The sequence below is a fragment of the Schistocerca cancellata genome, chromosome 6, assembly GCF_023864275.1.
Source record: "Schistocerca cancellata isolate TAMUIC-IGC-003103 chromosome 6, iqSchCanc2.1, whole genome shotgun sequence".
In the NCBI taxonomy this organism is placed as follows: Eukaryota; Metazoa; Arthropoda; class Insecta; order Orthoptera; family Acrididae; genus Schistocerca; species Schistocerca cancellata.
The window spans coordinates 298,174,911-298,246,999 of record NC_064631.1 but is presented as its reverse complement, the minus strand read 5'-3'; positions in this window follow the sequence as shown (position 1 = coordinate 298,246,999).

Here is a 72,089-nt window from a genome sequence, read left to right as displayed (position 1 = left end):
AATTATTGCCTCATCTACTGTATGTATTGATTTCCTCACGAAGAAGTCCTGGTGCTTTAAACGACATTTCGTGAGTGATGAAGCGCAGATTTTCAAATCTGAAACGAAACGCGTCCCTGTGGTACTTTATTTCACGCATGAGTGGCTGAGAGTAGTTATGAGTTTTCGCTTTAAGGCAGTACTCTAGAAGCTACTCTCTCGCTAAAACAGTAAATGTATTCGCAGTTGCGAATATGGAAAACCACCAGCTGTAGAATGGAATGACGACAGTGAAAATCTGTGGCAGACCGGGGCTCGAACTCGGATTTTCGGATTATCGCGAGCGGTCGGCTTACCACCTGGCTATCCCTGTTCGATTCCCGGTCAGACCCAAACTTCCATATGTCGACAACGATGCGTCTACAACCTGTTTTCGTGCATTCATTATGTCTATTCCCGTACAGGCGAGACAGTTTACACGAAAGTCGCTTGCCCGGTGTCGGCGGATAAATACGATACTGTAGTGCCTGTGTTATTCTCTGCATTGTAATTCAGAATGACACAGGCACTGCAATATAGTATCTATCGCTAATGTCTTGTTTTAGGGTGTCCTTCATTAAAATGATTTAAACGATACAGTTAATCGTATAAAATGAGAAAATAAATAAATAAATAGAAATCATCCTTACCATCCTCACATAGTACACCTTAACCCATTCAGTACCAAGAATGTGCCGATTGGGACTACTTTTGATACTAATTAACACATGAATCGCCTGTTATTTGTACAATAACGATAAAGAGATCTTACAGTTTGTTGAATTTCGATATGCATCCTTAAGAGAAACTTTTCGGAAACACTACTACGCCGGCCGCGGTGGTCTAGCGGTTCTGGCGCGGCAGTCCGGAACCGCGGGACTGCTACGGTCGCAGGTTCGAATCCTGCCTCGGGCATGGGTGTGTGTGCTGTCCTTAGGTTAGTTAGGTTTAAGTAGTTCTAAGTTCTAGGGGACTTATGACCTAAGATGTTGAGTCCCATAGTGCTCAGAGCCATTTGAACCATTTGAAACACTGCTACTACTGATAAACAAATAATGATTGCGGAAATGCAAGTAATATTAAAGTTTGAGTCTTAGCGCAAAATGTAAACAGCTTAATATCATCGTCACATCACTGTCTCGGCTTATTCCTGGTAGTAATCTGTGCTCAGTCCATAGGCTAGGCTATTTACATTTGATCCTTCAAATGGCCACACTTAGTTGCTCTGATCTATGATCTCTTGAGGTGCGTTTACACGGACCAATTTGTCTTCAATATGTAGTCGCAGTAGCGTTGCCGTTAACACTGCTGCAATGTTGTGGCAATACAAGACAATATTGCGGTTAGGCCGGGTAGTATTGCTGATGGAGCAGGCTGTTGGAAAAAATGGCTCTGAGAACTTAGAACTACTTACACCTAACTAACCTAAGGACATCACACACATCTATGCCCAAGGCAGGATTCGAACCTGCGGCCGTAGCGGTCGCCCGGTTCCAGACTGTAGCGCCTAGAACCGCTCGGCCAGACTGTTGCATCGTGTTGCGGTATTTTCTACCCAAGGTGGAGGATATTTCATATGTCCGGGCCATATCCACATCTGTCTGTGCCTGTAAATCTTAGACCGGGGATTATCTGTAAACGCTACCGTCACGCTCAGTCTTGCTTCCTTAGTGTTGCAATAATCTTATTCACGTAATCTGAGCAGTGAGACAATATAATTTCATTTCAGTTCGAAAGATGTTGCGCACTCCTGTTGGTTTTTGTTTTCAGTATGTGGAATCGGGTGAACGAAACAACCATAAAATCTACAAATATGATACATCCCTCTACGACCAGAGCTGTGGAACACAGAAGGTAATATACAAGGCGATTCAGCTGCCCCTATGGGTAGTGTTCTATACGACCAGCACTACGTCTCTATCAGAAACGAATCGTGCAGGCGACAGCTATGTAATCGACGAAGTTCCCTCTCAGAGCTATGGACGACTGTCAGCAAAAGGAATCATACTGTAAAAAACACAGGTGAGGATTGTCCATAAGTTACGCTGTATTTTTGGAACGTTGTATACTCATCGAAGTGTCTCCAACCTTCTTTGTACAATTGGCGGCGAGTTATATAGATTTTGGATGTCTGTATATGTATTCCGATTATAGTACTTAAACTTTCGTAAATGGTTCAGAAACGTTATAAAGTGTGTTTCGCCACTGGAAACAACGAAATTAACATGAGATATTAAAATGTGAAACCGTATATAACCTTACTGAAAAGAGTGACTTGTCACATCCATGCGCTAAAGTAGTTTCATAAGCAAAATTTGTACAATAGGTCAAAAATGTATTCACATACTTTACCAGTTATTCTGCAACATTTTGACAATGTGCTTCATATCTCCAAAGCGAAATGGCCAACAACATTGCTTTGTCATGTGGAGCTGCACAAAACGAAACAACAGGGTCAGCTGAATCACCCCAGTCAAAATGCGAACAATTATTTAAATTAAAACGTCTTTTTCAGTCGAACAGAAGGTATAAAATAATTTCTCCCAGCCCCACATAGATTCCTAACCTGATGCAGCTCTGAAGGTTTGTGGTTGTCACTTTTCAGTAGCTATGAAAATACTTTTAAGATTTATAGCCGAAAACGTGGTGCGCCTGTAATAGATAATAGTTAGGAAGTGAACTGATCACCAATCAATTCTGTATAGTCTGCGCCTCAGTTTTTCTCTATAAATCTTATAAGTACTTTCATAGCTATTAAAAAATCATTATCACGAATTTGTATGACTATCCTATGGCTTTAGAAATCTGTATGGGGCTAGGAGACATTATTTTATACTTTTTATTCAGACGCAAAAACAGGCTATATTAAAAATTTATTTTTGTTGAAATAATTATTTTCCGCTTTTTAGTCTTATTTTTGGCAGATTCACAGCGATTGTCACAAAATGTGTTTATTGTTGAGTGAAAATCTATCTTATCTGCAACTCGTCGAACATAGGCGGTTCGTTGATGTAGTCTTGCTTCACACTCCTGATTTGTCTCTCTAGCTCTTAATTCAGTGTGTCCAAATACATCTGATTGCAGTCAAGATATATGATCTTCAATAGTCTCAATCGCTCCTGTTTGAGCTTGATGGGTAGATCACTGGCAAAGCGAGAGATACGCCATTCAGCTGTTTAATTTGCTCTTGCTTGTGCATTTCGTTGCGCATCATTGGCAAGTAGAATGTGCGTCCACCGTCTCGATCGATCGCTCTTAACCCATTTGCTCCTTGTCACTTGCACGTTCAACAGAGCCTTGCTTTATGGAAACTTCTTTAGCTTACTTACGCCGTTTGACTAATCTTACAAACTTACTCGCTTCCGGTCCCAGTTGAAGCTTCTCTTGTCGCTTTTACTTCTCCTTCTATAGGCATTGGTTGCGTTGGGTAACTGTCTCCTTGGCTATCGAAAAAACCGTCACTAATTCACTAAACACTAAATATTAACAGTGTTTAGTGTTATTTTATTGTTGCAAACTATTGGTCGGTTGGTCGATGCGGAGGGAGGGACCAAACAGTGCGGTCATCGGTCCCTTCGGATTGGAAAGGACGGGGAAGGAAGTTGGCAGTGCTCTTTCAAAGGAACCATCCCAGTATTTTTCACAAGCTGCGAAATAGTCGCGAATACAAACTGTGATCCAGGTACTGTCACACGTTTCTTATTCCATACTTTGAACACAATATAAAGTCATTCGACGATGACCGGTTTCAGTCAGTAATGACCATCTTCAGATCTGTTCTGCACCATGTCCTAATGTGATAAAGCCGTAATGGCATCGTCAAAAGAAATGTATTTATATGTTTTGACGATGCCGTTACGGCTTTATCACATTAGGACATGGTGCAGAACAGATCTGAAGATGGTCATTATTGACTGAAACCGGTCATGGTCAGACTTTATATTGTGATCAAAGACTGTAATAAACAACATCCAAGCATTTGCCTGAAACGATTTAGGGAAGTCACGGAAAACCTAAATCAAGATGGCCGGATGTGGGTTTGAATCGTCGTCCTCCCGAATGCAAGTCCAATGTGCTAACCAATGCGTGGCCTCTTTCGGTGCAAACTATTGTCGATGGGATCTGTCAGGAATCGGGAAGGGCTCAAAGTAGAGACTGGCTGACCGTCCAAGAAGTGACAACAGCGGTTGTCCGAGTGTGAAGAGAAGGACAATAACAAGAGGAAAACGGACAACGAAGACAACACAGCATAACAGCAAAGTTCAAGAGCGAAAACCTAAGGCGTAGCGAAACCTGAGACCAAACCAGTGGTGCATAATGAGAAAGATATGAGAGCGCAACGAATACGCAACTAAAGGAACAGCGTTTTTCTTTCTTTATTGTTACTTCATCGTTACGTTGGTGGGAGGGGGGAGGGGAAAAAGATACAATTTGTCACTCTTTGGCCACATGTGATTAAAAATTTTAAATGATAGTGGAAAAACTGGACCTGGCGGTTGGCAAAAACGGATGTTTTACATAATAAAAAGACAGATTGTCAGTTGAGTAAGTGAAAATATGAAAAGCTGATATGTTGATTAATTAAAACACGGACACAGATGAATGGAAAATGAGTGCCGCACATGAATATATAAAACAGATTGACAATTGCACAAGCTCAGAGATGAAAGGCCGATGTGTTGACTGATTAAAACAGGTAAATAGATGAGTGAAGTGATGAGTGGATATAGACTGTCAGGGCTAAGGGTATGATGGGAACATAGTATTCAAGGTAGTGAGTTGGAGGGTGTGTGTGTGGGTGGTTGTTTGAAGGAGAGTTTTGGTGAGAGAGAAGAGGGATGTGGTTCCAAACCAAGCCTTAGGAAGTGGGTCGAGAGGAGTGGAGGAGAAGGGAGCTCTGATAAGAGAAGGGTGGTAGGGATCTCCTACATCTGGTAGGACGGGTATACAGGGTGTTACAAAAAGGTACGGCCAAACTTTCAGGAAACATTCCTCACACACAAATAAAGAAAAGATGTTATGTCGACATGTGTCCGGAAACGCTTAGTTTCCATGTTAGAGCTCATTTTAGTTTCGTCCACCTACGCTCAATGGAGCACGTTATAATGATTTCATACGAGATACTCTACCTGTGCTGCTAGAACATGTGCCTTTACAAGTACGACACAACATGTGGTTCATGCGCGATGGAGCTCCCGCACATTTCAGTCGAAGTGTTCGTACGCTTCTCAACAACAGATTCGGTGACCGATGGATTGGTAGAGGCCTGACCTCAATCCTCTTGACTTTCATTTATGGGGGCATTTGAAAGCTCTTGTCTACGCAACCCCGGTACCAAATGTGGAGACTCTTCGTCTCGTATTGTGGACAGCTGTGATACAATACGCCATTCTCCAGGGCTGCATCAGCGCATCAGGGATTCCATGCGACGGAGGGTGGATGCACGTATCCTCGCTAACGAAGGACATTTTGAACATTTCCTGTAACAAAGTGTTTGAAGTCACGCTGGTACGTTCTGTTGCTATGTGTTTCCATTCCATGATTAATGTGATTTGAAGAAAAGTAATAAAATGAGCTCTAACATGGAAAGTAAGCGTTTCCGGTCACATGTCCACATAACATGTTTTCTTTCTTTGTGTGTGAGGAATGTTTCCTGAAAGTTTGGCCGTAACTTTTTCTAACACCCTGTATATCAGGACGGATTTTATCGTTGGGTAAGCAAAGGCAATGAAAGTTTCGTTGAGAGAGGATGTGGAGGGTATGGAGGTGTAGTGTTTGGGGAATGCGGTGGTAGAGGCGCTGTAGAATACCAGGATTAATGAGCAGGGGGGGGGGGGGGACTAGTTGGTCGACAGTGTCGAGTTTATGGGTAATGTAGGATATTCGGACGTGTTAAAGATGGAAGAGAAGGATGGGAACTTTTGTAAGTTGGTAGAGGATGCTGGGTTGGGGTGGGGGGAGTGAAAGTAAGCAGATCTAAAACGCTAGGCGGAGTGCATGGATTTAGAGGATCTGTAGGGCGTGATAAAAGGAGGGAGAAAAGGAAGTCCAAGCGACACTTGCTTTCTAGAGGATGGGTCACATTAGGGATTTATAGGTGTAGAGTGTGGTGGAAGGATACAAACCTGGAGCGCATTACGATACTACCATCACACCACATCAGTTTTGTAGGGCAGTTGAGATCTCAAGAATTACCAACTCTCTTCTCCCCACACCCATCCCTATGGGAGCTGGGAGGACTAGACAAACAAGGAAGCGAATTAATGTTGCATTGTCGTTTAATTCTGAGGTATGTTTGAAATTTTAAAGTCTATAGGTCACTGCGAAGTTAGTTTAAAATCGACAGAAAAACTGGTACCGGAGAGACAGACAGACAGACAGACAGACAGACAAGAAAGCGTCCTTATAAAAACATGTCAAAAGGACGTTCTTTCTGCTACCGTCATAGCAGATGATTTGCAATAGTCAGCGATATTGTATTTTACGTAACTTTGTAAAGCTTCTAAAGTGTTTTGAAGCGTCCCTACGTGTGTTTTAGTATTCGTAGTCAGCAGCTTGCCAACTATTTCTTTATTATTCTGTTCATATACCGTCACATAACTATAGTAATAGATGTATGACAGCTATGAAATTCATGCTTCTGTTACTGCGCTGGTTAATGAGAATAAAATATTGACATAAGCTTTTGATACTATTTCACACTACAGGGTGTTTCAAAATGAATATACGTGTTTTAAAGCTCTGTAGAATTTATTACATTCAATTAAAATTATAATCAATACATCAAATGAAATAACTACCCAAATAGTTTTGTTTGTTTACCTGTGGGCAAAGGGAAGACTATGGGACGACCAAGAGTGACCGAGGAATATATTGAACGAGTGGGTCTTTCACGCGTGGCCCCAAGAAATAAGATCGGAAAGCTAGTCGTGAATTAGTAGTTCCAGTGACTTCTATGTGAAGACTTTTAAGGAGACGCTTACAGCTACATCCTTATTGTTTACAGCTGTTACAATTTATAAGACCTATAGACTCCGGTTTACACACCAATTCTGCAAACGAAATGTTGCTCTATGACGACGAAGATTTTCTGGGTAGCGTCTTCCTTAGTGATGAATCGACATTTCACCTAAGAGGAAATGTGAACACACATAATGTTCGCATCTCGGGGTCAGCAAAACCCAACTAGATGATACATTCGCAAGAAAGACCCCTATACTGAATGTTTTTTGTGCCGTATCCCGGCGGAAAGTTTACCGGCTTTTTTTTTTCGATGAATCAATTGTAAGTGGTGTTTCTTACCTTGATTCGCTAGAACTATGTGCCTTTCTCAGCTGGAAGAAGCTGAACCACAGCACTTCGTTTGTCAGCAAGATGGTGCCCCATCTCACTGACCTAACTCAATAAGCGATTCGTTAAATGACGTCGTACCCGACCGCTGGAGTGGCGCAGGGGACCGGGTGTCAAGAGCTTGTTTTCCATGTCCTCCACGTTCACACATTCTCTGACGCAATGCGACTTTTACTTTTGGGTGTTTATAAAGAATCACGTATATGTGCCTCCACTACCAACTGAACTACCCGACTTGGGAAACAGCGTTGTCACAACAGTTACTCCAGACACACTGATCAAAGTTGGGGAAGAACTCGCCTATCCCTTCGATGTGTGACGAATGGTGCTCACATTGAACACTCATAGGAAAAACTGTCTGAGTTGCTCTCTAACGCCGGCCGGAGTGGCCGAGCGGTTCTGGGCGCTTCAGTCTGGAGCCGCACGACCGCTACGGTCGCGGGTTCGAGTCCTGCTTCGGGCATGGATGTGTGTGATGTCCTTGGGTTGGTTGAGTTTGAGTAGTTCTAAGTTCTAGGGGACTGATGACCTAAGATGTTAAGTCCCATAGTTCTCAGAGCCATTTTGCTCTCTAACTTGATGTATTATTTGTAAGTTGAATGTAACAAATGCAACAAAGTCTTAAAACTCGTATATTCATTTTGAAACACCCTGTACTTTAACTATAACCATTACTCTTTCCACCAAACAGTTGCAAACGCCTGGTAAAGGAATCTCAGTTATAAGTGCACATTAAATAGGTAGATTAAACTTCTTGTTAAATCTCTAGTAGGCAAAAGCTAAAGGATGATAGCCAATTTTGCAGCTGGTATACAGTCTTTCATAGATCTTACCAGATATAAGATGAATTGCTTTTGAACGATATACGCGTTTCAGAATTATGGTAAAGGTGTGTATCCATCATCAGTTCACGAGTTAAAGTTGTGAAAGCAATTCGCTTATTTAAAAAAAAGAATTGATCTGTAAAGCTCCTTTTGGAGTATGCTGATGGATTAGCTCCATACTTAACAATCACATACAACCGTTCGCTCGACGAAAGATCCGTACCCAAAGACTGGAAAGTTGCACAGGTCGCACCAATATTCAAGAAAGGTAGTAGGAGTAATCCACTAAATTACAGGCCCATGTCGTTAACGTCGATATGCAACAGGATTTTAGAACACATATTGTGTTCGAACATTATGAATTACCTCGAGCCGGCCGGAGTGGCCGAGCGGTTAAAGGCGCTACAGTCTGGAACCGCACGACCGCTACGGTCGCAGGTTCGAACCCTGCCTCGGGCGTGGATGTGTGTGATGTCCTTAGGTTAGTTAGGTTTAAGTAGTTCTAAGTTCTACGGGACTTATGACCACAGCAGTTGAGTCCCATAGTGCTCAGAGCCATTTGAATTACCTCGAAGGAAACGGTCTATTGACATACAGTCAACATGGGTTTAGAAAGCATCGGTCTTGTGAAACACAACTGGCTGTTTATTCACATAAAGTGCTGAGTGCTATTGACAAGGGATATCAGATGGATTCGTATTCCTGGATTTGCGGAAGGCTTTTGACACTGTACCACACACAAGCGGCTCGTAGTGAAATTGCGTCCTTATGAAGTATCGTCTCCGTTATGTTACTGGATTTGTGATTTCCTGTCAGAAAGGTCACAGTTCGTAGTAATTGACGGGAAGTCATCGACTAAAACGGAAGTCATTTCTGGCGTTCCCCAAGGTAGTGTTATAGGCCCTTTGCTGTTCCTTATCTAAATAAACGATTTTGGAGATAATCTGAGCAACCGTCTTCGGTTGTTTGCAGATGACGCTGTCGTTTATCGGCTAATAAAGTCATCAGAAGATCATAAGAAACTACAAAACGATTTAGAAAAGATATCTGAATGGTGCGAAAAGTGGCATTTGACCCTAAGTAACGGAAAGTGTGAGGTCATCCAAATGAGTGCTAAAAGGAACGCAAACTTCGATTACACGATAAATCAGTCCAATCTAAAAGCCGTAAATTCAACTAAATACCTAGGTATTACAATTACCAACAATTTAAATTGGAAGGAACACATAGAAAATGTTGTAGGGAAGGCTAACGAAAGGCTGCGTTTTATTGGCAGGACACTTAGAAAATGTAGCAGAACTACTAAGGAGACTGCCTACACTACGCTTGTCCGTCCGTCCTTTGCTGCGCGGTGTGGGATCCTTACCAGATACGACTGACGGAATACATCGAAAAAGTTCAAAGAAAGGCAGCACGTTTTGTATTGATTGGCGACTCCATGTTGTCTTGTGCACTACGACCAGGTAACAGGTATACTTGAAAAAAGAGACAGCATTGGTCGTATATTTTTCTATTGCAAAATCGATTTTCTGTCACTGAGTGACCATCTTCAGTGCTATATTGTATAACAAATTGGGATGCACTGTTGTTACTAAGCTTACGGCAATCACATAGACTGAGGTCGCTGTTGTATTATCGCGAAATATAGGAGAGAGTGTCACAGAAATGATACAGGACTTGGGCTGGAAATCATTAAATCCCAATCACCAACTTTCTCCTCCGAATGGAAAAATATTTTGTTGGCGTCGACCTAGGGAGGAGCGATCACCACGATAAAATAAATCAGAGCTCTTACGGAAAGATATAGGTGTTCATTCTTTCCGCGCGCTATACGAGATTGGAATAATTGATAATTGTGAAGGTGGGTCCATGAACACTCTGCCAGGCACTTGAATGTGATTTGCAGAGTATCCATGTAGATGTAGGAGCTCGATTTATCTTTTCCTTGCAAACTTTTTTCTTTGTGGAAGGCATAGGCAAAGAGAGCTGCATCCACTTCCGGTAGCTAACTTTCGCCCATTTCGCGGCCATAGTGTGGGCCGTGTGAACACTTCATAGTGAGAAATGTATTACAGCAAAACATTGTAGGACAATGACAGGCAATGTTATCGCACATGTGGTTGACATTATCTTGGTCGGCAATGTTACCGGGAAACATTGCCGGGGTATAGTATAGATACAGGGTGTTTCAAAAATGACCGGTATATTTGAAACGGCAATAAAAACTAAACGAGCAGCGATAGAAATACACCGTTTCTTGCAATATGCTTGGGACAACAGTACATTTTCAGGCGGACAAACTTTCGAAATTACAGTAGTTACAATTTTCAACAACAGATGGCGCTGCAAGTGATGTGAAAGATATAGAAGACGACACAGTCTGTGGGTGCGCCATTCTGTACGTCGTCTTTCTGCTGTAACCGTGTGCTGTTCACAACGTGCAAGTGTGCTGTAGACAACATGGTTTATTCCTTAGAACAGAGGATTTTTCTGGTGTTGGAATTCCACCGCCTAGAACACAGTGTTGTTGCAACAAGACGAAGTTTTCAACGGAGGTTTAATGTAACCAAAGGACCGAAAAGCGATACAATAAAGGATCTGTTTGAAAAATTTCAACGGACTGGGAACGTGACGGATGAACGTGCTAGAAAGGTAGGGCGACCGCGTACGGCAACCACAGAGGGCAACGCGCAGCTAGTGCAGCAGGTGATCCGACAGCGGCCTCGGGTTTCCGTTCGCCGTGTTGCAGCTGCGGTCCAAATGACGCCAACGTCCACGTATCGTCTCATGCGCCAGAGTTTACACCTCTATCCATACAAAATTCAAATGCGGCAACCCCTCAGCGCCGCTACCATTGCTGCACGAGAGACATTCGCTAACCACATAGTGCACAGGACTGATGACGGCGATATGCATGTGGGCAGCATTTGGTTTACTGACGAAGCTTATTTTTACCTGGAGGGCTTCGTCAATAAACAGAACTGGCGCATATGGGGAACCGAAAAGCCCCATGTTGCAGTCCCACCGTCCCTGCATCCTCAAAAAGTACTGGTCTGGGCCGCCATTTCGTCCAAAGGAATCATTGGCCCATTTTTCAGATCCGAAACGATTACTGCATCACGCTATCTGGACATTCTTCGTGAATTTGTGGCGGTACAAACTGCCTTAGACGACACTGCGAACACCTCGTGGTTTATGCAAGATGGTGCCCGGCCACATCGCACGGCCGACGTCTTTAATTTCCTGAATGAATATTTCGATGATCGTGTGATTGCTTTGGGCTATCCGAAACATACAGGAGGCGGCGTGGATTGGCCTCCCTATTCGCCAGACATGAACCCCTGTGACTTCTTTCTGTGGGGACACTTGAAAGACCAGGTGTACCGCCAGAATCCAGAAACAATTGAACAGCTGAAGCAGTACATCTCATGTGCATGTGAAGCCATTCCGCCAGACACGTTGTCAAAGGTTTCGGGTAATTTCATTCAGAGACTACACCATATTATTGCTACGCATGGTGGATATGTGGAAAATATCGTACTATAGAGTTTCCCAGACCGCAGCGCCATCTGTTGTTGAAAATTGTAACTACTGTAATTTCGAAAGTTTGTCTGCCTGAAAATGTACTGTTGTCCCAAGGATATTGCAACAAACGGTGTATTTCTATCGCTGCTGGTTTAGTTTTTATTGCCGTTTCAAATATACCGGTCATTTTTGAAACACCCTGTATTATACTGTTTTCGTTAACCGTGTAAACGTACGTATGCAAGAATACGTTGTCAGAAAACGTGAAAACACTTTGTATGGCATATTTTATTGTGACCACCCCTTAAGAATGGTATCAGAGAGAAAGACTTATCATGGTATAACGAGCGATGCCTCGTCAGGCTGCCTGAATGTTCCGGCCAGCGTGATAAGCACTAACGTAATGGGAGCAGGAGCGCCTGCCGCCCGTCTGATGTCCCGGAGCGCCGAGGCGCCGCTCACGCTACACACACACACACAGAGACGCGCGCCTCGGCCCGTGTTTGTGTTTGCCCTGTCCGCCCGGAATGCGGGCACCCGCCGTTACCGGGCAACGCCCAACGATTAATGGAGCAGCAGCAGCCAGGAGCAGCCCGCCGCATATCCGGATCATCCGGAGGTAAACGTCGGTGCTCTGTACTCCCGTGACGCAGCAAGCACTGCGATGCACTGCGCGCTGAGCACTTAGATCTCTACTGCCGTCCCGTCACCGCTCCAAACACTGGCTGTGGTTGCAGTCTATAGTGGGATGCAGCTCTTCTCGCTAACTGTTCTGTGCAGGCGTCTTCATCTCGGGAATATCGAAGAATGAGATACAACTCGTCGGATTTGAAAAATGACGTCACAAGATACCAAAGACGATGCATTGCAAAAACATAGACGAATGATGTATGAATGCAGAGTCTCGCGGCGATAACATTGAATAAAATGTTCTCGCGTTTCCAACCGCGTCCATTGCTTAAAACCACACGAGCTTTCGGCCAAGCACTCCTTGGCCATTGTCAAGTGTTATGACTGCCAGTGGTGCGCCCTTATATACCCTACCTGCCGGCTGTGACGTCACTGGCGCCCGTGACATTGCCATATATGGGCATGTTTTGAGTCGGCTTTCGATGTGCCCTCTGCAACCGCGCGATCGCTGGATCCCACGCAGCGCTGAGCTGCAAGACACCGTCTCTATTCAGGGTGTTTGCGGTAATTTTTATTTCAACAGCTTCCTTTATTAAACTGTCCCAGAAGCCGTTAGTGCGAGCCACGACAGAGGTATCGTCAAATTTTATGTTGTGATCGTTTTCTAACGCATGCTCAGCTAACGCAGATTTCTCTGGATAGCGCAGGCGATAATACCTCTCATGTTCTTTCCTGCGTTGTTCCACAGTGCGCACTGTTTGTCCGATGTACTTCTGGCCACACTCACAAGGTATTTCGTAGACTCCAGGTGTTCTGAGACCTACTGCGTCTTTAACTGGTATCAGTAACTGACGGATTTTCGTCGGAGGCCTGAAGATTGATTTCATCTTGTGTCTTTTCAACAGGCGGCTTATCTTGCCCGACACAGAGCCACAGAATGGCAGCAAAGCAAGTTTCTTTTCCTGCTCTTCGTCGGTGGTCTTATTCTGATATTTCCCAGAAATCACTTCTTCCATTTGATGGGCGCTGTAGCCGTTATTCCTGAAAACCTTGCGTGGGTGGCTCAGTTCGTGGGGCAGGTTGTCGTCGTCTGATATTACTCTTGCACGATGCACCAATGTTTGCAATACTGTGCGCTTCTGTGCTGGATGATGATGGCTGGTGGCGTGCAGGTACAGGTCTGTGTGGGTGGGTTTTCTGTAGACGCTGTGGCCAAGGTACCCATTTCGTTTACGGTGGGCAAGGACGTCGAGGAAGTGCAATGTATTATCTTTTTCCACCTCCATGATGAACTGGATATTACTGTTGATGCCATTGAGGTGTTCCAACAACTCGTCTAATTTCTCGCGTCCGTGTGGCCAAATGACGAACGTGTCGTCAACGTATCGAAAGAAACACTTCGGCTTCAATGGCGCAGTATCTATGGCAATATCCTCAAAATTTTCCATGAAGAAGTTTGCAACAGCTGGAGCCAACGGGCTACCCATTGCTACGCTGTCTGTCTGATCGTAATACCGGCCGTTGTACACGAAATAGGAGGACGTAAGAGTGTGCCTAAATAACTCGACCACGTCACTTACAAAGTACTAGGAAATTACTCAGAACATGCCCATATATGGCAATGTCATGGGCACCAGTGACGTCACAGCCGGCAGCTAGCGTATGTAAGGGCGCACCAACAGCCCACCGGCAGTCGTAACACTCGTCATTGGCCAAGGATTACTTGGCCGAAAGCTCGTGTGGTTTTAAGCAATTGACGCGGTTGGAAACCCGAGAACATTTTATTCATAGAGGAATGATGACGAACAAAGGAATGTAGTACAGAGAAAACAGGGGTCAATTCTAGTGTGCGATTCCACAAGTCGGCTTTCAGCAATGACGTCATACCTAAGGCAGAGAAGCTACATAGAGACAATCTCTGAAAGCGACTAATCATATTCATGAACAAAGGAATGTAGCGTACGATAAAATTACACAGTTCACGCGTTTAATACTTAGCCACAAATTGTACCTACAAGAATTATAGGTAATGAAAATAAATAATAGCAAAACAGGAGTATAAATGTCTGAAAAAAGTAATTATCGTAATTTATGCGAGTAAGAAAAGCACAGAGAACCTGTAAATCCAATACAGTATAGCGCATGGTCAAGTCATAATATTAAGAATCACCGTTAACTTTTAATAGTAATTGTTAAGTCTACACAGGTAATGAAATTTGAGAAGAAGTAGGGTCTAACAAATACTGAAATCGGTAATTGAAACTGACCTATATAGGTTAATTCTAGTTACTGGTTTCAACCATTCCACAGTTCGTTACTTAGATCGTTTTAACAACAAGTGTGTACACTAAAGTGCTACAGGATTTCTGCATACGGTATTACTATCTTCAATACTATGAAAAAGAGAAAAATTTGGAAGCTGTACCTTCAATACTTATTAGTTTTCGTAGTAGTTCTGAGATCAATAAGAAATCCTACAAAAACGTAGTCCACAGATTTACTGCAAAAATGTCCAAAATTATGAACCACTGAAAAGCTGTAATCGGTAGCGAGAACTGACCTCTTGTATTGGCCAATTCTAATTATCAATTCCAGCCAGTCGATGATTCATTAATTAGATCGTTTTTTCAACACGTGTGTGTATTAAAATGTAGGCTAATATGATTTCTGCATTTGTAACTGCCCACTGAACTATCCCAAAAAAGTTACTAATATTGGAATCGGTAACTAGAATTAACCTATATAGAACGTCAATTCTAGTTACCTAGTGCAGTGTTTGTTATACGCCGCAGTAGTTTTAGAGAGGAATTACAAATGTGGAAATGGTATTACGTTTCAGTTCATATAACTGAAAAAATTATTTACATGTGAACCGTGGAGCGGCTGGAATCTGTAACTGGAATTTACCTACAGCGATTAATTCTAGTTATCGATTCCAATACTCTTTATTTTTTTGCAGATATTCGTTTGTCATGCACTGGCTTTTCTTTTAGAATTTAGTTTGTCGGTTTCTCAACATTTTATGCTACTCTTTCGTATTTGTTGTGATTCGTTTAATTTTTCAGTTTCTCTCATACACTCAACTTTCTCCCCCACTCAAAACCCCAACTTTCCTGCGCTTCACCTATTAGATTCAATAATTAATATAAAATTAACGCTATTTTATAACAGCATGACTTCACCATGTGCTTTACTGTAATGCAATTTAAAGGTTCTCTGTGCTTTTCTAGTCGATGAAAAACGAAAATACTTCTTACCAGCAATGAACATTTGTTTTTAATTCTTGTTCTTAATTGGTTTCGTTACCATCTTTGTTTCGATGTAATTCATGACTAAGTAAATAACTGCGTGAATGCCATTGTAATTTTATTGTATGCTATATTTGTTTGTTTACGAATATGACCCGTTGCTTTCATAGATTGATTATACGTAGCGTTCAAAAAATGGTTCAAATGGCTCTGAGCACAATGGGACTTAACTTCTGAGGTCATAAGTCTCCTAGAACGTAGAACTAATTAAACCTAACTAACCTAAGGACATCACACACATCCATGCCCGAGGCAGGATTCGAACCTGCGACTGTAGCGGTCGCGAGGTTCCGGACTGTAGCGCCTAGAACCGCTCGGCCACTACGGCCGGCTATACGTAACGTCTTTGCCTTAGGTATGACGACATTGCTCAAAGCAGATGAGTGGAATCGGACACTAGAATTTATCCGAAAACAGATCGTAGATGTGTACCACGTATATCCGTATTTCGAACGTAATGTTACACGTGTCGATATTTTCGCAGTAGAAAGCCCAATTATCCTATTTTATTCTGTTCATCTACACAGGTCAACTAAAGGATAGGACACGAGTGCTATGAAAAAAAAAAAGACTTACGTAACATTGGCTTGGAATACCCCAGTTGACATATACAGATTGTATCCTGTATTTCAGTTGACCTATATAGGTCAATGAAGTACAGGATACAAATTTTATTGTTTATTGACCTATACAGATCAACTGAAGAATATAAGGTATTAGTAGTAGCGAAGGCAAAAAAATCAGCTAACATAAAACTTGTATCCCGTACTTCAGCTGACTGATAGGTCTATAGGCAAAAATGTAACAAACGTAAAATTTGTAAGCTGTACTTCAGTTGACTTACATAGGTGAACTGAAGAATAGGATACTAGTGCTAGCAAAGGCGAAAAATACGGGAAATGTTAAGTTTGTATCCTGTGCTTCAGAATAGGATGCGAACACCAGCGAAGGCGAAAAAAGGCGACAAACATAAAATTACTGCACTTGATCTATATAGGTCAACTATAGAACAGGATATTGATACTAGCGAAGGTGAAAAAAGGGACAAACGTAAAATTTGCATCCTATACTTCAGCTGACCTACGTAGGTCAACCGAACAATAGGATACATTTTTCACAATTTTCGTAGTTCAGCTGAGATACAAGATGCCAGAGATACGTATGTCGCTTCTTTTATTTTCGCTAGTACTAGTGTCCTATTCTCCAGTTGAGCTACGTACTACAGAATACGGATCAGTTTCAGAGGAAACCCCTATTGGAACGACTCACTACCGGACAAAGGTATAATTCAAAACGTGTACACAAATGGTTTATCACCACAAGTTACAAAAAGCAGACGCAATATCTATCTCTTAATAACACATTCCTTTACTTTTATTTACGATTATGACGCTTTACCACAGAATATAACCGATTAATTATCTACGGCTCGAAATGAACAAACTAAAATCCATGACTAAGATATGACGTTATTGTCAAAGCCAAAGAGTTGTAGCCCATCTCTGAATAACTGCTGCAACCTTAGTTCAGTTCTTGATGTTGTTGTTGTCGCTACTGCTGTCGTCACTGTTGCTTATTCCGTGAAACACATTCGCGACAATTCAGCGGGATGTGAAATGTGTCTCTTGGTTTATAACTAGAGCTGTAATACTATCATAGGCTACGGTAGACTGTCCTAAGTAAGTGTAGAGTACGGTAGGTAGTTTTCCTAGTGAGTTACGGTCGCAACCGTGTTAGCTGTACGTTATGTGTGTTGCATATCTATCGGGTGTCACCTTATTTCGATCGTTTTGTTTGCATATCCGATGAGTGTCTTAATAGATTCGTCCAGGAACTTGAAGCGGTGAACCGTCTACAAACTGAGACAGGAATTTATAAGGAACTGCGTAACCCACGGGACATTTTTGTTCTACATAGCTGTTCTAAAGTCTGTTACTTGAAAATAAACAGTATTTACAGCAAAACTGAAACTGTCAATGTTTAATTCGAAAATTTTTGATTTGGAAAGTGAAACAGAGGGGTGTTTTAGTTAAAATTTGAAAACGATACAGATTTGTCATATAGTGCAGGAAAACGCAATGTTCTCATTAAAAAGGTAAAATTAAAATAAAAACGCAAACCTAAAACTTAACACTTCAATATTTCGTCGAGCTTATATAAAGCATGTTTCTGTTATTCATAAACAACTTTCGTACATATCACTAATAACTCTTGGCTTTGATCATGACGAAGAACGTTCTAATGAGATCAAAATAACAACGATAATTACAAAGAGTTTTTTATATATTTTAAAAATATTTTTGTACCTACATAAAAAGTAGTTGCCCCTATTTTGGCCGGAACCGAAGTTGGAATCTTTCTACACGTCGATCAGGGGGCCTGAAGATGGCGTAGTAAATCGCCGAAACTGGTAGGCAAATAAAATAACCGTTTGGAAATTAGACGACTGAAAGGCGTTTCTGAACCTACAAACGCTGTGAATGTCTATCTTTCTTTGGACTGTCTTCTAAAATAAGTCTTAGGGTGAGTATTTCTCATGAGATCCCACATTTCTCCGGAATCCTAACTGAACTTGAACATCGGAGTTCCTCCTTAGTTCAACTCTTTTGTGGATAATTCGTGTTAGTATTCTGAAATCATTACTTATTAAACGGATGGTCCTATACTGCGACCGTCAGCGCCTGTTTTCCTAGCTATTGGAATCAGTCCTTTTTTCTTGCATTCTTTGAATATTTCGCCTGTATCACAAAATCCTGGAATAATGTCTGAATAATGAGGCAATGTGACATATTTCGTGCGTAGTTAATATCTATAAATGAAAGTGGATACAAGTTCTATTAAAAAGATCAATATACACTACGTCTTTAAATGACTTACAGTGTAGTTCTTGCAGAAGATTCCTAAGTGTAGTTTCTGCGGCCCAGAGTTCACTGAAAGCTGCCGCACGTGGGTTTCAGTCATACGAGATGAATGACTACTAACAAGTCTAATGAACAACTAGAATCTTCGGCACTGTTGTAAGCAGACGATTGACACCTAACTTTCTGTCTCGTCAGATACGGGATACTTACATTCCGACATCTTATCGAAAACCAACGGAGACTTTGTGTTCTTTCTCAAGAAAATATCTGTTCACACGTTCGTGAGTCATGGGCGAGTAAACACATTAAGCTGCTCACACTTCTTCTAGATACTGTCGAGAACGATATAGAGCAAGTTGACGCCAGTCGTCACCTCCTGTAGTTTCTTATTTTCCTTTCTTTCTCGTTGCCAAGAGACGGAGTACAGAGGGAAAACTACTTCATTCATATTTAAAAGGAGTGGAGCTCGATTCTTCGACCGGCTATTGTCGTTTGCGTTTTCGTTATTGCGCAAAATCATTTCAACTGAATCCTAGGCTGTTTTCTTTAAAATGTCATGGAACGTGATTTGCCTGATGCAATTAAAACTGAAGTCATTCTCCGTTTCTCAAGAAACAGATAACACGTAACTAAGCGAACTGTTGATGATATCTTTCAGCATTGACTCCACAGAATTAACAAATAAACGAAGTCTTGCGTACATCGGAGGAGATCGGTAGTTGTACGATAGCCACAGAAATACTTCGTCAAGTATTCGGCATCGAATTCATTAGGTTACCCATGAACAGTTGCAGTACTGAAAGCGGACGCTGGGCGCTTCTGTTGCCAACATGTACGTTATACTTCAGTGTGTCAGATGACAAGTAGGCCGTCAGGCGTTCCTTTGTTTTCCTCTGAGATATCTGTAAGTAATGCAGGGTTGGTCACAAGTATCTCACGTATTTCAGAAGAATAGTGCGTAAAAACTGCAAGATATACAGAAAAGTGACACTGGTCTGTGGATAGAGTACCTCTCCAAGTTTAGATTCGTAATATGAGCCGTGACTACTTGTACTAGGGGACAGGGAAGACCATATGTGGAATGGTATCTGGAGTTAAACGCATGTGGCAGTCCGTTTCAGAAAACGTTCTGGAATTCAATACTCAGCGAACCACAGTATGAAGAGTGTCCTGAGAATACCGGATTTCAGACATTACCACTCACCACAGACAAAGCAGTGACCGACGGCCTTCACATAACGACCGAGAGCAGTTGGGTTCACGTAGAGTTGTCAATGCTAGCAGACAAGCAACACTGTGTGAAATAATTGCAGAAATAAATATGGTGTGTACGACAAATGTATCCGTTAGGACAGTGCGGCAAAATTTGTCGATAATGGGCTATGGCAGCAGACGAATGCCGGACCTTTGCCACGCTGGACATTTGCCACGCCGGACAGTTGCCACGCCGGTCATTTTCCACACTTGCCCCCTTCGCCAGGTAGCGATCCCTCAGGTAAGGGACGCCCTTCCTCGTACTTCTGTCCGCTTTCAAACCGCCGTCTCCACATCTTACTCGATACAACCAGCACGTAAGGGACCTTCTCCTTCGACATCTTGGCCAAATACAGAGCTTCTTTTCCGAAATCGAAATATTTATATATACTCCTGGAAATGGAAAAAAGAACACATTGACACCGGTGTGTCAGACCCACCATACTTGCTCCGGACACTGCGAGAGGGCTGTACAAGCAATGATCACACGCACGGCACAGCGGACACACCAGGAACCGCGGTGTTGGCCGTCGAATGGCGCTAGCTGCGCAGCATTTGTGCACCGCCGCCGTCAGTGTCAGCCAGTTTGCCGTGGCATACGGAGCTCCATCGCAGTCTTTAACACTGGTAGCATGCCGCGACAGCGTGGACGTGAACCGTATGTGCAGTTGACGGACTTTGAGCGAGGGCGTATAGTGGGCATGCGGGAGGCCGGGTGGACGTACCGCCGAATTGCTCAACACGTGGGGCGTGAGGTCTCCACAGTACATCGATGTTGTCGCCAGTGGTCGGTGGAAGGTGCACGTGCCCGTCGACAAGGGACCGGACCGCAGCGACGCACGGATGCACGCCAAGACCGTAGGATCCTACGCAGTGCCGTAGGGGACCGCACCGCCACTTCCCAGCAAATTAGGGACACTGTTGCTCCTGGGGTATCGGCGAGGACCATTCGCAACCGTCTCCATGAAGCTGGGCTACGGTCCCGCACACCGTTAGGCCGTCTTCCGCTCACGCCCCAACATCGTGCAGCCCGCCTCCAGTGGTGTCGCGACAGGCGTGAATGGAGGGACGAATGGAGACGTGTCGTCTTCAGCGATGAGAGTCGCTTCTGCCTTGGTGCCAATGATGGTCGTATGCGTGTTTGGCGCCGTGCAGGTGAGCGCCACAATCAGGACTGCATACGACCGAGGCACACAGGGCCAACACCCGGCATCATGGTGTGGGGAGCGATCTCCTACACTGGCCGTACACCACTGGTGATCGTCGAGGGGACACTGAATAGTGCACGGTACATCCAAACCGTCATCGAACCCATCGTTCTACCATTCCTAGACCGGCAAGGGAACTTGCTGTTCCAACAGGACAATGCACGTCCGCATGTATCCCGTGCCACCCAACGTGCTCTAGAAGGTGTAAGTCAACTACCCTGGCCAGCAAGATCTCCGGATCTGTCCCCCATTGAGCATGTTTGGGACTGGATGAAGCGTCGTCTCACGCGGTCTGCACGTCCAGCACGAACGCTGGTCCAACGGAGGCGCCAGGTGGAAATGGCATGGCAAGCCGTTCCACAGGACTACATCCAGCATCTCTACGATCGTCTCCATGGAAGAATAGCAGCCTGCATTGCTGCGAAAGGTGGATATACACTGTACTAGTGCCGACATTGTGCATGCTCTGTTGCCTGTGTCTATGTGCCTGTGGTTCTGTCAGTGTGATCATGTGATGTATCTGACCCCAGGAATGTGTCAATAAAGTTTCCCCTTCCTGGGACAATGAATTCATGGTGTTCTTATTTCAATTTCCAGGAGTGTATTTTGGGAAACGAAAGAAATTCCGCCGATTATGTCAGTATGTAATTAGTTCTGCCAAATATAAATATAGATTCTTCTGTCTGTACGGTAGCTTCCTTTCACGCTTACTGATTGCGATAGAAACAGTCCATCGCCATGGGAGCAACAAGAAAGGAACTATATAAAGAGAATGCGAATGTACGCTAATCATTTCTTTTTGATCGCTGCATTTGTGCCTACTTTAATTACTACAACTGCATGCCCAAATGACAATAAGAAAGAAGAAATGGGTATGTGAATGTTTGAAAAGAAGAACGACATACTCTACATTAATTTACTCTCTAGAATCCGATATCCCTTGCGGCGAAACATTAATTAATAAAGTGTAGCGGGACAACGTTCAAAACATGACTGAAAGTGCGTTCATAAACAAAGATAAGAACATCTATGATTGACTTGTCATCTAAAGCCGACGTACAATTTTAAAATGTTAGAAATAAGGAAATGTAGTAATAATGTACGTTGTTGTTCTACATTGTTTAGCTCTGGTATTTACATGGTCACAGAGAAAGTATCCTAGGTTTCGGAGGGAAAAGCCGTAATTGTAATGATCTCCACTACAACAGAAACAAGAAGCACAACTTAAGGAAAAATAATGCAATGTGTGTTCCAGCTCACACGCGACATTGAAGCAGGTAGTTCCTGTGGCTTAGCATGGACAGAGGTTATATTCGACAACCGGAATAAATTAATAACTGGCTCCTTTTACCGACCCCCGGTCTCAGATGAAACAGTTGCTGAACATTTCAAAGAAAACTCGAGTCTCATCGCAAATAGGTACCCTACTCATACAATTACAGTTGGCAGTGACTTCAATCTACCTTCCGTATGTTGACAAAAATATATTTTCAGACCCTACTGTAGATAGAAAACAACTTCCTTAATTGTTCTAAATGCTTTTTATAAAATTATTTTGAACAATTAGTTCAAGAGGCCATTCAAATTGTAAATGGTTACGAAACCACACTTGACCTCTTAGCCACAAATAATCCTGAGCATCACGACATACAGGAATTAGTGAACACACAGTCGTAGCGAAGCTCAATTCCGTAACAAAGAAATTCACCAAAACTAAACGCGAAATATATATATTTATAAAAGCAACTAAAAATTCAGTTGACGTCTTTCTAAGAGACAGTCTCCAACCCATCCAAACTGTGTAAGTGAAGACCATATGTGGCTTAAGTTCAAAGAAATAGTATCAACAGGACTCGAGAGATTCATACCAAATAAATTAATATCAGACGGAACTGATCCCTCATGGTACACAAAACACGACAGAAAGCTGCTGCAGGAGCACCGAAATAGGCAAGTATGATTAAGACGAGCGCAAAATCTCCAAGATTGGCGAAGATTTACTGTGGCTCGAAATTTGGTGCGGATTTCCATGCGAGATGCATTTAATACACTCCTGGAAATCGAAATAAGAACACCGTGAATTCATTGTCCCAGGAAGGGGAAACTTTATTGACACATACATCACATGATCACACTGACAGAACCACAGGCACATAGACACAGGCAACAGAGCATGCACAATGTCGGCACTAGTACAGTGTATATCCACCTTTCGCAGCAATGCAGGCTGCTATTCTCCCATGGAGACGATCGTAGAGATGCTGGATGTAGTCCTGTGGAACGGCTTGCCATGCCATTTCCACCTGGCGCCTCAGTTGGACCAGCGTTCGTGCTGGACGTGCAGACCGCGTGAGACGACGCTTCATCCAGTCCCAAACATGCTCAATGGGGAACAGATCCGGAGATCTTGCTGGCCAGGGTAGTTGACTTACACCTTCTAGAGCACGTTGGGTGGCACGGGATACATGCGGACGTGCATTATCCTGTTGGAACAGCAAGTTCCCTTGCCGGTCTAGGAATGGTAGAACGATGGGTTCGATGACGGTTTGGATGTACCGTGCACTATTCAGTGTCCCCTCGACGATCACCAGTGGTGTACGGCCAGTGTAGGAGATCGCTCCCCACACCATGATGCCGGGTGTTGGCCCTGTGTGCCTCGGTCGTATGCAGTCCTGATTGTGGCGCTCACCTGCACGGCGCCAAACACGCATACGACCATCATTGGCACCAAGGCAGAAGCGACTCTCATCGCTGAAGACGACACGTCTCCATTCGTCCCTCCATTCACGCCTGTCGCGACACCACTGGAGGCGGGCTGCACGATGTTGGGGCGTGAGCGGAAGACGGCCTAACGGTGTGCGGGACCGTAGCCCAGCTTCATGGAGACGGTTGCGAATGGTCCTCGCCGATACCCCAGGAGCAACAGTGTCCCTAATTTGCTGGGAAGTGGCGGTGCGGTCCCCTACGGCACTGTGTAGGATCCTACGGTCTTGGCGTGCATCCGTGCGTCGCTGCGGTCCGGTCCCAGGTCGACGGGCACGTGCACCTTCCACCGACCACTGGCGACAACATCGATGTACTGTGGAGACCTCACGCCCCACGTGTTGAGCAATTCGGCGGTACGTCCACCCGGCCTCCCGCATGCCCACTATACGCCCTCGCTCAAAGTCCGTCAACTGCACATACGTTTCACGTCCACGCTGTCGCGGCATGCTACCAGTGTTAAAGACTGCGATGGAGCTCCGTATGCCATGGCAAACTGGCCGACACTGACGGCGGCGGTGCACAAATGCTGCGCAGCTAGCGCCATTCGACGGCCAACACCGCGGTTCCTGGTGTGTCCGCTGTGCCGTGCGTGTGATCATTGCTTGTACAGCCCTCTCGCAGTGTCCGGAGCAAGTATGGTGGGTCTGACACACCGGTGTCAATGCGTTCTTTTTTCCATTTCCAGGAGTGTAGTTTCCACAACGAAACTTTCTCTAGAGATGTGGCGAAAAATCCATAGAGATTCTGGTCCTATGTTAAGAAAACCAGCGGAAAGTCTCAGGAAGTACCTCTACTGCGGGTCAGGTGGCGAGTGAGGAGGAGGCGGAGGAGGAGGAGGAGCAGGAGGAGGGGGAGACAAGGGACCCAACCCTTCGGAGCAGGTCAAATCGTGGCAAATGTCCGCACACTCAGCAGACGACCGACGCGAGTACATCTGCTAACAGCATGACATCACCTGCAGCCCCTCACCTGGGGTCGTGACAACATCGGTTAGACCCTAGACGACTGGAAAACAGTGGCCTGATCACATGAGACCTGACTTCAGTTGGTAAGAGGTGATAAAAGGACTCGAGTGTGGCTTAGACTACACAAAGCCATGGACCCAGGTTGTTAACAAGGCATTGTGTAAGCTGGTGATGGCTCCACAATGGTGTGGGCTGTGATTGCGTGGAATGGAACGGGTCCTCTGATATGACTAAACAGATAATTGACTGGAAATGGTTATATTCGGCTACTTGGAGACCATTTCCAATCATTCATGGACGGCATGTTCCCAAACAACGATGAACTGTTTGTGGCTGATTATGCGCCGTGTTGACGGATCACAGTTGTTCGCGATTGGTTTGAAGAACATTCTGGACGCTTCGAGCGAATGGTTTATCCACTCATCGCCCGACATGAATCCCATACAACATTCATGAGACATAATCGAGAAGCCACCAGTTCGTGCACAACATCTGCACCGGCAACACTTTCGCAGTTATGGACGGCTTTTGAGGCACAATGGCTCAATATTTCTGCAGTGGTCTTCCAGCGACTTGTTCAGTCCATGCCACGTCGAATTGCTGCACAACACCGTGCAAATAGAGACCGACACGATATTAGAATGCATCCAGTGACTCTAGCCACCTCAGTGAATGAAGACAAATCATGCGCTTCGTACTGTATAGACGAGCTCGAGCCTGCAGATAGGCAACTTAGTGCACCGATTTGCAAAATGGACTGCTGCCGGGCTTTCCCGGCCAATTCGTGTCGGTGACTTCACGAATGGACGCACATACTGACATTTTCCACATCACAAACGGTGCCTGCTCTGAGCATCTCTAATGTGAATTATAAACTTGCAGAGACGCTCTATCCACTGATGTGTGTCTGTTTTCTGTATGTCTTGTAGTTTTGGCGCAGTCGTCCTCTGACGTCCCAGAGGTATATATAGAAAACCTTGTACTGAACACAGATACTTTGTGACTAATATGCTTCTTTCTGCAGATCACGTTCTGACATAAAAATCTAGAAATGTACGCCGGCCATTAAAAATGCAACGAAGAAAAGGATTAATTAATGTTTTGTGACTAGGGCCCCCCATCGGATAGACCGTTCGCCGGGTGCAAGTCTCTCGATTTGACGCCATTTCAGCGACTTGCGCGTCGATGGGGATGAAATGATGATGATTAGGATGACACAACACCCAGTCCCTGAGCGCAGAAAATCTCCGTCCCAGCCGGGAATCGAACCAGGGCCCTTAGGACTGACATTCTGTCGCGCTGACCACTCTTTTTTGTTGTTGTTGATCTCATTTTGTTCTATATTTTTCGTTGAATTTGTTCGTGGTCCGATGACACCCTTTCGGGTTGTTCGTTCATCCGTTCACTCTGTTTTTTTATTCCAAAGAGTAGCTAAACCCTATGACCGAACACGCTGAGCTACCTTGCCAGCTATCCACTCAGCTACCAGGGGGCGGACAAGATACGGATAATAAAAAGTTAATTTTTGTTTACTGTTCATCTCAAGTACAGCCGAGCGGTTCTAGGTGCTTCAGTCTGGAACCGAGCTACCGCTACGGTCGCAGGTTCGAATCCTGCCTCGGGCATGGATGTGTGTGATGTCCTTAGGTTAGTTAGGTTTAAGTAGTTCTAAGTTCTAGGGGACTGATGAACTCAGATGTTGAGTCCCATAGTGCTCAGAGCCATTTGAACCATTTGAAACAAGTTAACTAAACCCAAACTGTCGTTAACGTCCTGAACTTGCCACTGAAGCCAAAAGGAGAAAAAACATGACGTAGGGAAATTGTGCCAGAATGTGACAACCCTTTTATGGTTTGTCTAGGAGGCTTACCGTTGATGACCTAACAGCTGCCTATGTCACTGTATGGAAGGAAGAACCTCTACACGAACTGATAAAAGTAATCCCCTGCCGTATGACACTGAGACTTATCAACAACATGTTTTTCGGATAGATACTTCCAGGTGATACAGAGTAATGACATAAGCAAACAGAGGAAACTGAACAATGGACTGCCTCAAGGATCAGTTTTAGCACCAATGCTCTTTAATCTTTACATCTCTGACCTGCCTGAAACCATCTCAAGGAAGTTCAGCTATGCTGATGATATGGCCCTAACTATCCAAAGCAAGCAGTTTGAAGACACTGAAAACATCCTCAGAACTGACCTAAACAAAATGCATGAGTATTTCACCAAATGGAGGCAAATATCAAATCCCGTCAAGACTGGAGTCAGCTGTTTTCATTTGAACAAGAGAATGGCGGGACATGAGCTGAAGGTTCATATGAATAACAGTCAACTGCGATATCAGCCACATTCAAAGTACCCGGGGGTCCTCTAGATAGGACATTATCCTTCAAAAGACACCTGGAAAATGTATCCAATAAAATAAGCTCACGGAACAACCTCATTCAGAGGCTCTGCAGCACTAACTGGGGAGCAGCAGCAGACACACTACGAACCTCTGCACTCGCCTTAGTGTACTCTGCAGCCGAGTACTGTGCACCAGCGTGGCTAACCAGCAAGCATGTAAAAAAGGTGGACACCCAGCTCAACGCTGCTATGAGAACCATAACTGGATGCATAAAGACTACCCAACTATATTGGCTTCCAACACTTAGTCATATAGCTCCACACTCCCTATGAAGACAGGAAGCTCTGATGAAGGAATACACAAAAATAATGAGTAACCCCCTACTTCCTATCCATGAAGATGTCCCAACTTTGGAAAGAATACGACTCATCTCCAGAAATTCCCCTTTAAGACAGGCCTAACAACTGTCAGCTGCCAACTTCAGCATGGGTACTAAATGGCACGAGAGCTGGAGTGATAGTGCCTCCCCTGACAACCGTGAACTTATCTACATCTAAATCTACATTTATACTCCGCAAGCCACCCAACGGTATGTGGCGGAGGGCTCTTTACGTGCCACTGTCATTACCTCCCTTTCCTGTTCCAGTCGCGTATGGTTCGCTGGAAGAACGACTGTCTGAAAGCCTCCGTGCGCGCTCTAATCTCTATAATTTTTCATTCGTGATTTCCTCGGGAAGTATAAGTAGGGGGAAGCAATATATTCGATACCTCATCCAGAAACGCACCCTCTCGAAACCTGACGAGCAAACTACACCGCGATGCAGAGCGCCTCCCTTGCAGAGTCTGCCACTTGAGTTTGTTAAACATCTCCATAACGCTATCACGGTTACCCAATAACCCTGTGACGAAACGCGCCGCTCTTCTTTGGATCTTCTCTATCTCCTCCGTCAACCCGATCTGGTACGGATCCCACACTGATGAGCAATACTCAAGTATAGGTCGAACGAGTGTTTTGTAAGACACCTCCTTTGTTGATGGACTACATTTTCTAAGGACTCTCCCAATGAATCTCAACCTGGTACCCGCCTTACCAACAATTAGTTTTATATGATCATTCCACTTCAAATCGTTCCGCACGCATACTCCCAGATATTTTACAGAAGTAACTGCTACCAGTGTTTGTTCCGCTATCATATAATCGTACAATAAAGGATCCTTCTTTCTATGTATTCGCAATACATTACATTTGTCTATGTTAAGGGTCAGTTGCCACTCCCTGCGCCAAGTGCCTATCCGCTGCAGATCTTCCTGCATTTCGCTACAATTTTCTATTGTTGCAACTTCTCTGTATACTACAGCATCATCCGCAAAAAGCCGCATGGAACTTCCGACACTATCTACTAGGTCATTTATATATATTGTGAAAAGCAATGGTCCCATAACACTCCCCTGTGGCACGCCAGAGGTTACTTTAACGTCTGTAGACGTCTCTCCACTGATAACAACATGCTTGATAACGACATGCTTATCTGTCCATCAGAGAAACCTAAGGGCTTTGCACTTCCACGACAGCTATGGAAAAGCCTAAACAGAATCCGAACAGGAGATGGACTATGTGCACACAATCTACACAAGTGGAGAAAGCTTCCCAGCCCTAGCTGTGGCTGTGGGGCACCTAATCAAACAATACAGCACGTCGCCCAGGACTGTGAATTAAGAGCCTACCCGGGTAGTCGGGCTGACTTCTTCAACGCCACACAGCCCTGCCTCGAATGGATCGCCAATTTGGACGTCAGAATTTGAAGACTTGTGTAACGCAAAACATCTGCTGTGATGTTACTTTTTATTGTGTTTATGTATTATATTTTATCTGAATATGTATCCTTCACTTATGTATTTTATAGTGTATTTCATCTTATAATTTCATAATGTAATAAGTGTAAACCATGTGTGTAGCGCCATACGCTAAGTAAATAATAATAATACCGTTGATAAAAGAAAATAATTTCATATATTACATCATAGCAATAAACAATCCTAGTTTTATAATAATCGGCCATTAAACCTACAATTTGAAAAATATTTAGAGAGGGAGAACAGCAAAAAAACACTGTGGACATCAAAAGAAGATCGCTGCACGGTGTCGAAAAGTTTTGGAGAAGATATTTGAGGAACAGTATGATGCACCCTAACCACCTAGGAGATTTCACGTTTGAGAAGCGTCTGAGCTGCCCAGATTCATAGCACACACCAGGCTGATGAAAATCAGCCCTTTAGCGATGAGAGTAGTAAATTCCCGAATGTTTTCGGGCACGTCTCGGAGACTGACCCGTTTGCCACCCAGGCGGAGGGTCGCGTAAGCGAGGTGTGAACCAGATGGTTATCTGGGGAGGTGGCGTTTCATTATCCGGCAGGTGGCTGGACGCAGGGCGGGGCCCGGGCGACCTGCTGCTTGCCGGTGCGCCTCATTTACATAGGCCGGCTCGCTGGCTGGCGGGAGAGCACCGGCCACCACCGACTGACGGACGGACGACCCTGTCCGATCAGAGGCCCAATAAATCACTGCCCCGCCTGGACAGCGGCGCCGTCCCAGGGGAAAGCGGCCCTCCCTATCACGCCGTCCTGCCCACCAAAAATAAAGACGTGTACACGCAGTCACCGGCGAAAGATGTCATCCGAACGACTGGAAGCGTGTGTGGCCCGCGTGTAATACTCTCCAGTCCTCCGCGGTGGCACACATGAATAATCTCCCTCCGACTCCACGCTTACATTCTGGAGCGCTCGACTGCTGTCAGCACCGCCGCAGCCGCCAGGAACTCATGCTTCCTTTGAGAAAACACGCCAACGAACAAGTCTTTCCACTGGTTTAATCTTCCTCTAAGTTTCTGAAGTTTAGTTTGACAAAGCTCTCCGTGCTAGGCTATCCTGTACAAGCTTCTTCATCTCTGCGCGCCTACTGCCACCTACATTCATTTGAACGTGCTTACTTTATTCAGACCTCTGTCTCGCTCTGCAGTTTTTACCTTCACACATTTAGCTCCATTAGCCAACTGATGATTACTAGATACCTCAAAATGTGTCCTTCAACAGATACTTTTTGGTTTAGTAATTTCCTGTTATACTACGTGGTTATAATTACACAACTGGACATTAAAATTGCTACACCAAGAACTGCAGATGATAAACGGGTATTCATTGGACAAGTATATTATACTAGAACTGACATGTGATTACATTTTCACGCAATTTGAGTGCATGGATCCTGAGAAATCAGTACCCAGAACAACCACCTCTGGCCGTAATAACGGCCTTGATACGCCTGGGCATTGAGTCAAACAGAGCTTGGATGGCCACCTCTGACCAGACTTTTTCAATTGGTAAGAGATCTGGAGAATATCCTGGCCAGGGCAGCAGTCGAACATTTTCTGTATCCAGAAAGGCCCGTACAGGACCTGCAACATGCGGTCGTCCATTATCCTGCTGAAATGCAGGGTTTCGCAGGGATCAAATGCAGGGTAGGGCGACAGGTCTTAACACATCTGAAATGTAACGTCCAGTGTTCAAAGTGCCGTCAATGCGAACAAGAGGTGACCGAGACGTGTAACCAATGGCACCCCATACCATCACGCCGGGTGATATGCCAGTACGGCGATGACGAATACACGCTTCCAATGTGCGTTCACCGCAATGTCGCCAAACACGGACGCGACCATCATGATGCTGTAAACAGAACCTGGATTCATCCGAAAAAATTACGTTATGCCATTCGTGCACCCAGGTTCGTCGTTTAGTACACCATCGCAGACGCTCCTGTCTGTGGTGCAGCGTCAAGGGAAACCGCAGCCATGGTCACCGAGCTGATAGTCCATGCTGCTGCAAACGACGTCGAACTGTTCGTGCAGATGGTTGTTGTCTTGCAAACGTCCCCATCTGTTGACTCAGGGATCGAGATGTGGCTGCACGATCCGTTACAGCCAAGTGGAAAAGATACCTGTCATCTAGACTGCTAGTAATACGAGGCCGTTGGGATCCAGCACGGCGTTCCGTATTACCCTCCTGAACCCACCGATTCCATATTCTGCTATCAGTTATTGGATCTCGACCAACGCGAGCACCAATGTCCCGATACGATAAACCGCAATCGCGATAGGTTACAATTCGACCTTTATCAAAGTCGGAAACTTCATGGTACGCATTTCTCCTCCTTATACGAGGAATCACAACAACGTTTCACCAGGCAACGTGTATGAGAAATCGGTTGGAAACTTACCTCATGTCAGCACGTTGTAGGTGTCGCCACCGGCGCCAACCTTGTGTGAATATTCTGAAAAGCTAATCATTTGCATATCACAGCATCTTCTTCCTGTCGGTTAAATGTCGCGTCTGTAGAACGTCATCTTCGTGGTGTAGCAGTTTTAATGGCCAGTAGTGTATGTTGCAGCTACTCACGGAACTAAAGAGTGAACTGTAATTATCGTATGACATTGAAACTAGATAGATAAGCTAAAGCATTATTACGGAAACGATTTAAGCTGGAAAAAAATTAGTTCCAATTTCGATCGCCAGGTGCAAATATGGCGCTGTGCAGCATCTCGTAGACGTCTCCGGTGCTCTTATTGAACAAATCATGTAAGCGGTACTTAATGATAAGATAAACATTGTGCCTTTCTCACTTGCTTGACCTTTGCTACCCACATCCCGTACTTAATCCAACAGACACGACAGCATTTCTATACGTTTTTCATGCATTCAAAGCATCAGATTTGCTCTTGGTGGCCATAATTGGAAGTAAGTTTTTTCCAAGCGTAAGTTGGTTCCTCATTACCACATTAGAATGTCTACCAACTTTCGCCGCCGTACGGTTATGACAGCCTCTGTAAGTAGCTGCACTTTCATTACAGCCATCCGGTCAATATAATTATAGAACATTAACGGAAAGCAATATCGAAAAAAAAATCTGTTCTTCAATCTTGCAGGACGATTGACAGTCAGAACCATTATTGTAACTTCAGCTTCAAGTATGATTCGTCAGTTCCATTTGATTTAGTTCTGCTGGCATGCCAGGATTACATCACAACACCTTTCTCACAGCAGCAGTGGTTGTCCTTGGATGATGATTTCGACACCACAACATAAATTTCCATAAATGTAGATTAATGTGATAATGGATCACTGTAGTATACCATAAATAATAGCAGACTCCTTGTTTACCTTCTTACTATTTATATTGTCTTGGTGTTTTGTTTCCGAAGCTCAACTCCTGAGATGACAATCCAGTCGTTCCTTCGTATAATAACGGTAGCTATAATTCATATCACTAGCTCAACTCAACCAAGAAGAGAGTTAGCAAAAGATAACTCTTCAAACAAGCGCTGGAGCATGGACCCTCAACAGCGATATAATGTCTTGAGCCGACGTGCCCAGGAATCATATACAATGATATTTGGAAAAAAAATAGTCAATAAGAAAAAAAAATTATGAATAAAAATTGCACACACTTAAGCAAAATTATCGAAATTCTTGTAGTTAGGTTATGTCATAAATTTCTTTCCTCCCCAATCAGACTTCCTTAGTTATTTGATTTACCCATTTGATCTTCAGCACTAAATTTCAAAATCTTTTTTACTCATCTAATGTGAATTGTTAACCGTTTACGTTTCACTTCCGTTGAAGGATACGCTCCAAGTAAATAAGATAAATACCTTCAGAAAAGATTTCCAAAGATTTGAATTTATATTCGATGTTAGACAAGTTCTCTTTCTCAGAAGTCCTTTTTTTTCCTATTGTCAGTCTGCATGACGTATCCTTTCAACTTCGAACGTCATGTTAATTTGTTGCCCAAATAGAAAAACTCATTTAGCTTCCTTTCGCTGTTTTTTCAGCTCTGCTACACTCAACACTGTCTACAATCTGATTTGCTTTTACCAGTCTTTATTCTCCAAAAGACGAGGGCTAGTAGAAAGATCTAAGCTGAAATATCCTCAGACTTCAAGGAGAATATAATAATTCCAATTTCAAGGAAAGCAGGTGTTGACAGGTGTGAAAATCACCGAACTATCAGTTTAATAAGCCACAGCTGTAAAATACTAACACGAATTCTTTACAGACAAGTGGAAAAATTGGTAGACGTCGACCTCGGGGAAGATCGGTTTAGATTCAGTAGAAATGCTGGAACGTGTGAGGCGATACTGACACTACGAATTGTAATAGAAAACAGATTAAGGAAAGGCAAACATACGTTTCTAGCATTTATAGACTTAGAGAAAGCTATTGACAATGTTGACTGGAATGCTCTCTTTCAAATTCTGAAAGTGGCGCGTGTCAAATACAGGGAGCGAAATGCTATACACAATTTGTACAGAAACCAGAGAGCAGTTATAAGAGTCGAGGGGCATGAAAGGGGAGCAGTGGTTGGGAAGGGAGTGAGACAGGGCTGTAGCCTATCCCCGATGTTATTCAATCTGTGTACTGAGCAAGCAGTAAAGGAAACAAAAGAAAAATTAGAATTAAGAGTCCATGGAAAAAAAACAAACTTTGAGGTTTTTCGATCACATTGTACATCTGAAAACGAGGAAGATGATAACGAAAGTAAATAAAACATTATTTATCAGCAACTCTTGCCAGTTTAGGAATGAACCAGTTTCCAGGTATTACAATTTCTTTTGTCCTTCAGAGAACACACAACACCAATAATTAGGATTAGTCCTTGTGCTAAATTCATGACTGATTTTAGTTGGTGGTGATGAGCCTAGAGCGTATGGCCCACTATCATCAGTCTAACCACTCTCATCGTGGTCTACAGGAGCACCCGCTGATTTGCTCTGATGGTATTAAACGAAGAGTCTCAAGATGTTTTCTGGCAGTGGATGGGCATTTCCTGCTATGCCAGGTAAGTATGGTTTTCCCCCAAAGACTTGGGTGGCTGACTTCAGTGGTATCCCACTTGATCAGGTAATCACATCGCAGAGTCCGTTATTCACTTGATATAGGTTTGTCATCAGTGCACAGACTGGCAACATATAAAGTTATACAGGGTGTTACAAAAAGGTACGGCCAAACTTTCAGGAAACATTCCTCACACACAAAGAAATAAAATATGTTATGTGGACATGTGTCCGGAAACACTTACCTTCCATGTTAGAGCTCATTTTACACTCCTGGAAATGGAAAAAAGAACACATTGACACCGGTGTGTCAGACCCACCATACTTGCTCCGGACACTGCGAGAGGGCTGTACAAGCAATGATCACACGCACGGCACAGCGGACACACCAGGAACCGCGGTGTTGGCCGTCGAATGGCGCTAGCTGCGCAGCATTTGTGCACCGCCGCCGTCAGTGTCGGCCAATTTGCCGTGGCATACGGAGCTCCATCGCTGTCTTTAACACTGGTAGCATGCCGCGACAGCGTGGACGTGAACCGTATGTGCAGTTGACGGACTTTGAGCGAGGGCGTATAGTGGGCATGCGGGAGGCCGGGTGGACGTACCGCCGAATTGCTCAACACGTGGGGCGTGAGGTCTCCACAGTACATCGATGTTGTCGCCAGTGGTCGGCGGAAGGTGCACGTGCCCGTCGACCTGGGACCGGACCGCAGCGACGCACGGATGCACGCCAAGACCGTAGGATCCTACGCAGTGCCGTAGGGGACCGCACCGCCACTTCCCAGCAAATTAGGGACACTGTTGCTCCTGGGGTATCGGCGAGGACCATTCGCAACCGTCTCCATGAAGCTGGGCTACGGTCCCGCACACCGTTAGGCCGTCTTCCGCTCACGCCCCAACATCGTGCAGCCCGCCTACAGTGGTGTCGCGACAGGCGTGAATGGAGGGACGAATGGAGACGTGTCGTCTTCAGCGATGAGAGTCGCTTCTGCCTTGGTGCCAATGATGGTCGTATGCGTGTTTGGCGCCGTGCAGGTGAGCGCCACAATCAGGACTGCATACGACCGAGGCACACAGGGCCAACACCCGGCATCATGGTGTGGGGAGCAATCTCCTACACTGGCCGTACACCACTGGTGATCGTCGAGGGGACACTGAATAGTGCACAGTACATCCAAACCGTCATCGAACCCATCGTTCTACCATTCCTAGACCGGCAAGGGAACTTGCTGTTCCAACAGGACAATGCACGTCCGCATGTATCCCGTGCCACCCAACGTGCTCTAGAAGGTGTAAGTCAACTACCCTGGCCAGCAAGATCTCCGGATCTGTCCCCCATTGAGCATGTTTTGGACTGGATGAAGCGTCGTCTCACGCGGTCTGCACGTCCAGCACGAACGCTGGTCCAACTGAGGCGCCAGGTGGAAATGGCATGGCAAGACGTTCCACAGGACTACGTCCAGCATCACTACGATTGTCTCCATGGGAGAATAGCAGCCTGCATTGCTGCGAAAGGTGGATATACACTGTACTAGTGCCGACATTGTGCATGCTCTGTTGCCTGTGTCTATGTGCCTGTGGTTCTGTCAGTGTGACCATGTGATGTATCTGACCCCAGGAATGTGTCAATAAAGTCCCCTTCCTGGGACAATGAATTCACGGTGTTCTTATTTCAATTGCCAGGAGTGAATTACTTCTCTTCAAATCACATTAATCAAGGAATGGAAACACACAGCATCAGAACGTACCAGCGTGGCTTCAAACACTTTGTTACAGGAAATGTTCAAAATGTCCTCCCTTATCAAGGATACATGCATACACCCTCCGTCGCATGGAATCCCTGATGCGCTGATGCAGCCCTGGGGAATGGCGTATTGTATCACAGCCGTCCATAATACAAGCACGAAGAGTCTCTACATTTGGTACCGAGGTTGCGTAGACAAGAGCTTTCAAATGCCCCCTAAATGAAAGTCAAGAGGGTTGAGGTCAGGAGAGCGTGGAGGCCATGGAATTGGTCCGCCTCTACCAATCCATCGGTCACCGAATCTGTTGTTGAGAAGCGTACGAACACTTCGACTGAAATGTGCAGGAGCTCCATCGTGCATGAACCACATGTTGTGTCGTACTTGTAAAGGCACATGTTCTAGAAGCACAGGTAGAGTATCCCGTATGAAATCATGATAACGTGCTCCATTGAGAGTAGGTGGAAGAACATGGGGCCCAATCAAGACATCACCAACAATGCCTGCCCAAACGTTCGCAGAAAATCTGTGTTGATGACGTGACTGCACAATTGCGTGCGGATTCTCGTCATCCCACACATGTTGATTGTGAAAATTTACAATTTGATTACGTTGGAATGAAGCCTCATCCGTAAAGAGAACATTTGCACTGAAATGAGGATTGACACATTGTTGGATGAACCATTCGCAGAACTGTACCCGTGGACGCCAATCAGCTGCTGATAGTGCCTGCGCACGCTGTACATGGTACGGAAACAACTGGTTCTCCCGTAGCACTCTCCATACAGTGACGTGGTCAACGTTACCTTGTACAGCAGCAACTTCCCTGATGCTGACATTAGGGTTATCGTCAACTGCACGAAGAATTGCCTCGTCCATTGCAGGTGTCCTCGTCGTTCTAGGTCTTCCCCAGTCGCGAATCATAGGCTGGAATGTTCCGTGCTCCCTAAGACGCCGATCAATTGCTTCGAACGTCTTCCTGTCGGGACACGTTCGTTCTGGAAATCTGTCTCGATACAAACGTACCGCGCCACGGCCATTGCCCCGTGTTAATCGATACATCAAATAGGCATCTGCCAACTCCGAATTTGTAAACATTGCAATGACTGCAAAACCACGTTCGTGATGAACACTAACCTGTTGATGCTACGGACTGATGTGCTTGATGCTAGTACTGTAGAGCAATGAGTCGCATGTCAACACAAGCACCGAAGTCAACATTACCTTCCTTCAGTTGGGCCAACTGGCGGTGAATCGAGGTAGTACAGTACATACTGACGAAACTAAAATGAGCTCTAACATGGAAATTAAGCTTTTCCGGACACATGTCCACATAACATCTTTTCTTTATTTGTGTGTGAGGAATGTTTCCAGAAAGTTTGGCCGTACCTTTTTGGGGCCGTACCTTTTTGTAACACCCTGTATATCACTGCCTCCTCTTCTTCCAGGATATTCGCTTACAATACATGCATATTGAACTGGTAGCTCTAATGTTGTCTCTAATGTACAATGTAACAGCTAAAAGCAGCATCCACATTCTCATCAAAATCTTTCTGGTTCTTGAGCTGCATCATCTTATGGTTTCATCAGTCCCCTGTTCGGAACAGACATACTTGGAAAAGGCCTATACAGTAAAAGCGTAACCTCTGCACCCAGAGGGAGGGAACACCAAGGGGTACAGAGCTAAAATGAACACCGTAATAACACAAAATAGAGGACACTTAAAATGAGCAGAGCAAATAGTTGACTAGACTAAAACAGACTACAGTAGTTGATGGATCAGGTAAAAGGCCAACCACTCAACTACAAACGAAGAACCTCCAGCTGGAAAGCGTTGATAGAGGTACCAACACAACTTTTACCATAAAAGACACTATTTTGGTATCCACGTCACAATTAAAAGTCGCTGGAGTGGGTGTAGCCTGAGAAATCATGCGAGAGCGCCCACAGTAGAGTGAGTGATAAAACCCAACTGCACGGATAAAACGTAAAACTGAGTCAGCTATAGAGGCATCGTCACCTAGAATTAAAGGAAGTGCAGCTGGTAAATTAAAGGACTGCCGCAAGGGGCTAAAAGGGGGCAGTCCATCAGAAGATGGGCCACTGTGAGCCCTGCATCACAGCGACACTTGGGCGAAGGACACAGTTGTGGGTGAACCGCGTATGTCCAATCCGGAGACGGCAGAGAACAACTGAGTCCCTACGCGTGCTCCTGAAGGATGAGTTCCATACGGCCGTGGACGACTTGACAATGCGGAGCTTATTTGGCATGTTCAAGACAGACCATTCAGAGCTGCAGACATCGCGGACCTTGCGATGTAGGACCGACCGGAGGTCTCTTTCCACGAGACCAAGCTCCAGGGGTGGCGAAGTGGTGGCCCGCTTGGCCAGCCGATCGACACGTTCGTTTCATCATCTTATGGAATGCTTACAGTTGACAGCAGCGAAATTAAGAGACTAAAATAACTGGCGTTTCGGGCATGCCGTGGAGGCCTATTTCAGGCCGTAGACCTATTAGCTGTGGAGTGAGTGCATACTGCATTTCTAAGGCTGTCATGAGACCACCGATGTACGTTTCTTAGATTTTATTGGCTCTAAAATACCAATGATTAGTGTCAAGGGAAAGACAGGGGACGAATGGAGTTATTGGTTGGTTGCACGGATTGCTTGTAAGTGTTGGACCACTATGAATCGGCGAAAAGTTTGTGAAGGTCGTGTTTCCTTGCTGTTATTTGCGGGGAAACGGCGCCATCTGTGTAAGCGCCGGTTGTTTAACGGGTCGCAGCGGTGTGCTCTGAGGCCATTGCTGTGCTGTCACTCTCGTCCCGTCGTTCCGGAATTGCTGGCAGCCGGGATTCCGGAAGACGTCCTCCCTACACTGAAGTTATCAGGTTGCTCCAGGATCTCAATTGCGTCTCATATTTTCCGTGCGCGCCCCCCACGGCTGTCTCTGCAAGCACTCCTGTTTCTTAAAACTTAATAGCAAGCCTCAGTCGCGATGGAGCTCTGCTAATACTGATCTAGTGGTGCATCAATCTAACATCGCGCTAATGATCTGCTATGCAGGTGCTAACAGGCCTTCCACTTCCTATTGGCAGATCTCGTATCATACACACTCTGATGCTGAGGGCGTTTACTGCGGCCTGGATTTTGCAGCCACCAGCAGGATAACACGGCTCCTACAATCTACAGGGCTATTACAAATGATTGAAGCGATTTCATAAATTCACCGTAGCTCCATTCGTTGACATATGGTCACGGCACACTACAGATACGTAGAAAAACTCATAAAGTTTTGTTCGGCTGAAGCCGCACTTCAGGTTTCTGCCGTCAGAGCGCTCGAGAGCGCAGTGAGACAAAATGGTGACAGGAGCCGAGAAAGCGTATGTCGTGCTTGAAATGCACTCACATCAGTCAGTCATAACAGTGCAACGACACTTCAGGACGAAGTTCAACAAAGATCCACCAACTGCTAACTCCATTCGGCGATGGTATGCGCAGTTTAAAGCTTCTGGATGCCTCTGTAAGGGGAAGTCAACGGGTCGGCCTCCAGTGAGCGAAGAAACGGTTGAACGCGTGCGGGCAAGTTTCACGCGTAGCCCGCGGAAAATTGGCTCATGCCAGAACTGGAGACCGACAGCGCCGACTTCATCTTTCAACAGGATGGTGCTCCACCGCACTTCCATCATGATGTTCGGCATTTCTTAAACAGGAGATTGGAAAACCGATGGATCGGTCGTGGTGGAGATCATGATCAGCAATTCATGTCATGGCCTCCACGCTCTCCCGACTTAACCCCATGCGATTTCTTTCTGTGGGGTTATGTGAAAGATTCAGTGTTTAAACCTCCACTACCAAGAAACGTGCCAGAACTGCGAGCTCGCATCAACGATGCTTTCGAACTCACTGATGGGGACATGCTGCGCCGAGTGTGGGAGGAACTTGATTATCGGCTTGATGTCTGCCGAATCACTAAAGGGGCACATACCGAACATTTGTAAATGCCTAAAAAAACTTTTTGAGTTTTTGTATGTGTGTGCAAAGCATTGTGAAAATATCTCAAATAATAAAGTTATTGTAGAGCTGTGAAATCGTAGCCGATTTATAATGCGCCACCAACAAGCCGTGTAACACATGAGTAGTATGCCATACGCAGGGCGTCTCAATCCAATTAGATCAAACTGAAACAGGTGATAGTGAGTCTACAACCGATTTTAATGAGACTGGGAACCAATGGTAGGAAATGAATGTCAATTCCGTTATTTACGTACGCAGCCTTAATTGCGTTATAAACTTACACAACGTACATGCATGGTAGTGGGGGATGAAGTTCTGCCGCACTCTTTCAAAGATCCCTGGTGCCTGTTGTACCAGGCGACAGACAACTTACACATTGTTCAAAAACAATTCGGGATGCAGCCGGCCGTCGTTAACTTCGTTGTACGATATTTCGGCTGGACAACTGCCAGCCATCTTCAGGTGACCCGAACAACGACTGACGAAGACGCAGACACAGACGCACATGATTGAGGGTTGGACCCTCTGCTGGGGGCGAAGTCTTAGCGCCTCTGGGGCGCTTCTCCTTCTTGCATGGTTTTGTGGTGGGGAGATGACATGGTGGTTATGATTTTTACTTGACTTTGTGCTGACTGACGAAGACGTTTTCCGCTCCGTCTTATATAGTGCGCTGATGGTACTGCCGCGCATGCGTTGCAGTCGCGGAGGCAGAAGGTCCACACCGCCCAGCGGCAGCGCCCTCACTGCTGGAGCTGCAAGACTCAGCTGCCGTCGGTATTGTCGCTGGCCGCAGCTATCGAAGTCTTCTGGCTTCTTCGTCTCGACCAAATTTCGGAGATGACGGGAGTCCACGCGTTGTTCAACTGGTAACCACTGTGACGGTTTAGATTTGCCGCGATGCGTATTTCAACGGATTCTTTGATAATGGAGTCCCAAAAAGTTGTTGCTGTGGCCAAAATCGAAGTTTTGTCGTACTCCATTGAATGTCCGTTGTAAATACAATGTTCCGCAACTGCAGACTTACTGGGTTGCAGTAGCGAGTGCAACGTAGAAGTTCCGTACAACGCTCTTCCACTGTACTTATTGTCTGTCATATAGGCCATACCACATTGACAAGATATTTTGTAAATTTCCGCCTTCCGCAGTACCAAATCATCCTTCACCGATCCCTGCAAATCCGAAATCTTAGAAGGTGGACGAAAAACCACTTTCACATGAAAATGATTAGGAATTCTCGCTATTTTGAAGGAGATATTTCCAACGAAGGGAAGAAAAGCTAGCGACTTGACTGGGGCGTTCTCCTCTTTATCCACTTCCCGGTTCCTGGCTCTAGTTGAGAAGGCCCTGTTAATTTGATGGGTCGAGTATCAATTGTCTTTGAATACCGTCCTTCAAGTTCTTTAGGCAAATTCTCTGCATCTGACACCGTATGTGTCCTGTGCACAAGGGTTTTAAGTACACTCATGGATTGGGATGGGTGATGGCAACTGGAAGAATGCAAGTACAAATCAGTGTGAGTGGACTTACGATAAACAGAATGTCCCACCAAACCGTCACTCTTCCGTTTAACCAAAACATCCGGGAACGGAAGGCAACCATCTTTCTTTAGTTCCATAGTAAATTGACTATGCTCATGGATGGAGTTAAGATGATGAAAAAACTCCATTAACTTTTCTTCTCCGTGGGGCCACACTATGAAAGTATCATCGACGTATCTCCAAAAAACTGTTTTTGAAGGATGATTTGGTACTGCGGAAGGCGGGAATTTACAAAATACCGCGTCAATGTGGTATGACCGATATAGGACAGACGATGCGTACAGTGGAAGAGCAACATCAACGTTGCACTCGCCTCTTGCAGCCCAGTAAGTCTGCAGTTGCAGAACATTGTATTTCCAACGGACGTTCAATGGAGTACGGCAAAACTTCGATTTTGGCCACAGCAACAACTTTATGGGACTCCATTATCAAAGGATCCGTTGAAATACTCATCGCGGCAAATCTAATGAACCGTGACAGTGGTTACCATTTGAATAACGCATGGAATCCCGTCATCTCCGAAATTTGCTCGAGACGAAGAAGCCAGAAGACTTCGATAGCTGCGGCCAGCGACAATACCGACGGCAGCTGAGTCTTGCAGTTCCAGCAGTGAGGGCGCTGTCGCTGGGCGGTGTGGTCCTTCTGTCTCCGCGACTGCAACGCATGCGCGGCAGTACCATCAGCGCACTATATAAGAGGGAGCGGGGAACGTCTTCGTCAGTCGTTGTTTGGGTTATCTGAAGATGGCTGGCAGTTGTCCAGCCGAAATATCGTGCAATGAAGTTTACGACGATTGGCTGCAAGCCCAAAATATGTTTGAACAGTTGATGAGCCGGGAAAATTTCAAATTTTACAACTTACACATTAGCAAGCAGATCTTCATCAGTTTCTAGGGGGTTTCGAATACCAATGTCTTGACAAACCCCCAAAGGGAAAATGTCCGGAGTTGTGAAATCCGGCGATCACGCTGGCCATAGGACAGGACCTCCACTTCCGATCTAACAATGAGGGTAAGTGTTTTTGAGGTGCTCGCGGACATCAATATCGAAGGGAACTGCCGCACAGTCGTGTTAAAACCACATCATTTTGCAGACAATAACGGATACTGTCTCCAAGAACTGTGTCTGCACTTCTCCGGGAACATCAGGTAACGAGGACCAGTCAAAAGGAGGGGGGGGGAGGAGGGGGGCAGCAAATGAGGTCTTATTAGGTAATCGTGAGCAACGCCTGCCCATACGTTCACAGAGAATCTTTGCTGATGGACACCGATGTGGGTGGTGTGGGGACGGTCCTCACTGCAGACATGGTTGTTGCGGCTGTTGAAAACACCATCACGGGTGAATGAGGCCTCATCCGTGAACAATACAAACTGTGCGAGGTTCAGCACTACAGCGCTGCATTGATATAATCCGCTGCCAGAATTGAACGCAGGTCTCAAAATCCGTTGGACGTGGTACCTTCAAACGTTCTTTTTGACAGGGGTGTAATACCTGTACCATCACAATCATCCACACTCTGCCCTTCGACATGTGCGTTTCACGGGCACTGTTCGGAGTGTTCATTGCTGGGTGCTCGGCCACACGATCCAACAGCATCTCCTCAAATTCCAGCGTTCGGACATGTCTTTGGTGGGATCCTCGGCCGGTTTCCTGTGTTGTGAACGACCTCATCTCTCGTAAGGAGACAGACGTCTTCCAATTAAGATGGCTCCCGTTGGGAAAGCGTTCTCTGTACATTCGTGCTGCGTTACGGGCACTACGTCCTCCCGCACCGAACGTCATTAAATACATGGCAACCAACTCTCTTGACGAGTAATGCTAGGCATTGTACATAGTGACACACCTCAATATGGACACATCACAAGCTGTTTGATGCAACGGACAACTGACACCAGTGGTTGTCGTGTGCATGTGGCACAGGTTAACGCGCCGGTGCGATGCATGTGGTCGTCACATGACACACGCGCTGTGAGCTAGATTGTGCACAGTACGTCAGTTTGGTGGTCAGGGACGTGCGCTGTTTATCAGTCGTTGTATGTTCTGTATATTCCAGTGTACAATAGAAACCAGGGGTCTTTGCGAGAATGCGGCAGAACTGCACGCCCGTTGCAATACACGCACTGAAACCGGCGGCCGTGGCTTTAAACAATTTCTGTGAGCTACGTTGTAGTGCGTTGCACGCTGTGTATGTCCATAACACGATAAATACTCATTCCCGACCACCTGGTCCATATCTCTGTATATGGAATTGTGGACTCAGTATCGCCTGTTTCAATTAGACCCAAAACGTTGGAGACACACTGTACACCCTCTCTCTCTTCTAACATCGACCAGTGGCATTTTAGGGCCAGTAAAATCTGTGTAACATTACGTCAGAGGTCTTGTTGTTGTTGTTGTGGTCTTCAGTCCTGAGACTGGTTTGATGCAGCTCTCCATGCTACTCTATCCTGTGCAAGTTTCTTCATCTCCCAGTACCTACTGCAACCTACATCCTTCTGAATCTGCTTAGTGTATTCATCTCTTGGTCTCCCTCTACGATTTTTACCCTCCACGCTGCCCTCCAATACTAAATTGGTGATCCCTTGATGCCTCAGAACATGTCCTACCAACCGATCCCTTCTTCTGGTCAAGTTGTGCCACAAACTTCTCTTCTCCCCAGAGGTCTTATGAAACCGTTATTAATGACACCGTCAGAAATGCAGTATATCGAAGTACGCAACCCTCAGCTAAAACGTCTATGGTCTAAGCAAAATGTCTTCAACACGTCCAGACCGTCGTTAATTTTTATATTTTACAACTTTAATTATTTTGCAAGCACTTTATGGTTTTAATGTGATCGACAGCGACGGCTGAAGCCTACATTCACTATCTGATCAAAATCCGTACATTTAATGATGAATATTAATATGGGGATGTCCACCCTGCTTGAATTCTACTGATGACACATTTAATAGGATTTCTGAATGCCTGTGGAGGAGCGGTAGCTCATTCTTTCTCAAGAGCCGAAACGAGAGAAGGTAGTAATGCTGGGGTCTGAAGCGAATTCGACATTCTAACTTATACCAACGGTTTTCCACTGCGTTGAGGTCGGGACTCAGCCCAGGCTAGTCCATTTCAGGAATTTGTTCTCCACAGTCCACCTTAAAAACAAAATATTTCATAAAAATAAATGAAATTGATTACAGTCAAAGAATACAATATATATACAAATGTAAAAAACTTTCAAATTACGTATTAAACAAAAGTAAAGTGCCTCCTGCCTCATAGGTGCTGCTTTATGACAGGATTAATTCCTATTATGATGCATTCATCATCTTCGAACTGTTCCTCTGCTATTCACAGCACGTGGTGTTGTAAAATGTGTTCATATTCTTTACACCAAGCGTTTTTTTAATCACCTCAAGGGAACTCAGTGTAACCGTAACATTTCATCTTCGGTACTTCACTCTTCACATTCGCACCACACATGATGGCAGGTAACGCGCTCTCTCCAAACCCAAACCCTCCATTTGACTGCCACAGGGTGCAGCCTGGTTCATCACTCCAAATCACTCGCACTCGCTTCCAGTCATCCATTGTCCAGTGTTGTCAGTGTTCCACCTCAAGCGTCGCTTAGCATCGAGTAAGTAAATGTGTGGCTTATGACGAGCTGCCCGGCCACCGTAATCTATTCTTTTTAATTCCCTACGCACATTCATTGTGTAGCTAGACTTCTGGTAGCACTTTTGAACTCTGAATGACACCTTACGCTGATTTCACGCCATTTTTTTAGAACCACCCATCGTAATGATCGACGGTCCCTACCCATCATTACGTGAAGTCTGTCTCGCTTAGCCGTGGTTCTTTCTTAGCCTTTCCACTTCACATTCACGCCACAAACGATCGACTTGGGTAGCTTTAGAGGGGTCGAAATGTCCTTGATGGGTGTGACATCTAATGGCTAGTCTCCGTTCGAAATCACTGAACAAAGCTGAAATCTCTTTATCGAAACTTGAACTGCTTTGATCTCGACATATTTTTCATTCAGTAACGAATTTTATGAACAGACTGACGGTATCTCCTTTGTCGCCTTTGGTGGCCAACTTTTTTATGGAGCACTTTGAGGAGAAGGCGCTGGAATCTGCAAGCTTGAAGCCCACAGTGTTTTGGAGGTATGTTGACGACACGTTTGTAGTGTGGCCCCATGGTGAAGACAAGTTAAAAGGATTTTCAGATCATCTGAACTACATCGACAGACAAATTCAGTTCACGATGGAAATCGAAAAAGATGGATGCCTTCCATTTTTAGATGTGTTGGTATGGTGTAAAGATGATGGCACCTTGGGACATGCGGTTTATCGAAAACCGATCCATACGGATTTATATTTACGCGCGAATAGCTGCCACCATCCTTCACAGACGATGAATGTACACAGAGCACATGTCATTGCTGACGAGAGCAGTCTGGAGGACGAGCTTTCACATCTGAGAAGAGTTTTTGAAGCCAGCGGGTACTCACAACAGCAGATACATAAGGCGCTACAAATGAAACCAACTGTGGGTATAAGAAACTCAGAAGAAGACAAGGAAAGTTTTAAATCGATGGCGTTTCTGCCATACGTCGCAGCCTATCTCCAAAAATAGGATGGATCCTCAGTAAGCATGAAGTGAAAGTGATTTTTCGCCTTCCACCAAAGACAGCAGCACTCCTGGGTTCCGTTGAGGATGATTTGGTTCTTCGGAAGCCTGGGGTTTACAAGATCCCCTGTGAGTGCGACCGTTCATACATCGGACAGACGACACGTACTATCCAGGAGAGCACCGCAGGTACTCCCGGCTCTTACAGCATAATAAATTTGCGGTGACCGAGCACTGTATTGAAACTGGGCACTCTATGGTGTACGATAACGTCGAAATTTTAGCCTCGACTTCATCCTTCTGGGACTCAGTAGTGAAGGAAGCAATTGAAATTCGCTTGGCGACGAATTTAATTAATAGAGACAGCAGCTTCAGCTTGGACAAATTTTGGAATCCGGTAGTTTCTGTAATAAAATCACAAAGACGTCGCGACGGTGCAGCTCGCAGTGATATATCGATATCACCGTGTGGATCGACTGCGCAACCATATATCTATTTCCATGGGTATGCCATACCTCTTTGCCGCCGATTAACGTCTCTGTCGCCTTGTGCATCTGTGGCCGCATGCGCAGTGGTGCGGTCCACGGGTTTAAAAGGACGGAGCAAGTGCCGGAGCGTCAGTCACCTCGGCTTGCTCTGAAGATGGCTGGACGATATTCAGCCGAAATATTAGAAGAAGAAGTAAAATTTATGCGGCTGCACGCCCAAAATTTTATGGATCAGTATTTGTGCCACGAAAATATGAAGATTCACTGTATATGAACTTCCTAACAAATAAGTCTATGGTCTTAGAACAGCCGCAGCAACACCGCCGATACATCGGCAATTTTCGTCTCTAAGTATTTTCATCTTTTTCAGGTATTTTGCAAGTATTTCATGATTGTAATTAGACTGATACTATCCTTGGAAGCTTACGTATTTAAAGGATTCACATTGTATGCGTGCCCGCCGTTGGTGTCCCTCACATGTTTCCGCGTTGTGCTAGGTCCTTCGCTGCCAGCGGCGTCACTGGAGCTTCCAGCAGTCCGACTGGAACGCTGGGGCATGACTCGGCTTGGCAGCGTGCCCCCGCTGGCTGATATTGCCGGCTCTTACGGCTGCAGATGAATACGGAATGAGTTTTATATCGGCCCCATAAATAAACTGGCTTACCGATTTATTCTAGCGATGCGCGTGGGGGGCATACACTGGTCGTTTCCACGTGGGAAGCGACAGCTAGGGGAGGCTGCGGGAGATACAATAATGTCTTACCGGTGTCAACGTAAACCAAGTAAGGTCGCTAACCGCATAAGTGCATATGAGGGTAGTGTCGATTTCCAATACAGCGCTTCGTACGCCGTAAGTAAGTTTGCAGAATGCGTGATTCAGAGCGTGAGATGCTCTTTTATTCATGAAAGTCTCCAACTCGCTTTTTAACTGAATTGAGTGTATTAAAATATGTTTAGTAAAGTCTCCTGAAAATCAGCCCCTTATTTACAAAAAAAAAGACCCAATAAATAAGTCTTCAGGCTGTCTGGCCATGGTTTCGAAAAAATTTTCATGAGCAGGAGATGCTTTCATTGCGCAACGGGAAGAAACAGGGGTATGAATGAATATTTCAATGAATGTAATATCGCGATTACTTCCTGTGGTCCTTTCACATAGTTCGTGAGTGTATACGTGACGTTCTGTGAGCGTGTGGGTGCTATTCTGTCGTTCTGCGCAACGGATTAATCTGAGATGTACCCTTTACCCTGTGGCTCCTGCAAGATGCAGTTTCCACCCCCACACTACTACAGAAGTCAGAAAGACGCTCCTAACGTTCTAAATAAAAATGCCTGAAAAACTTTCAGCAATAAATATCTTCTGGAGTCGTCCGCTGTAAGGAAATGACACAAAAATTCACAAAATTTCTTACGTAACTAGTGGGATACTTGGGTACTGGAGTACTGCTAGTTAGTGTAAGAAAAACATGAAACTAACGAAAATTATTATTTATTTTGCTAAAATTCTGAGAAATCACAATGACACCTTTAGTTATGAACTGAACAAGCTATTTCCGGGTTCTTTTCAGAATGTGAAGCTACCTCTCAAGGACAGGATTCGCTAATGAAATTTCTGTACAAAGTTTAAGATTGTTATTGCCTTGGCAGAATGGCTGAGAGCTGCGCCTACTCAACTTGAATAATTATACGTTAGAATTTTGCTAGGTATGGTCGAAGCTGTCACGTGTGAAATGCAGTGAAGTGTACTGTTGTGGAGGAAATATGGGGCTCGCAAGAGCTGTAGCGCACAATACCGTCAGCTGCGATGACTGCTGTCTGCACTGCTCGCTGCTGACAAATAAGATAACTCTCGTTCTATCTGGATTGACATTCGCCAATCAAACTCTCCCTACGCTTTGATGCAGTCAAGGACTAATATTCGCCCCTAGTCTAACTATTGGCGTGGTACACCAGTCAGATAACCAGTCCACCGCGATGCCACTCTAAAATTCGCTCGCAGGCATTTAACTATAACTCTGTCCATTCACATCGCACAATAAGTGTGGTGGCCAACACAGTTAACAACACTTAATTGCAAGGACTCAATATAGAGTCGTACTCCGATTCACTCTCAACAGAGGTGCTCTCCCAGTGAAGTACTGAGGAGAGACTTGTTCCTCACTCTTTGAGTACACGTACGAGCACACACGCCCTCGTTATGTGTTCTCGCTCCAAGAGCGACAACGGAACGGCTCCTCTCCACGCCAGACGTGAAGGGGTATATCTTTCAGTCTCTTCCATTACTCCTTCAGCTCAAGGCATCAGAAATATCGTCTGCCAATCAGCATTGCTCTTATAAAACGGGAGAATGACGTTTCGTTTAAGGCAACCAATCTGGAAATCTGTAGCATCGGCATTTGGCCTTTGCTGTTTCCCTGCAAAAATCTCTGAAACTTCATGCTATATTTGTAAAGAATGCGTAGGTTGGGCGCTCCCACACGATGTAGCGGAATTTGCTTTTAAGCCGAACATAGGGTCGTTCTTCCTTTCACTCGGGCAAATGCTGTCCGCTCCACGAGTGGCTGAGGTTGACTCGTCCTCTGAAGGGACCGGTCTCCCAGCGTGTGGTCTGCCTCTCTCGAATTAAAAGCTCCTGTGACCGTCGTGTCTGGAATTTGTGTGTGTATGCCAGCCTCGAGTATTTCAACCACGGTGCGCACTTGCGATTTATTAGTTATTTGCATATCGTTTACATGAATTCATACAACATTGACTTTATCTTATCGAGTTTGGGTTCGAATGAAGCGACTTGATGTGCGGAATATGATTGTGAGGGCTGAATATGTAAGCAATGAAGGTCAGGAGACCACGACGTCTTACAGTTCTTTATAGGCAGACAGCGTACGATCAGGGTGTCTGTCCACAATAGTCCATGAGGCATAACAGGCACATTGAACCCAATCTGAAAATATCATGCACTCTCAAAATCTCTCCAGCATTACCTCCCTTGTGAGCTTGAAAGGCATGCAAAGAATTTAAAACATTGTTGCTGCTGGCACTTTGGTTTGGCACTGACAATTTTTTCTACTAATGCGGAATTCACAGTAAAGGTCACGTTCAGATCAAGTACAGACTCAAAAATGAATGTAAATGCACATGTGCAGCCAAAATTTAATATGGATTTCATAAATGACGAGGGAAGGAAAATAAATCGGAGACATTTTAACGAAATTCCTGACAATTAATACACCATTCAAAGAAATCAACAAATAATAGGTAACAGTTCGAATATATTAAATTTTTTCGAGAACGAGAAGCTTATGTACACGAATCAGCACGGTTTTATAAAGCATCGCTCGTTTGAAAACTCATCTTGCCCTTTTCTCACATGATATACTGCGAATTATGGATGAAGGACAACAAGCAGAGCCCATTTATCTATACTGATACGATAATGCTCTGCAGACTGTTAACGAAGGTACGAACAAATGGAATGAACTTTCAGGTAAGTGAATGGCCCAAAGACTTCTTAAGTAAGAGAAACCTGGTATGTTATCTTCGATGACGAATGTTCAGCATACGCAAGGGAATCGTTAAGAGTGCTCCAGAGAAGTGTAATAGCACCGTTGTTATTTTCTATATTTTTGTAAGGGAAGGAGAGGGCGGACAGCAACCTGCGGTTGTTTGCTGATGATGCTGCGGTTTACTGGAAAGTCTCTAAGACGTGTGACTGTATAATGATACAAGCTGACTTAGCAAAACTTCTAGTTTGTGTGGTGAATGGTAGCTGGCTCTAAATGTAGAAAAACTTAAGTTAATGCGGAAGAGTAGGAAAAATAAACGCGCCGTATTCGGATATAGCATTAGTAGTGTGATGGTTGATGCAGTCACGTCTTTTGAATATCTGGGCGTAATATTCCAAACGTATATAAAATGGAACGAGCACTGTGGTAGGGAGGAAAGTGTGGTTCATCTGTAAAGGAGACCGAGTGTAAGACGCTAGAGCGACCTGTTCTTCAATACTGCTGGAGTGTTTGGGATCCATACCAGTTCATATTACAGGATCATTAAATTACAGGAATAGATCGAAGCAACTAGGAGGCGGGCTGGTAGATTTGTTAGCGGTAGGTTCGAACGACACACAGTTCTTATGGAGGTGCTTTGTGGACTCAAATGGGTATCCGTGGAGAGAAGGTCATGTTCTTTTCGAGAAACACTATTGAATAAATTTAGAGAACCGGCATTTGAAGCTGACTACGGAACGATTCTTCTGCTGCCAGCATATATTTCGCGTATGACGACTCAGATAAGATACGAGAAATTAGGGCTCATATGGACGCATATAGATAGCCGTTTTTCCCTCGCTCTGTCTGCAAGTGGATCGGGAAAGGGAATGACTAATAGTGGTATAGGGTTCCCTCCACCACACACTGTACGATGGCTTGCGGAGTGTGTATGTAGATGTAATACTTGCCCCATGATGGACCACGTGGTATACAAGTCTACAATACACGAAAACTTGAACAATATCAACGTTCTGTGCACATTAGCAGCATTAGGGCATCCTGAACTCATTTAAATTCACGTCAATATGACGAAACCAATGTGCCAACCTCTGGGATGAACAAGTGTTATACGAATACTGACAAAATCTACATTTTTGAACAATGGAATTAAGTGTGAACACGAGCAATGACACATCTGCAGGACTGAAATAGTTGCAAATAGATTACTCCAAGTTGTAAATTGTAGTGGCAACTTCTGCCAACGAATGTATCAGGATGACCAAATGTAGTGGGAAGAGGTAGAAGGCACCATATTAAGACTTGTCCGAGCTTTTCAAGTGATTTACTGTTTCCAGCTACAGTGCCATGTTCCCTTCAGTCTGCATCACCGGACATGCTGAGGACACCAATTCGCTGTCTTGGCGTGGAATGCCTGCCTCAGTGACCTGTGCACACACTGTGAGTCGGCCTTGCACACCAGCGGAGTTGCGGCGTCGCCAGGATGCTGGCAGTTGACTCAGCACTCTGCGTCCCCTCCGACTCAGCACCACTCGGTGTGAGCTGCAGGCAGCCAGCTCTGTGCTTCTCGCCGGTGTGGCTGAGATCGCGGCGACAACTAGTGCCCGTGATCCGGCGTCCGAATCTGCAGCCCTCGCCTCGGGATGCCTCTGGCGTGTGTTGGAAGCCAGGGCAACTGCCCACGGTAGTGAGCCGTGAAGTGGCCCACCGCTGGCTGCCTACGGACCCCGTGTCGGCCTCAGAGGGTCGAACCAGCGACCCACTGTGGGCTGGAACGCTGACGCCCCATCTGCTGCTGCGTATAGCTGGTGGTGTGACACGCCCCGCTGTCCAGGAGAGCTGCCACACTTGAATGAATCTCTTTAGGAACCCTCACCTATTTATATACGGCTGTGCGCCTTTATTTTGCCATACGCACTACTTCGTGACACGTACTCTTAACATGCTAGGTTGGCCAGTGGGCCCCTTCTGCCTGTGATTTGCGACATGCAAACCCGCTACGTATGCTCTTTCGGCAATTTGACAGCCCTGTGGCCTCTATTCTACTTCGCAACTGTTGGTAGCTCAAGGCAATCCGACCCACACCTGGCTGTGACTTGTGCTCAGAATATTGCACAAAACTAACTTTCCCTATCCTAAACGGTGGTGCCACTACAAAATACTGGGCGATCAAAAAGTCAGTATAAATTTGAAGACTGAATAGATCACGGAATAATGTATATAGAGAGGTACAAATTGACATACATGCTTGGAATGACATGGGGTTTTATTAGAACCAAAAAAATTCAAAAGTTCAAAAAATGTCCGACAGATGGCGCTTCATCTGATCAGAATAGCAATCATTAGCATAACAAAGTAAGACAAAGCAAAGATAATGTTCTTTACAGGAAATGCTCAATATGTCCACCATCATTCCTCAACAATGGCTGTAGTCGAGGAATAATGTTGCGAACAGCACAGTAAAGCATGTCCAGAGTTATGGTGAGGCATTGGCGTCGGATGTTGTCTTTCAGCATCCCTAGAGATGTCGGTCGATCACGATACACTTGCGATTTCTCTGCCTCGTGATGACTGGGTGTTGTGTGCTGTCCTTAGGTTAGTTAGGTTTAAGTAGTTCGAAGTTCTAGGGGACTGATGACCATAGTTGTTAAGTCTTATAGTGTTCAGAGCCATTTAAACCATTTGATACACTTCCGACTTCAGGTAACCCCAAAGCCAATAATCGCACGGACTGAGGTGTGGGGACCTGGGAGGCCAAGCATGACGAAAGTGGCGGCTGAGCACACGATCACCACCAAACGCCGCGGGCAATACGATTCTGTAACTTACCGGCGTACCTCTCACCCGTCACGGTAGCAGTTACAAAACCAGAATCACGCATTTCCTCGAAGAAAAAAGGCCCGATAACGGTAGATGTGGTAAATACAACCCATACCCTGACTTTTTAGTCGTGCAATGGAGTTTCCAAGACAGTTCTAGGATTTTCGGCAGCCCAAATTCTGCAGCTGTGGGAGTTGACAGACCCTCGGAGCGTGAAATGAGCTTCGTCGGTCCACAACATGTTACTCAACCAATCGTCATCTTCCGCCATCTTTTGAAACGCCCACACCGCAAATGCCCTCCGCTTCACTAAATCGCCAGGTAACAGTTCATGATGCCGATGGATTTTGTACGGATAGCATCAGAGGGTGCGCCTCAGTGCCAACCGAACAGTAATGTATGGAATGCCGGTGCGACGTGCGACTGCACGAGCGCTGACTTCCCCGTGCATAGACGAACCCGCTACTGTCTCCATTTCTTCCTGAACTGTCTCAGCAGCATTACGCCTTGTGCTCGGTCGGCCACTACGGGGTCTATCGTCTAAACAACCCGTGGTTTCGAACTTCGAAATCATTCTCGCCATAGCTGCATTTGTCAACGGACCTTTACCCGTTCGAATCCCCTTCCTATGGCGATAGGATCGTAACGCTGAACTAGCTCATTCCCCATTCTGATAATACAGCTTCACTAAAAGCGTCTTTTCAGGTAATTTCAACATGCTGCGACTGCTGGCGCATCTGATTCTCTTTCCCTTTTTTTTTTTTTTTTTTTTCCTTTATTGAATTTCAATTCCCCCCGAAGGGGGCGGGCTGGCAGCAGCTTAGGACGCCGCTCTGCAGCCTACAGATTTTCTGATAAAAAGCAGGAGAATAAACAATAATAAAAAACAGGCGATAAAATCGGGGACTTAGTGAGTAACAAGGTGAAAAGAAAATGGGGAAATTAAAACAAACAACAGAGGGAGGATGAAGCGAATAAAAATACATACGGAGCAGACAGGGGAAACAATAGACAATTAAAAAACACGGCGACAGTCTGGATTCTGTTCGCAAAGTATATAAAAATGCACACCCAGCGACAGCATGGTTTCTGTTCGCAACACAACACTGAATAGTCACTAGAACACAGCACGAAAAGTCGGCAAAGGTGACACCACAGTCGAGAGCAGGTGGGGGGAAACTGGACAGGAGATGGGAAAACAAAAAGGGGGGGAAAGGAGAGGAAAAGCGAAGGGGGGGGGGACCGGGAAAGGAGCTGATGGAGGAGGAGAACCCATAAGAGGGGTGGGGGGCAGACGCGACAGGGAGGGGGGTAGGCAGAGGAGGGGAATACAAAAGGACTGGGGGGGAGAAGGGAGGTAGGGAGAGGTGTAGTGGGGAGGAAACAGGACGGAAGGGGGGGGGGGAAGAGGGAGCCCAGGGAAAGGACAGAGGAAAGGAGGGGGAGGGAGGATCAGAGTTGATGGGAGATTCTCTTTCTCATTACAACTCCTTTTATACACGATTGTCATGCGCAGTCACTGACGTTTTGCTGTCCAGCGCCATCTGTCGGACATTTTGTGAACTTTGTTTGGTTTTCGGTTCTAATAAAACCCCATGACATTCCACGCATGTGTGTCAATTTTTACCTCTCTATCTACATTATTCAGTAGTTTATTAAGTTTTCCATTTTATGCTGACTTCTTGATCACTCGGTATATGCTGTAGCCTCACCGTAATTCTCATAGCTCCTAACATGAGAGTGGCCATCAGAACGTAACCTCAGTTCAAATACTCAGAGTCTACAAGGAAGCTGCTTCACCAGCCGTACATGGCAAGTGGAAGCAGAATACAGTAGGTTAACTCAGAAGACATCAGGAGGAAGAACACAGGCGAGAGGGTTTTGTCACCCGTTGAACAGGTCCTGTAAATACACACAGTCGACCTGCGCAGGTCTCTCGTATGAACGTGCACAATCTCTGGTGTGAGCGTGCACTCTGACCCCAAAGTATGCCTAACAGACATATCCTCACGTTACCATTCAAAGATTGTAGTACGTTAATCAATCGTTAGCCAGCTTCCAGAGTGCCTTTGCGAAGGCATGCGACTCAGAACTCGCGTAGAAATAAATAATTTGAATCTCCTCTTTTTAACGAACGACTTTCAACTTCGCAGCCTGCTTTAAAAACCTGATTTGGCAGCTGCCAAGTAAAGAAACAGCCATTGCATGACAGAAATACTGCACGTTCTTCGCGTGCACTGTAAATCAAAATATTCTGGCCACAGTTCTCGAGTTATTTAAAAAAGACGTGTTTGAAGTCACTTTTGTACGTTTTTCCTGAATAATTCGCGAACTGTTGCCTCCAGCTTAACTGTACCGCAATTCGAAATTTAACTACAACCTCTAGCGAAAATTTAGTCCAATACAAAATTTAACTACATTACATATTCCGCAATACGATCCTGCCCATTTCTTTCCCTAGGACAAATACTTTCGGTGTAGCGAGCAAGAGAATATGAAAATCACGTATGTTTGAAGGCATCACGTGTTGCATAAAGCTAAGCAACATGGCCGGCCCCGGTGGCCGAGCGGTTCTAGGCGCTACAGTCTGGAACCGCGACCGCTACGGTTCGAATCCTGCCTCGGGCCTGGAAGTGTGTGATGTCCTTAGGTTAGTTAGGTTTAAGTAGTTCTAAGTTCTAGGGGCCTGATGACCTCAGAAGTTACGTCCCATAGTGGTCAGAGTCACTTGAACTAAGCAACAGGGACAGCTGAATCACCCTGCGCTTTCTAGAGTTCATTAACTTTTTCCAAGTAATATATCCGACTTTGTTGGTCTGTTGTTATCCACAATAACAAGCACGCCCTTAGTAACCTGTATGCATTTAGGCTATTGACATTCATGTGATACAGACTGCAATAAAGATCACGAACGTTTACAATTCACGGTGTAACAGGAAAAGTTGGCCAGGACCGTTATCTATATAACACCCTACATAAAAAGATCGAGAACGGAATCCTTGGAAACCCAATCCTTAAATACTGCTTCACAGTTCATAGTCCCACCACATTCAATTATACACTACTTGCCATTAAAATTGCTACACCAAGAAGAAATGCAGGTGATAAACAGGTATTCATTGGACAAATATGTTATACTACAACTGACATGTGATTACATTTTCACGCAATTTGGGCGCATAGATCCTGAGAAATCAGTACCCAGAACAACCACCTCTAGCCGTAATAATGGCCTTGATACGCCTGGGCATTGAGTCAAACAGAGTTTGGACGGCGTGTACAGGTACAGCTGCCCATGCAACTTCAACACGATACCACAGTTCATCAAGAGTACTGACTGGCGTATTGTGGCGACCCAGTTGCTCGGCCACCATTGACCAGACGTTTTCAATTGGTGAGAGATCTGGAGAATGTGCTGGCCAGGGCAGCAGTCGAACATTTTCTGTATCTAGAAAGGCTCGTACAGGAGTTGCAACATGCGGTCATGAATTATTCTGCTGAAATGTAGGGTTTCGTAGGGATCGAATGAAGGGTAGAGACACGGGTCGTAACACATCTGAAATGTAACGGCCACTGTTCAAAGTGCCGCCAATGCGAACAAGAGGTGACCGAGACGTGTAATCAATGGCACCCCATACCATCACGCCGGGTGATACGCCAGTATGGCGATGACGAATACACGCTTCCAATGTGCGTTCACCGTGATGTCGCCAAACACGGATGCGACCATCATGATGCTGTAAACAGAACCTGGATGCATCCGAAAAAATTACATTTTGCCATTCGTGCACCCAGGTTCGTCGTTGAGCACACCATCGCAGGCGCTCCTGTCTGTGATGCTGCGTCAAGGGTAACCGCAGCCATGCTCTATGAGCTGATAGTCCATGCCGCTGCAAACGTCGTCGAACTGCTCGCGCAGATGGTTGTTGTCCTGCAAAGGTCCCCATCTGTTGACTCAGGGATCGAGACGTGGCTGCACGATCCGTTACAGCCATGCGGTTAAGATGCCTGTCATCTCGACTGCTAGTCATACGAGGCCGTTGGGATCGAGCACGGCGTTCCGTATTACCCTCCTGAACGCACCGATTCCATATTCTGCTAACAGTCATTGGATCTCGACCAACACGAGCAGCAATGTCGCGATACGATAAAACGCAATCGCGATAGTCTACAATCACCGGAAACGTGATGGTACGCATTTCTCCTCCTTACACGAGGCATCACAACAACGTTTCACCAGGCAACGCCGGTAACTGCTGTTTGTGTATGAGAAATCGGTTGGAAACTTTCCTCACGTCAGCGCGTTGTAGGTCTCACCACCGACACCAACCTTGTGTGAATGTTCTGAAAAGCTAATCATTTGCATATCACAGCATCCTCTTCCTGTTAGTTAAATTTCGCGTCTGTAGCACGTCATCTTCGTGGTGTAGCAATTTTAATGGCCAGTAGTGTAAGAAGACATTCAGTTATTTTAGAAGCATGCTGCTAGATTTGTTACAGGTCAGTTCAATCAGTATGAGTGTGTTACGGAAATAAACTTTGATGAAATCTATTTTTCTCCAACTGTAATATTTCTCGTTCTCGGGTGTATAACATTTCTGACTATGGAAGGTATAAACTTTATTCTTAGTTGAGCGAAGATGAGACATGATGTGTGTGAATACAGCTTGTGGCTCCCAGAGCCAGAAATGTTACCCAACCTGTAGATACATATAGCCAGTCGTTTCCCCTTTCATCGTCTGCAAGACAAACAGGGAAGAGAATGTAATGTTACAAGGTATCCTCCGCCGTGCACCGTTCAGAGTATTGCGGAGGATGTGTATAGTTATAGACCTATTGTTGCTTTTGCTGCAGGAGTGTCGTGAATACTGAATTGACGCTATGTACTGTGTCTCGCTTTTTCTCTCTTGTGAAACTACACCTCGTGCAGGTATTGAATTCTCACAAGAGGGTGCAACATTCCTGTAAAATACGGCTGAATACTCCTCGTTTGTCGTAAAACGCCAGAGTGAGAAAAAGCCCTGTGGCGAGAACTGTCTTCTTCGACGGTAAGCTGGAACACCATTAGCGGCTTCCCTTAGAAACCCGCCGTCTTTGAAAGCCTCTTTATGTCACTGACATCTTTCATTTTTCCTCTAAAAGTTTCTTTGAAACTTTCCACCGAAATCTGAATTTTATCGACACTCTTCCTCGTACCGGGTGCGAAAATAACCTCCAGCTTATATTTTGCGACACGGTTTAAAGAAAAATAAAATGAAATGAAGGTCGCGTTCATACCGGTCACATCCCATTGTCGACTTGCAGCCGTTTTACATTCAAAAGAGGAATTGTTCTATTTTTGGCTAAATATGTACGTTCTTTGTATTTATTGAATCCACTGACCTTTTAAGACTGATACGGTCGACTCATATTATATTTAGATCTACCCTGATTCAGTTTCGCGTTGTATTTTGAACTTTGCCTGACGACACATGGTAATCTACGTATTTTCTATTTATATTCTTAAAGTCTTGTCAAATAATATATAAGTATTTTCTTCAGTTTCTGAGCACAATAAGACACACTGTGTTTATAATTTCACATTATCTCCATCAAGTACTAGTTTCAAGCTTTCAAATGGTTCAAATGGCTCTGAACACTATGGGACTCAACATCTGAGGTCATCAGTCCCCTAGAGCTTAGAACTACTTAAACCTAACTAACCTAAGGACATCACACACATCCATGCCCGAGGCAGAATTCGAACCTGCGACCGTAGCAGCAGTGCGCTTCCGGACTGAAGCGCCTAGAACCGCTCGGCCACAACGGCCAGCAATACGCGTATTATTTCACCTTTAATTATTATGCGCCGGTTGCTTTAAACATAGCGAAAATTATTGACATTTTTTCTAAAAACTTATCCTTAATAAAAAAAAAGTAGTACTGTGGTACCTATCGATAAAACAACTTTCGTCTGGATATAGTTCTGGCATACAGCAATTAACTGCAGGTCTTTACGGGCCAATATGCGAAAAAAAGTCTTTAGTAATACTTGCACCATTAACATCGCTATTCTAGTAAGATATTCTGCCTGTTTACATTCGGACGGCCGGTGTGGCCGAGCGGTTCTAGGCGCTTCAGTCTGGAACCGCGCGACCGCTACGGTCGCAGGTTCGAATCCTGCCTCGGGCATGGATGTGTGTGATGTCCTTAGGTTAGTTAGATTTAAGTAGTTCTAAGTTCTAGGGGACTGATGATCTCAGCTGTTAAGTCCCATAGTGCCCAGAGCCATTTGAACCATTTGTTTACATTCTCTCTATGCTATTGTTATGAATTTCCTGTCCAGCATATGGAACATCTTGGTGACTATTTCTCAATTGTGGAAGAGTTTTTGAAGAAAATGTTCGCACCAGTTGCACTTTTATATTTATTTAAAACCACGACCGGTTTCGAATCGGCCACTATGGCCATTATCTAGTGACTTATGTCAGGCGTCCTGAGAGGGCAGAGGGGCCGAAAGTGGTCGTGGCTTTAAATAAACAGAAGTGCAAGTGGCACGGACATTTTCTTCAAAATAATCACTATGTGGACGATGTGGCCTATCCTCCACCTTATTTTAGATCCATGTGACGATGCTGTGCTGATTATATTTATATGTTTTGACGATGCGATTATGGCCTTATCACTTTAGGACATGGTGTAAAAAAGATCTGAGGATGGTCATTACGGAGTGAAACCGGTCATCGTCTAAATAATTGATATTGTGATTAGATATTGGAATAAAAACTTTGACAGTATTAGATCACTGTTTGTGTACGCGATTATGTAGCAGTTGGTGAAGATATATTCTGTTCAAAGGTATATTCAATAACGTTTTCAAGTTGAAACAAACTCTCATGGTTTTAACGGGGGGATAAGATAAAATACATACAAAATACAATTCCGAATAAGAGAGAAGATAATAATGTTAGGCTTTGTAAGCAGCACTTGTTACGTTTGTGGAACGTCTTCAGATGACTTGTGGTTCACAATACGAAGTACTCTACGTAAGAGCAACTGAGGCGGTTATGTATGATTTTATTTTATAGATTCAGCAGCTGTGATAGCAAAATTATGCTCAGCATATAGTTAAGTTTGAGGAAGAGGTACTGATGGGCATGAAGCTCTAAACTTCTGTTCTCTGAATGTATTCCTTATACTCTGATTAATGCAAACCGAGACACTAGTACTGACGCAGTCCACACGAAGTGGTATCTTCTTATGCAACTCGCTAACTCTTACATCATCCTTAAAGGTGAACATTTCAGTGCAGTTTTTACATTCTTTCTCGTCTCCGTTAATGACATCAGATCCTACCAGCATCAGAAGGACTTTTGGCAAGGTGATGCACATTCTGTTCTTCTATTTTTGTCTCACAAACTTCGCTGATCCCAAGCTTTGCCTATTAAGCTATCAACGAAGTCTCGAGCAAACTTGTACATTCGGACAGAGGTTGGACAAGAAACATGGAACTATTAAAAACACATTACCGTGCCTAATACGGTGTAGGAAACTCAGTGGCATTAAAAATAGCTTCCAGCTACTTCGGAGTGGATAAATACGAGTACTATATGGTTTAAAAGCGATCTTATACCAATTTTCTTGCAAAATAGTGCCAATTCCAAAACCATGATGGATAGCGACCACACACCCTCCTCTCGATAGTAGACCACAACGCTCGATAATAGTGAGATCTGATGACAGCGGTGGAAAGGAAGATGCGATAATTCATCCCCCTGTTCACAAAACCATTCCTGGATGATGAGCTGTGTGAGCAGGTGCCCTGTCCACTTAGAACACAGCATCACCACTTGGGAACAAATGTACCACGGGATGGAACTGAGCACACAAACTGGTCACATAATTTTTGGCAGTAAAGCGACCTTGCAGGGCAACGGTGGGGCCCATGCAATACCACGATATGGCTGCCAAATCATTACCGGAATCCCTCCAAATTTCGCTCATAGGACGTAAACTCGACCAGAAGTTGAAAAGAGTGTGAAACAAGACGCATTCGACGAAACGACGTTCTTCCATTGCTCCACAGTCCAGGTTTTACGGCTTTCTACCCATGTTTCCCTGTTCCGGGCATTAGCTTCACTGATGACTGGTTCTGAAACTCCGCGTCGCCTTGCAGTTCCATTCTTATGGAGCTCCATTTGGTTGCTTGGGTGCTGACAGGCTTCGCAAGTGCAAAATTCAGTACCGCAGTGACTTTTGCAGCGATCGTCCTCTTCGTTATTTTCGTCACTGTCATCTTCACTGACAGTCTATCACGCTATCACAACCACTCAACACCGACTTTCGTCTGTCTTGTGACTTGGCGGATGATATTCCCTGTATGTCGTATAAATCTTGGGACTCAACGAGCTCAAAAATTCGCCGACTTACGAATGCACTTAGCTCCGACATAATGCACTGCCAACTACACAGAACATTGTTCTGACCATGACTAACGCTTGCAACGTATTGAGGACACTGCACAGATGCCACACATGGCCATATATAACAGCACAACCTACAGGCTCGGCTAGCATCTGCATTTATGTTCAAGCATGCATTTCTCCCGGTGTTTCCAATTTTACGTCCAACATCTGTGTGTAGTTACATAAAGGGTATTTTTTTCCTTGATTTAAGTCAAAAATAAAGTTGTTCTTTATTTCATGGAGTAGGCCTGCAGTCAGTGAGACCATCTATTTCTCAGTTGTCGTACATTTCCCTTTCCTGTTCTTTTATAATTGATGACTTCTTAAACTAATCTGTGCTTCCTTGCTCTATTTTTTTATTTGTACAGTTTTATTAATTTCCTTTGTTATAATGTTGTTTTGCATTTGATTTGTGAGGGTACATATTCCAGCTTCATTTAAAAATTCTATTGTAACAGACTGTATTATTCTTTTGTCTTTCTTTCTTAATGTCCAAATTTCGCTACCATATAATAGAATAGAGGTAGCTATTACTTCTTAAAATTTTAGCTTTGCAACCTTCCCTGACTTGTGCTCTGCGTATTGTGTCACATACCATTTGAAAGTTATTTATTATGTTGTCGTTTTCATATTCATAGCCAGTATCGTAGACTAATCGATGAAAATGTGACACGTTTCTATTGCTTGTTTATCTACTACTACAGGATGAACCATAAGTCGGTTAATATTAGGAATGCAATAATTCACGGAATAATGTACCGACGTAAAACTTGACACACATATATAAAATGACAGGGTTTTTTTTCAAATCAGCAACGAGTGCAAAAACAGGCCAATAGATGGTGCCGATCGTGTATAAAATGAGGTATAGTGAGAGAGGAAGTCAGATGTGCCGGCAGTCGCGGCATGTTAACATTACCAGAGAAGGCAGTATTAGTGAAGCTTTACTATTAGAATGGAGAATCCGTTGCTGAGCTTTGCTATCCTATCGCCATAAGAAGCGCATTCGGACGGGTAAAGGTTCTCTGACAAGTGTCGCTATGAAGATAATGGTTCAAATGGCTCTGAGCACTATGGGACCTAACATCTAAGGTCATCAGTCCCATAGAACTTAGAACTCCTTAAACCTAACTAACCTAAAGACAGCACACAACACCCAGTCATCACGAGGCAGAGAAAATCCCTGACCCCGCCGGGAATCGAACCCGGGAACCCGGGCGCGGGAAGCGAGAACGCTACCGCACGACCACGAGCTGCGGACTATGAAGATAATGATCATGAAGTTCGAACCATGGGTTATCTAGACAATCGGCCACATAGTAGGCGACCAGACATAAGTGATATTGTACTCGGACGTTCAGCTATAAATGGAGACTCCAGCGGATTCACCTCCGCGCGCCGGCAGCTGTGGCCGAGCGGTTCTAGGCGCTTCAGTGCGGAACCTCACGGCTGCTACGGTCGGAAGTTCGCATCATGCCTCCTTAGGTTAGTTAGGTTTAAGTAGTTCTAAGTCTAGGGGACTGATGAGCTCAGATGTTAAGTCTCATAGCGCTTAGAGCCATTTGAATCATTTTTCACCTCCGCAAGCAGGTGTCAGCGCTCGTGAAGTCACACGTCGCACCGGTATTACACGTACACTGTTCGGAGAGGACTAAGACGTACCCTCCAATGTTATCGGCACAAAATCCAACGTCCTCGTGAACTCCTTCAGGCACCTATTTTGTTACGTGGAGAGCATTTGCTGTGCGGACATTTCAGAATATCGGGGAAGATGTCGTTGTGGACCGACGAAGCCCATTTCACAATCCGAGGGTTTGTCAACAAAAACAACAAACGTGGAAACACCGTCGCATGACGTAAAAGTCACGATTTGGGATGGATATATCACATCAGTCGCGATTGTATCTTTTTTTCTTGCTCACATAAAAAACTTTTATGTTCTTCGATGAAAACTGGGATGCTACACTCCTGGAAATGGAAAAAAGAACACATTGACACTGGTGTGTCAGACCCACCATACTTGCTCCGGACACTGCGAGAGGACTGTACAAGCAATGATCACACGCACGGCACAGCGGACACACCAGGAACCGCGGTGTTGGCCGTCGAATGGCGCTAGCTGCGCAGCATTTGTGCACCACCGCCGTCAGTGTCAGCCAGTTTGCCGTGGCATACGGAGCTCCATCGCAGTCTTTAACACTGGTAGCATGCCGCGACAGCGTGGACGTGAACCGTATGTGCAGTTGACGGACTTTGAGCGAGGGCGTATAGTGGGCATGCGGGAGGCCGGGTGGACGTACCGCCGAATTGCTCAACACGTGGGGCGTGAGGTCTCCACAGTACATCGATGTTGTCGCCAGTGGTCGGCGGAAGGTGCACGTGCCCGTCGACCTGGGACCGGACCGCAGCGACGCACGGATGCACGCCAAGACCGTAGGATCCTACACAGTGTCGTAGGGGACCGCACCGCCACTTCCCAGCAAATTAGGGACACTGTTGCTCCTGGGGTATCGGCGAGGACCATTCGCAACCGTCTCCATGAAGCTGGGCTACGGTCCCGCACACCGTTAGGCCGTCTTCCGCTCACGCCCCAACATCGTGCAGCCCGCCTCCAGTGGTGTCGCGACAGGCGTGAATGGAGGGACGAATGGAGACGTGTCGTCTTCAGCGATGAGAGTCGCTTCTGCCTTGGTGCCAATGATGGTCGTATGCGTGTTTGGCGCCGTGCAGGTGAGCGCCACAATCAGGACTGCATACGACCGAGGCACACAGGGCCAACACCCGGCATCATGGTGTGGGGAGCGATCTCCTACACTGGCCGTACACCACTGGTGATCGTCGAGGGGACACTGAATAGTGCACGGTACATCCAAACCGTCATCGAACCCATCGTTCTACCATTCCTAGACCGGCAAGGGAACTTGCTGTTCCAACAGGACAATGCACGTCCGCATGTATCCCGTGCCACCCAACGTGCTCTAGAAGGTGTAAGTCAACTACCCTGGCCAGCAAGATCTCCGGATCTGTCCCCCATTGAGCATGTTTGGGACTGGATGAAGCGTCGTCTCACGCGGTCTGCACGTCCAGCACGAACGCTGGTCCAACTGAGGCGCCAGGTGGAAATGGCATGGCAAGCCGTTCCACAGGACTACATCCAGCATCTCTACGATCGTCTCCATGGGAGAATAGCAGCCTGCATTGCTGCGAAAGGTGGATATACACTGTACTAGTGCCGACATTGTGCATGCTCTGTTACCTGTGTCTATGTGCCTGTGGTTCTGTCAGTGTGATCATGTGATGTATCTGACCCCAGGAATGTGTCAATAAAGTTTCCCCTTCCTGGGACAATGAATTCACGGTGTTCTTATTTCAATTTCCAGGAGTGTACTTTTCTGTCAGCGTGATGGATGCGAGGTACGCCGCTATGTTACGGAATCGCATCATCCGCTTAACCTGGCTGGGAAACACCTTCTGGAAAGTGCGACTTTTAGGCAGGATGGCGCTCCACCCCACATTGCTACACGAGTGAAAGATCTCATGCGTACATCGTTTGGCGATGATCGCGTGCTGAACCACAACGTGCGTCACACGTGGCCTCCCAGCTCCCCAGACCTCAATCCATGCGATTACTTGCTGTGGGGAACCTACCACGATCGTCCGACTTTATTAGGGACGCTAAAAGACAACATCCGACGCTAATTTCTCACCATACCTACTGATATGCTGTACAGTACTGTTCAAAACATTGTCCTTCGACTACAGATATAGATGAATGACGGCCGACATGCCGAGCATTTGTTATAAGGAATATCGTCTTTACGAAAAATTTATTGTTATGCTAATTATTGCTTTTTTATCGCATGAAGCGCCACCTGTTGGTAATTATGCGCACTTTCTTTGGTTTCAATGACACGTCATATCATTTCAAGCAATGTGTCAATTTTTACCTCTGTGAAGTATTGAACTTTCAAATGTTAATAGACTTTTGGATCATCCAGTAATTTCGAAGGCACTACAGATTTTTGTTTAAAGGGCATTACTGCAACTTTTTTTCTGAAATTTTAGATGATTTGTTTTACATATTTTGTTTACGCAACATATTGAATTTTCTGTCTTCTGAATAATTTTTTGGTCATCAGCAAAGAGCCGAGTATTTAAGTGTGTGGCCGGCTGTTGATGTGGAACCTTGTTTAATTTCACATTTCCATCATTTAACAACGCCGTCGTGGTATATTTTGAATGCACTGCTCTGTTGCACTTTATTAGCCCCGTCTGCCCTTTCCCTGTATCTACGACGACATGCTGGAAAGCAGTGCTTCCGAATTTATTACGTATAAATCGAAGCAGCCTTCTTCATAAAACAAAGCGTTATTAACATTCTATATCTTTATTCCATCTGTCTACATGATTGCAGATATCTGCTGCTAAAAGGCTCCGAATTGTGGCATGGAACGCGGCGGTTTGTAACGTAACTAGGTTATGTCGGTGCGTGAAAAACAGAGATCTGTAATCGAGTTTCGAATTCGAAGAGATCGTCCACACATCGAGCACCGTCTCCTTCAACATTTTGATGCCAGGCCACACACGAACGACGCGACACCTCCAACAATCGGACGCCTTAGTTTCCCTGTCATTTACTTCTCCATATAGTCCCGACTTGCCCCCATCCGATTTTCAGCTGTTTCCAAAACTTAAAGAATATCTTCGTGAACTTTACTTTGACAGTGATGAAGGGGTGCAAACAAAGGTGAGTTTTTGGCTCCGTCAACGAATTTTAAAGTGACGCTTTCAACAAACTGGTCTCTCGTGGGGTCAAATGTCATCATCGCCAAGGTGACTCTGTTGAGAAATAAATACGCAGAATGTCCGTAAAGTTTTTTTTATTTAGAAACCTTTCAGAGAGACATTACTTTTCAGCACACCCTCGAATTATAAGTTGTGTGTGCTGACATAAACACTTTATTACTTGTATTATATGTCTTTCGTAACCCAAATTTTTGTGTTCAAAAGCTTGCTTCTGTTCACTCTGTCGAAAGCCTTTTTGGCAATACATGAATGCGTTCCATCCTCCTAATTGTATTCTCGTAGTTTTCAATAAACTGACGTGCAAAAGTAATAGACTGCTTCTAAAGCCATTTTGTTCCTCTATTAAGAGAAATTCAGGCATCTTTCTCATTCAATTGCTAATAATTCCTGCGTAGAATCTGTAACATGCATTTACTAGGCTTACTCCTCTATACTTCTCGAAGACAGATCTTCCTACTCTTCTACTGACTTCCGTCCGCAGCTCGTGGTCGTGCGGTAGCGTTCTCGCTTCCCATGCCAGGGATCCCGGGTTCGATTCCCGGCGGGGTCAGGGATTTTCTCTGCCTCGTGATGACTGGGTGTTGTGTGATGTCCTTCGGTTAGTTAGGTTTAAATAGTTCTAAGTTCTAGGGGACTGATGACCATAGCTGTTAAGTCCCATAGTGCTCAGAGCCATTTGAACCATTTTGCTGACTTCCAAAATTAAGTATAATGTAAGACCTATTATTACCCCCCCCCCCCCCCCCCATGAACCATGGACCTTGCCGTTGGTGGGGAGGCTTGCGTGCCTCAGCGATACAGATAGCCGTACCGTAGGTGCAACCACAACGGAGGGGTATCTGCTGAGAGGCCAGACAAACGTGTGGTTCCTGAAGAGGGGCAGCAGCCTTTTCAGTAGTTGCAAGGGCAACAGTCTGGATGATTGACTGATCTGGCCTTGTAATAATAACCAAAACGGCCTTGCTGTGCTGGTACTGCGAACGGCTGAAAGCAAGAGGAAACTACGGCCGTAATTTTTCCCGAGGACATGCAGCTTTACTGTATGATTAAACGATGATGGCGTCCTCTTGGGTAAAATATTCCGGAGGTAAAATAGTCCCCCATTCGGATCTCCGGGCGGGGACTACTCAAGAGGATGTCGTTATCAGGAGAAAGAAAACTGGCGTTCTACGGATCGGAGCGTGGAATGTCAGATCCCTTAATCGGGCAGGTAGGTTAGAAAATTTAAAAAGGCAAATGGATAGGTTAAAGTTAGATATAGTGGGAATTAGTGAAGTTCGGTGGCAGGAGGAACAAGACTTCTGGTCAGGTGACTACAGGGTTATAAACACAAAGTCAAATAGGGGTAATGCAGGAGTAGGTTTAATAATGAATAGGAAAATAGGAATGCGGGTAAGCTACTACAAACAGCATAGTGAACGCATTATTGTGGCCAAGATAGATACGAAGCCCACACCTACTACAGTAGTACAAGTTTATATGCCAACTAGCTCTGCAGATGACGAAGAAATTGATGAAATGTATGATGAGATAAAAGAAATTATTCAGATAGTGAAGGGAGACGAAAATTTAATAGTCATGGGTGACTGGAATTCGAGTGTAGGAAAAGGGAGAGAAGGAAATGTAGTAGGTGAATATGGATCGGGGCTACGAAATGAAAGAGGAAGCCACCTGGTAGAATTTTGCACAGCGCACAACTTAATCATAGCTAACACTTGGTTTAAGAATCATGATAGAAGGTTGTATACATGGAAGAACCCTGGAGATACTAAAAGGTATCAGATAGATTATATAATGGTAAGACAGAGATTTAGGAACCAGGTTTTAAATTGTAAAACATTTCCAGGGGCAGATGTGGACTCTCACCACAATCTATTGGTTATGACCTGTAGATTAAAACTGAAGAAACTGCAAAAAGGTGGCAATTTAAGGAGATGGGACCTGGATAAACTGAAAGAACCAGAGGTTGTACAGAGTTTCAGGGAGAGCATAAGGGAACAACTGACAGGAATGGGGAAAGAAATACAGTAGAAGAAGAATGGGTAGCTTTGAGAGATGAAGTAGTGAAGGCAGCAGAGGATCAAGTAGGTAAAAAGACGAGGGCTAGTAGAAATCCTTGGGTAACAGAAGAAATATTGAATTTGATTGATGAAAGGAGAAAATATAAAAGTGCAGTAAATGAAGCAGGCAAAAAGGAATACAAACGTCTCAAAAATGAGATCGACAGGAAGTGCAAAATGGCTAAGCAGGCATGGCTAGAGGACAAATGCAAGGATGTAGAGGCTTATCTCACTAGGGGTAAGATACATACTGCCTACAGGAAAATTAAAGAGACCTTTGGAGATAAGAGAACCACTTGTATGAACATCAAGAGCTCAGATGGAAACCCAGTTCTAAGCAAAGAAGGGAAAGCAGAAAGGTGGAAGGAGTATATAGAGGGTCTATACAAGGGCGATGTACTTGAGGACAATATTATGGAAATGGATGAGGATGTAGATGAAGATGAAATGGGAGATACGATACTGCGTGAAGAGTTTGACAGAGCACTGAAAGACCTGAGTCGAAACAAGGCCCCCGGAGTAGACAACATTCCACTGGAAATTCTGACGGCCTTGGGAGAGCCAGTCCTGACAAAACTCTACCATCTGGTGAGCAAGATGTATGAGACAGGTGAAATACCCTCAGACTTCAAGAAGAATATAATAATTCCAATCCCAAAGAAAGCAGGTGTTGACAGATGTGAAAATTACCGAACAATCAGTTTAATAAGCCACAGCTGCAAAATACTAACACGAATTCTTTACAGACGAATGGAAAAACTAGTAGAAGCCGACCTCGGGGAAGATCAGTTTGGATTCCGTAGAAATACTGGAACACGTGAGGCAATACTGACCTTACGACTTATCTTAGAAGAAAGATTAAGGAAAGGCAAACCTACGTTTCTAGCATTTGTAGACTTAGAGAAAGCTTTTGACAATGTTGACTGGAATACTCTCTTTCAAATTCTAAAGGTCGCAGGGGTAGAATACAGGGAGCGAAAGGCTATTTACAATTTGTACAGAAACCAGATGGCAGTTATAAGAGTCGAGGGACATGAAAGGGAAGCAGCGGTGGGGAAGGGAGTAAGACAGGGTTGTAGCCTCTCCCCGATGTTATTCAATCTGTATATTGAGCAAGCAGTAAGGGAAACAAAAGAAAAATTCGGAGTAGGTATTAAAATCCATGGAGAAGAAATAAAAACTTTGAGGTTCGCCGATGACATTGTAATTCTGTCAGAGACAGCAAAGGACTTAGAAGAGCAGTTGAACGGAATGGATGGTATCTTGAAGGGGGGATATAAGATGAACATCAACAAAAGCAAAACGAGGATAATGGAATGTAGTCTAATTAAGTCGGGTGATGCTGAGGGAATTAGATTAGAAAATGAGACACTTAAAGTAGTAAAGGAGTTTTGCTATTTGGGGAGCAAAATAACTGATGATGGTCGAAGTAGAGAGGATATAAAATGTAGGCTGGCAATGGCAAGTGAAGGTGTTTCTGAAGAAGAGAAATTTGTTAACATCGATTATTGATTTAAGTATCAGGAAGTCATTTCTGAAAGTATTTGTATGGAGTGTAGCCATGTATGGAAGTGAAACATGGACGGTAAATAGTTTGGACAAGAAGAGAATAGAAGCTTTCGAAATGTGGTGCTACAGAAGAATGCTGAAGATTAGATGGGTAGATCACATAACTAATGAGGAAGTACTGAATAGGATTGGGGAGAAGAGAAGTTTGTGGCACACCTTGATCAGAAGAAGGGATCGGTTGGTAGGACATGTTCTGAGGCATCAAGGGATCACCAATTTAGTATTGGAGGGCAGCGTGTAGGGTAAAAATCGTAGGGGGAGACCAAGAGATGAATACACTAAGCAGATTCTGAAGGATGTAGGTTGCAGTAGGTACTGGGAGATGAAGAAGCTTGCACAGGATAGAGTAGCATGGAGAGCTGCATCAAACCAGTCTCAGGACTGAACACCACAACAACAACAACAAGACCTATTGAGAACCTTAGTTGCAACTTACTGCAGTCCTCCATATTTAAGGAGTTCTACATTGATTCCATAAAGGTACTACCACTAAGTACAATTGCATCCTCCAAATGCGTTGGGCAATCGTTCACAGCTAGAGTCTTAACAGTAGAGCCAGAGAGGAATAGGCAATATGCCCACACTGCGTTTAACCATCTAAACTCTCTCTCTCTATCTCTCTCTCTCTCTCTCTCTCTCTCTCTCTCTCTCTCTCTCTCTCTCTTCAAAGAAAATGTTCAGATGTGTGTGAAATCTTATGGCATTTAACTGCTACGGCCATCAGTCCCTAAGCTTACACACTACTTAACCTAAATTATCCTAAGGACAAACATACATACATACATACATACATACATACACCCATGCCCGAGGGAGGACTCGAAACTCCGCCGGGACCAGCCGCACAGTCTATAACTGCAACGCCTAGACTGCTTTTTTAAATTTTTTGTATTTTTTAAATCTCATTTTGTTCGTCTTCGTTCTTTGCATCTGCTCGGGGCGGTCATAAACATGACACATTATTCTACGCGAAGAATGAATACATTTCCAAGTAGGCGGCTGAATTTGACTCTCAAGATCTACCAGTCTAAAATAACTTCCTTTGGCCTGAAATATCAATTTACAAGATATACTCACAGTCCAAACTTGGAAATTTACACACAGTGGCAAACCTCCAATTAAATAAGTTGTATATAAAGATATAGGCAATAACGAAACTTCCGAGGTGACATGCTAATACTCAATACCGTGCAAAAAAAAGATGATACATTACAGATTCGAAAGAAGATATAAGAACGAAATATTTATTTAAGCTACATGCAAAATGGTAGAAACTGTTTTGCTGCTCATGGAAAAAGCTTTCCTCTCGGATGCATATGTACAGTGAAAACATAATTAAATCAAGACCCTACGCTGTTGAGAGACGTAGATATACATCAACGGGGACAGTTGAAAATGTGTACCCGACCGTGTAACATCCACGAGATAAATTTTTGGCTACAGTGCGACGAGAGGAAATTATGCCTCTAACAGTTATAAACATTATGTGTTCGACTTATGAAAAAACAATGAGAACTTATAAATATTAATTATTTATATAGTATTCTATGATGTAATTGGACATATCGATGTGTATCATACAAAGACAATGATAATTGTAAAGTGCTTTTATGATCTGCGTTTGTCTTCCTTTGTTTTTACCTTTTGTTGGTTGGCTTTTGTAGGTTCAGCACGCAAGACGCATATCAAACTGGGGTCTGTTAAGAAATTGTAATTATTTGTTAATTATTACTTGAAAATAGAGTTCATTATTATTATAAACATGAGTGAATAATTATTTGTAACTGTAATTCCTCTCTCAGTAAGCATTATCTGTGTTAATTGTTTCTTTCCGCTGCAAGGAGCGCAGCCATTGATAATAGCGATTTGTGTCGCGTTTTTGTCTGTGTTTTCCTTAGAAATAAATCAAATGTTTGCTTGATGAAGTCTAAATAGTGTACAATACGAAAGTAGAGTTTCTGTAAAGTTCAATAAGCATTTAAAATATTTATTTGCTCTAACAATAGAAAGTCTCTATAAATTGTCTGCCGCCATCTTAACAATTGTCTCAGCGGCAAATTCAAATTACGCAACTCTGCAGACATAAATGCCGAACGTAATACAAATGTGTAAAAATAAATGTGCACCGGTGGTCCCGAACTCATTTTAATGAAAATAATTCGAATCAGATTGGTTCTCTAAAAACAGTGCTCATAGCACGATCGATATAACAAAACTTTTCTAGCTGATGTATGGAGCCGAAATTAATTACGCAAGAGTTGCGATGAATATTGTTTCAGGTAACATACGTCAGTGTTGTGCGCGGCTGATATTCGGTGGTTTTAATGATCATTTTGCTGAAGATAACTGTTTCCATCATAATCCATAGTTGTATAGACTCTGTTGTATGAACTGTGATTTAGTGACACTTACACAACTTACAGACAACACTTTAACACGACGTTAACTTGGAGTTCTTTAGCAACTTGATCAAATTTTTAGCCGGGAGAAAAATTATTTAGTAGTTACTCAATGTAATAAAATAAGATCATCAATTCCATTTAC